The 71,835-nt window shown below is 40.8% G+C and overlaps 4 protein-coding genes across 6 annotated transcripts in view; 2 read left to right on the forward strand and 2 right to left on the reverse strand.

Annotated features, from left to right (window-relative positions):
- The first annotated feature begins 8,461 nt into the window (after window positions 1–8,461).
- On the forward strand, window positions 8,462–20,642 carry slc38a2 (solute carrier family 38 member 2). Its single transcript, XM_052118368.1, has 16 exons — window positions 8,462–8,814; window positions 10,982–11,110; window positions 11,202–11,286; window positions 11,371–11,486; window positions 13,685–13,758; window positions 13,852–13,944; window positions 14,090–14,168; window positions 14,639–14,721; window positions 14,805–14,863; window positions 14,988–15,128; window positions 15,220–15,299; window positions 16,380–16,480; window positions 16,881–17,005; window positions 17,090–17,234; window positions 17,317–17,414; window positions 19,278–20,642. The coding sequence occupies exons 2-16, from the start codon at window positions 10,983–10,985 to the stop codon at window positions 19,389–19,391; spliced, it is 1,521 nt and encodes a 506-aa protein (XP_051974328.1). The 5' UTR covers window positions 8,462–8,814; window position 10,982; the 3' UTR covers window positions 19,392–20,642.
- A 1,957-nt stretch (window positions 20,643–22,599) lies between these two features.
- Window positions 22,600–32,226, forward strand: LOC127637332 (protein SCAF11-like). Of its 2 annotated transcripts, none has more exons than XM_052118344.1 (15): window positions 22,600–22,758; window positions 23,014–23,074; window positions 23,327–23,472; window positions 24,832–24,909; window positions 24,997–25,070; window positions 25,160–25,230; window positions 26,644–26,678; window positions 26,774–26,874; window positions 26,980–27,096; window positions 27,386–27,459; window positions 27,542–30,229; window positions 30,515–30,828; window positions 30,925–31,104; window positions 31,185–31,304; window positions 31,474–32,226. In XM_052118344.1, the coding sequence occupies exons 2-15, from the start codon at window positions 23,053–23,055 to the stop codon at window positions 31,582–31,584; spliced, it is 4,131 nt and encodes a 1,376-aa protein (XP_051974304.1). In that variant the 5' UTR covers window positions 22,600–22,758; window positions 23,014–23,052; the 3' UTR covers window positions 31,585–32,226. The 2 variants fall into 2 exon arrangements, with proteins under 2 accessions (XP_051974304.1, XP_051974305.1); XM_052118345.1 differs by having other exon boundaries at window positions 30,928–31,104.
- Window positions 32,227–34,421: 2,195 nt separating this feature from the next.
- Window positions 34,422–59,501, reverse strand: arid2 (AT rich interactive domain 2 (ARID, RFX-like)). The gene is made up of 21 exons (XM_052118343.1): window positions 58,972–59,501; window positions 58,773–58,866; window positions 58,111–58,208; window positions 48,327–48,460; window positions 46,713–46,931; window positions 46,556–46,623; window positions 45,827–45,896; window positions 44,962–45,212; window positions 44,715–44,811; window positions 44,153–44,362; window positions 43,902–44,066; window positions 43,122–43,197; window positions 42,903–43,037; window positions 42,412–42,605; window positions 39,919–42,278; window positions 39,679–39,818; window positions 39,437–39,575; window positions 39,124–39,206; window positions 38,905–39,034; window positions 35,724–35,815; window positions 34,422–35,555 (listed from the first exon to the last, which is right to left on the reverse strand). Exons 1-21 carry the CDS (start codon window positions 59,061–59,063, stop codon window positions 35,444–35,446), a joined length of 4,959 nt encoding a protein of 1,652 aa, XP_051974303.1. The 5' UTR covers window positions 59,064–59,501; the 3' UTR covers window positions 34,422–35,443.
- Window positions 59,502–65,051: 5,550 nt separating this feature from the next.
- The window catches only part of gas2l3 (growth arrest-specific 2 like 3), an 18,383-nt gene continuing 11,599 nt past the window's right edge, over window positions 65,052–71,835 (reverse strand). For both annotated transcript variants that reach the window (XM_052118361.1, XM_052118362.1), the window contains exons 8-9: window positions 68,633–68,740; window positions 65,052–67,285 (exon numbers count right to left, since the gene is read on the reverse strand). In XM_052118361.1, coding sequence (XP_051974321.1) covers window positions 66,251–67,285; window positions 68,633–68,740 — 1,143 coding nt within the window. In that variant the 3' untranslated portion in view covers window positions 65,052–66,250. The remainder of the gene's footprint in view (window positions 67,286–68,632; window positions 68,741–71,835) is intronic.

Raw genomic sequence — 71,835 nt, forward strand, 5'->3', positions numbered from 1 at the left:
TTAGTGATAAAATAGCATCATGTACCAATTTCAAAAACGTCTGTTCTGTCCAAGCTGCAAAAAACGAGTTATTCTTAATTCACTGGAAACCTTAAGATAACAATAGGCCAGGGTCTGGGTATCTCAGCGAGTAAAGATGCTGACTATCACACCTTGAGTCGCGAGTCACTCCAGCCAGGTCTCCTTAGCAACCAAATTGGCCCGGTTGCTAGGGAGGGTAGAGTCACATGGGGTAACCTCCTCGTGGTTGCTATAATGTGGTTCTTGCTCTTGGTGGGGCGTGTGGCGAGTTGTGTGTGGATGCCACGGAGAATAGCGTGAAGCCTCCACGTGCGCTTGGTCTCCGTGGTAACGTGCTCAACAAGTCACTTGATAAGATGCGCGGATTGACGGTCTCAGACGCGGAGGCAGCTGAGATTTGTCCTCCGCCACCCGGATTGAGTCGAGTCACTACACCACCACGAGGACTTAGAGGACATTGGGAATTGGGCGTTACAAAAATATACAAAAATACAAATAAATAAATAAAAGATAACAAAAGGCCACTATTCAGTCACGGTGAGGCGATAATGAGCAAATAGGTAGATACTATTATTCATAAACAGTGTTGGGTAAGTTACTTAAAAATAGTAATCCATTACACATAACAATTATTTTTATATCTATAATCCATCCATCCATTTTCAGCCACTTATCCGAAGTCGGGTCACGGGGGCAGCTGCTCCAGCAGGGGGCCCCAAACTTCCCTATCCCGAGCCACATTAACCAGCTCTGACTGGGGGACCCCGAGGCGTTCCCAGGCCAGTGTGGAGATGTAATCTCTCCACCTAATCCTGGGTCTTCCCCGAGGCCTCCTCCCAGCTGGACGTACCTAAAACACCTCCCTAGGGAGGCGGCCAGGGAGCATCCTTACCAGATACCCAAACCACCTCAACTGGCACCTTTCGACGCAAAGGAGCAGCGGCTCTACTCCGAGCTCTTCACGGATGACTGAGCTCCTCACCCTATCTCTAAGGGAGAAACCCACCACCCTTCTGAGGAAGCCCATTTCAGCCGCTTGTACTCGTGATCTAGTTCTTTCGGTCATGTTGTTCTGCAAATCACTGCACCCCGTTGTGGTCCATTCTGCATAACACGGCAGCTCATTTGAGCTTATCGTGGCTCATTCGGCACGTTTCGTGGTCGACCCACCGGCCAGTCCGCCTCTGATCATCCCCAAAGTGTGTCGGCCCATTGGGAAAATGCCCGGTATGCCAGATTACCAGTCCAGCTCTGTTGACACGTCCTTAAACAAGCCCTCATAATAAATCTCGGACTGATTGACAAATTCAATTGCAAAATGGATTGCTGTGAACTGTACGCAATAAGTTCAATAATATGGTGTGGCCGGGCGAGGGCGGGGCCGGGTCGTGATTATACACACCTGGTCCCTTATCAGGCTAATCAAGCCTCCGAGAGGGATAAAGGCTGACTGGGGACCGGGCGTGCGACATTCCAGCCCGGCCCCGCCCCCCTCCGCTCCACATATGGAAATAAACAATTTATTGCATTCTAAAGCCACTTTTTATAATGTCTTTTTTAATGCTTCACTCGTGTGCATTTTAATTATCTGTGTTATTATTTTTTTATTATATATATTTGTTATAATTATTTAAATATAACTATTTATAAGTATTTAATCATTATATATAAAATTATTGTTATTTGAGGGGCTTTCTCAGCCAATATTTATGTATGCGATTAATTGTGATTAATATTATTAATTAATCAGCATACCGATTTTAATCGATTGACAGCCCAAAATTAAATCTAACCTGAAGTGCAAACATTAATACAGTGTATAAAGTAATTATGGTCATATATATACTGTAAATCCACATACATACACTCATATATATATATATATATATATATAGCAGTAATAATAATATGGGTAAAACAGGGTGAAAAAGGGCCTTTAATTGCAAAGGTCAGAGAGGGGGTGTAAAATGATCATGAAAATCTACATTTTGATGCACTTATATAGTTTCACACATTTAAGAAGAGGAAGTTAGTGTAAAAATACTGGGCTATCTCATCTCTGGCTTCCTGGCAGAGCTCTGTGTGTGTCTGAATGTGAGTTGCTAGTTAAAGGAAACACTTTTGACACACAACTGAATTGTTTCATGCAGAAAAAGTTCATTTAGACTATTTTAATGAAAGGGATTAACCAGAATCCCTCCTACTCATGCATCACTCTTATATGTGTCTCAGAGTTAGAAAGCTCTCCGAGCATCTTAGCAATGGATTAGCAAATATCTTGTCACTGTGTAATGTTGACTTACAGCTGTGAGTTCAACTTGCCCTTTCACACACAAAACCTGTTGTTACCATCTCAATACTCCTGAGTTCTGCTCAGTGCTCTGAATGAATATGATCGGAGGAGTTCTCAGCAGAACAGTTGAACAAGTTCAAAAAGGTGATTTCTATATACTTGGGCCTCCTTTAGCACAGAGTCAGGCAGATAGTTTACAAATGGAGGACATTCAGCACCTCAGGAGAGGACATCCTGCAAAGATCACAGTGTGGGTCAAATGTAAAATACTCAAACAAGTGATGGAGAACCGTAGGGCGATGGCTGAAAATCTGCAGGTATCTCTGACACCTGATAACGTCAGTGTACACGAGTTTACCATGAGAAAATATTGGCAAGAACAATGTTCATGGGAGGTTACCACAGAAAAACCACTGATTTCCAAACGAAAACATTAATGCTCATCTCAAGTTTGCAGGTTGTTCCACAGCTCTCCTGGAACATGAGATATGGGTTGAACATTCTGGTAAATTAAAAACATTCATTTAATACGATTAATAATATAAAGAATCGTGTTAGAAAAAATCTGCACAATTAATCATCCAGTATGTCAATTCTGTCATCAGGAATGTTCCATAGGAGCAACTTAAGCTTGATGTGCAACCTTGATGTTTTCACAAATTTGTTGCAGTCAGGGCTGGACTGGTTATCTGGCATGCCGGGCATTTTCCCGGTGGGCCGACGCACTTTGGGGCAGATCAGGGGCGGACTGGCCATCGGAGAACAGAGCGGGCTGGTGGGTCGGCTGCGAAACATGCCGAATGGGCCGTGATAAGCTAAAATGAGCCGCTGCGTTATGCAGAACGGACCACAAAACGGCGCCATGATATGCAGAAAAGGACAGCGAACACCCCCACACACACACCAAACACACACACACAATAAGTTTTGGGCCAGTTGCTAGGCACTTTCCCAGTCCAGCCCTGGTTGCAGTAGGGGGCAGCCAGCGCAACTCCAGTACAGGCAATGCACATGAGAGCAACAGGCTCGGACGGACCACATCAGAATGCTGACGCCCTTTTCAACGTTTCAAACTATGTTTAACATGACAGCGTCCTGAACACACAGCTCTTACATGACTAGAGATGCTGAAAACTAGTGACACGTAACACAAACAAAGACGCTCCAAAATAGGGATGTGCTCGAGTAATCGATTAAATATGAATCTAGTAAAAACACTACTCAAATATTGCAGTAATGCAAATAATGAAACCGCTTCTCTCCCCTAATTCTTGCCATTATAACACAAGGCATCGGTTGGTGTTGTGGATGCATGACGTTAAAGAAAGAGCTCACCCTAAAAGAACATTTAAATGATTTAAAGTGACTTTATAGCTTCAGAAGACTTGGACTGTGTGTTTCTATGTGAGAGTCCATCTTGATGCATGAGTTCATCGGCCAAAAATGTCAAATAGAGCAGACAGAAGGCCAATAATAGGGTTATAGACAATGAGATAATAAACAAGATTTTGACTTTAAAGCCCGTTTTTGTATTGTCTAAATGATTTACTTGACTGCTGACACATTATATGAATATCATTTAATGTATTAGAATTTTCTGAATTATAATTTTCACTATATATATATTATATTTATCATTATTTTTATTATCATATAATAAATTATCTTTTATTTATTTCTTTATAAATTGTTTATTATAATTTATTAAATAATTATTATTTGTTTAATTGACATATAATAAATTATCTTTTATTTCATTCTTTTATTTTTTTTATTCTAATTTATAAAATTATTATTATTTATTTATTTGACACATAATAAATTATCTTTATTTCCTTTTTTTTATTCTAATTTAGAAAATAATAATTATTTATTTATTTGACATATAATACATTTTCTTTATTTCATTTTTTGTATTATTAATTGGAACACCATGTAATTAATTTTTAATGAAAAAAATTAACTGATTGACAGTCCTAGTAAAAACAATAATCTCAATGGCACCATGAAGAGAGTTTATAGGAACAACTAGACTGCATATAAACAATGCTGCTGCGCTATGTCTCCTAGCAACCCAACTGATAAACAATGCTGCAGCGCTATGTCTCCTAGCAACCCAACTGATAAACAATGCTAGCGCTAGCATTAGTGCTTCAGGTGTGCGATTATTAAAATATTTTTATAGTTTTATTCACCTGTTTCTGCAGACATTTGTTAAACAAGATTTAATATCGTGTAATGTGGAAACAAACTCAATTATCGATATTTCTTAATAAAGTGAATGTTTATCATTTACTCTGTAAATCTCCCTGAGTGTGGACATGTTTGTGTGACATCTCGTGATTGCCTCACTCAAGGCCAGCTAGAAGGCCTCGGACCAGGACATATCCTAAAGACCACACCCACCAAGAACAAATAAATCAATCTGATTGGCTGATGAATCTGACAAGCTGACTTCAGTTGCTCATTCATTTGCACTGTTGAGGGATTCTGTGGAAAGTCTTGAGGGGGCGGAGCTCAAACTCACGTGCTGATTTCGGCTTCAGGCATGTGATTTGTGAAACAGCATCACACTTCATTTGTGACATCAAGGAATTAATTCTGACTGGATAAACTTTTTGTTTTTCTCTTTTTGTCTGTAGATTAATTAAGAGTGGAAAGCGATTAAAAATACATAGGCAAAAAGGTGAAAAACATTTATTTATTTGTCATATTACACCAGCAGAGAATTCACCACTGCATGAAATGCGCTTATTTAAAGGGACGGTTCACCAAAAATAAAAATTCTGCCATCATTTATGTCACATCTCCTTTTGTGCTCCACAATAGAAAAAAGTGCTACAGATTTGGAACAACATGAGGGTGAGTAAGAGAATACCTCCAAACTCCTCAACAGATCTGATTATCGGCCACAGAAGGTATTTGTTTGAGGTTATTGTTAATAAAATAGGTTCCTAGTTGCAACCTTTCTGTATTTTTAATGATGTTGCTGTGTGAAATCATTGGCTGAATAAAGATATGACACATTTAAAGGGCACATTTTACAAACCATGCATGCGGAAATCCAAATAATTCTGACTGGTTGACGTGGGACGCTTGCGGCTCCTTTTCAAGTGAAGTCTTGAATGGTATGTTTGAATTTATTGTACATACAAACTTGTGTTTTTCAGATTCCTCATTCATCTGAAGGTTTTGCACAAGTTTCCCTCCATTATTCACGTGTAAAGAGCATCATTCCTGGACTATACACTCGGTGGATGACTCCAGTTTCAAAAGCATATCGCTGGGATTTCTGTTTTCACACAGTGTGGAGACAGAAAAATGCTTTTGTTAATCCAGACTTACCTATGGAGTCGGGGGCCCCACGGCCCGTTTCAATAGGTCAGACATTCCAGTATCCGTGTTCTTTTGTCATCGGCTGTGAACTTTAGCTCAGTGACTGTAGTGGCTTGTAATCCGGGAGTAAACCTCTGTTGACCGCGGTCCTGCACTGCCCTGCTTCACTTCCAGTGGGAGGATTTGGCCGATCAGGGGGTGACGGAGAACGTCTGTGTGAAGGTGCTCAGGCGAGTGATTGGTTTAAGTTCTTCAGGGAAAGAAAGAGTAAACAAACTCAACCCGATGCCCTCGTCGGCAATGACCCAATCCAGAGCCGAGTCTCCCGGCTTTAGTCTTTTAGCTGGTTTAAGCTGGTCTAGCTTGTCTCCCAACATGGCCACGGTGGTGTTTTTCTGGTTTAGCTGTCCAAAGCCCCTCTGAAACCAGAAAACTAGACCATCTAAGACCAGCAACACATCAAGAGTTCCTTTTTTAAAGTGTATTTATTTTTGTTGCATGACCCTACGACCCCTATCTTCAGCATCATGGTCATGTGGTCACATTGTGATCTTAATCACTCCCTGTGAAAGAAAAATCACAAATGATTCATCCACATATATATATATTTTTAATCCTGTTTTTTCCCAATATGGAAAGCCCAATTCCCACTACTTAGTGGGTCCTCGTGGTGGCACGGTTACTCGCCTCAATCCGGGTGGCGGAGGACGAGTCTCAGTTGTCTCCGCTTCTGAGACCGTCAATCTGCGCATCTTATCATGTGACTATACCCTCCCTAGCAACCGGCATATTTGGTTGCTTAGCACACCTGGCTGATCCAATTCCAACTGGGCCTGTGTGAAAAAGTATTTGCCCCCATAGTTACTAAATCCCCAAATCTATGAAGCTGTATTCATAATGGGGTTCAGCTGGACTAGACACACCAGCCCTGTTCAATCAAATCAACAACTAAATCTATTTCAAAGGCTCCGGGACTCCAAATAACCCCAGTGAGAGTCATTCTCTCCAAATGGAGAACACTTGGCACAGTAGTGAACCTTCCCAGAATGGCTGACCTTCCAAAATTCCTCCAATAGCACAGCGATGACTCATGCGGGCCTCTCTCGCATCAATTAAGGTCACTGTTCTTGACTCCACTATTAGAAAGACACGGGCCAAAAATGCCATCCATGGAAGTGTGACGAGGAGAAAACCACCGCCGACCCAGAAGAACATTAAGACTGGTCTGGATTGATCCTCAGAATTTTGGGAGAATGTTCTGTGGACATGGAGTGGTGGTGGTGTAGTGGTCTAAAGCACATAACTGGTAAACTGGTAATCAGAAGGTTGCTGGTTCGATCCCCACAGTCACCACCATTGTGTCCTTGAGTAAGGCACTTAACTCCAGGTTGCTCCGGGGGGATTGTCCCTGTAATAAGTGCACTGTAAGTCTCTTTGGATAAAAGCGTCTGCCAAATGCATAAATGTAAATCCAGAGTCGAAAGTGGAACTGTTTGGAAGACAGGGGTCCCGTTACATCTGCCATAAATCATCATACCTGCGGTCAAGCGTGGTGGTGGTCATGTGATGTGTCGGGATGCTTTGCGGCAATAATTGAGGGAAACATGAATTCTGCTCTGTACCAGAAAATCCTAAAGGGGAACGTCCCGTCATCAGTCCGTGAGTTGAAGCTCAAGCGCATCTGGATTATGCAGCAAGACAATGATCCAAAGCACAGGAGGAAGTCCACCTCTGAATGACTCAAAAACAGCCATATTAAAGTTCTGGAGTGGTCTTACATTTACATTTGTGCATTTGGCAGATGCTTTTATCCAAAGTGACTTACAGTGCACTTATTACAGGGACATTCCCCCCGGAGCAACCTGGAGTTAAGTGCCTTCCTCAAGGACACAATGGTGGTGACTGTGGGGATCGAACCGGCAACCTTCTGATTACCAGTTATGTGCTTTAGCCCACTCCACCACCACTCAAACTCTCCAATGTGTTTGAAGTAAAGCAGTTCTGTAAAGAGGAATGCGCCGAAACTCCCCCACAGTGTTGTGAAAGACTGACCTCCAGTTATCGGAAGCGTTCGGTTGCAGTTGTTGCTGCTAAAGGTGACTCAACCAGCTATTGAGATTAAAGGGGCAGTTAGTTGGATGTTGGATAACTTTGTGCTTCAATAAAAAAAAAATATATATATATATATGAAAACAGTTTTTTGTGTTTACTCGGGTGCCTTTGTTTTACGTTATATCTCGTTTGAAGATAATTTAGTATGAAAGATACACAAAAATAGAAAAAATCAGGAAGGGGTAAATACTTTTTTACAGCGCTGTAGCTGCTAAAAGATCATTTTGACAGTTGTTGAATGATCTAAAAGATAACACACACCATGCACTAATGCTACATTTTTAAGTTGATGAGGACAAACAATTGCGATAATAAAGAGATCTCATTTGTGATTGTTTCCTGTGGACAGAAAGAAGAGATGTATTTATGAGGCACAGTGAGAGAGAGAGAGAGAGAGAGAGAGAGAGACACACAGAGAGAGAGAGAGACAGACAGAGAGACAGAGAGAGTGAGAGAGAGACACACACACAGAGGGAGAGAGAGAGAGACAGACAGAGAGACAGAGAGAGTGAGAGAGAGACACACACACAGAGGGAGAGAGAGAGAGACACACACACACAGAGAGAGACAGACAGAGAGAGTGAGAGAGAGACACAGAGAGACACACACAGAGAGAGAGAGAGAGAGAGACAGAGAGAGTGAGGGGGAGAGACAGAGGGAGAGAGAGAGAGATGCCTGGTGAAATTCCACTCTTGTCTGGTCAGACACATCGTTGAGCTCCTCTGTGTTTGTATACAATCCACGTCAGAGACTCCACCCTCAAATGTGTCCGGTGAATATAAACCCTCATTCATTCACAGAGGAACACGACTTTGATTCCAGGACACGCCTAGAGGACATCTTTAAGATCCATAATAATATATTCATTCTTTTGGAGCTTAGTTTGCTTTATTTATCCTTAGGATACACCAGTACAATTTTGACTGATAAAAATCACGTTATCGGTTTTATAATTGATTTCTGGAACATTCCACACGGCTGGGAGGGCTTTTGTCAAATTCTTCGTTCATAAAGGAGCCAAAGAAGTGGAATTTGGGTGTTTAATTCTTAAGGTAAGAATCACATCACGGTATTAACGTATGAATGAGCCACAGGATTATTCAGAACCGCAGTGATTCTCGGGACAGATTACACGTTGCTCTTTTTATTAATATTATTATTATTTAATTATTTATTTATTTTTGGTCTTAACTGTCTTTAATAAACTGTCGTCGAATGACTCATTCGTGTTTCTTCATCTCATTTCAAGATATCCGTGTTAAAAGAACAATCGAACACAATGACAGTTACTAATTCTCATTGTCATCTTCAGTAACTGTTACATTTAAATGTATCATTATAAATTGGCGCGTTTAGATCGCAGCCGCCTCAGTCAGTCTGTTTAAATTATTTATTTATTTATTTAATGATGCTCTCTCTCTCTCTGTCTCTCTCTCTGTCTTCTTGATGTTGATTATTGATATGTTGATGGGAAATAATGTCAAAGGCTGCAGAGATTAAATAAGATTGTGTAACGGGCTTTTTTTTTTCTGTTGCCGGTGATGGTCGGTAAATACGGGGGCGTCCATCACAGACACACCGAGCATCTCCGTTTACCTTCTCACATTCTTTTGACATATTATCATGTATTATATCGTTTTAGGCTACTTATTAATATTGCTTTTGGGAGTTTAAACTGAAACATGGCAGTTTAATTTCCTTTTCATGTCTAAAAATGTTACCAGAATCTGTTTGGTTAAACATCTGAATAGGATAAACGTCATCTGACAAGACTAGACACTGAAATTGATTTTAATAATTTGTTCCTATTATATAAATATAGATCGAAGGTGCGGATACAGACACACGTTGCTCTGTTGTCAGAGTCGGATTTGTAATTTTCCACTTGTCTCTGGTTGGTCACGTGTCCACACTGATGCGGCGCTGCTGAGGCGCGGTTCTACTATGGAGCTGTACTTGTGCCACAATTCAGCGCGCACAAAATTATATTTTGAGCGCACAAACATTTTTCTGCGTGCACAAGATGATATTTTGAGCATGCAAAAAAATTCACATTCAAAGAAACTTTATTCTAGCATAAAATAGATTTTCGTTTGTTCATAATTAATTTAAAACTGAATTCAAGCACAAGCAAAATATTTTTTTTTTGCACTCAAAATATCATCTTACGCGTCTAGAATTTTTTTGCTCTCAAAATATAATCTTGCGCGTGCAAAAATAACTTTGCTTTGCTCAGTTTCAACTTGTGTGTGCAGAAAAAAATGTTGCACCCAAAATATTATATTTTTTTGTACGGTCAATTTCATCTTGTGTGTGCAGAATTTTTTTTGCGCACTCAAAATATGATCTTGCGCGTGCAAATAAAATTTTGTGTGCTCAATTTCACCTTGCGCGTGCAGAATATTTTTTGTGCATTCATAATATGATCTTGCGCGTGCAGAATTGTGGCACATATATAACTCCATACCCCGCTGACCTATGCAGGGGCGCACATGCAGACTGAGGGGAGCGCAATAACAAGTCCTTCAGGTTTCCGATGTTTATATATTTTTTGGTGTTTTAATTGTTTGGACAAGATTGACAGAATAAACGAAATAATATTTAGACTACAGTAATTAAAAAACAAAATGTGAATTTTTATATATTTTATAAAACGTATAGTTCCGGTCCTGGATGCTGATTGGTCAACAGCTGTGCTTTATTCATGATAAAGCACAGCTCTGACCTCATCACGAAACTTCTATTTGTATCACACCACAAGCAACGTTCTGTTTACTGTTGGTGGTATTTAAAGATTTTACTTACAATATGTAACATTTTAATGAACATTTGTGTCCTTAATAATTTTACTATGTGGTGACTGTTTTATAAAAGTACTACGCCACTCGAGGCTGTACCATATTGTGAATATAGTCACGGCTGAAGGGGTTGCAGGCATCCTATTATTTGTTCCTTTTAAATTTCTCAATTAGTTTTGGGATCCATATGTTCACAAATAATTTAGTAATTTGTAAAGACCAGAATGCCATGCTTCTCACTTGAAAATGAACGGCCGTAAATAGTAACATCATTTATGTGTCCAAGATCTGGTCAGATGCACCACATCAACACATTTGGAGTTTCTTAGAAATAAGTTTATATAGGAGGATTTATATTGGTTCAAACCAAAGCTACGTCATTTAATAATAAGGAGAATATTTGTATGGTTTTGTATTGCAGAATGAATAAAGCCCCTGGTAAGACAGAGATGAGTCGTTTTAACATCGCTCCAGAGATGGACAGCAGCAGTTCCAACTGCAACGAGTATACAAGTTACCAAGACTGTCCCACCAAAGTCCCTCTCAATGGGTAAATCCTTCATACATGTGCTTCATTTTACTACTCCACTCATCTGCTAAATGAAATGAAATTTTAATTTAACGTACCGATGTGATAACAGATTGCCATACACCGATGTGGACACAGAGAGTCAGAACTTCCTGTCAGATCATCACTTGGGAAAGAAGAAATATGAAGCTGAATATGTAAGTAGCTCATCTGGTCCAATGAGTTTGTAACTTTCTCTGACTTTCATAACAGTCTAAATCTCATTGTCCTTGTTTGTTTAGAGCCCTGGCTCAGCGTCATTTGGAATGTCAGTGTTTAACCTTGGTAACGCCATCATGGGCAGTGGAATTCTTGGGCTGTCCTATGCCATGGCCAACACTGGCATCGCCATGTTTGTGTGAGTATTGAGAAAGTCTTTAGAAAGATATGTTTATCTTGTCTGAACTGCATGATGGTATCTTCTCATACTGGTCACCACCTGCTTGGGCTAGTTTTCTTAGTCAGTAAATGTGCATTGTTTTCCAGTAAAAACTCCTAAACCCCCTTGCAACAATATATGTTTTCATAAGGAAGCAAAATAACGTGAGATAAGACTTGCATATGATGATCAACATCTTATGATGGATTAAAAAAAGTATCTTGTTGTTGTAACTTTGTAAGCATGTAATTCCGGTTCTGTTCACCCCGTCTCCCTCGTAATAGTCTCATTTTATTCCACTAGATGGCAGAAAGTACTAGAAAGAATATTATTCCTTAATCACATTCCATCACAATATACAGATCTGAAATGTAGGGGGCGCTCTAACGCTTTTCAGCCCTCACAGATGTGCTCGTCCATAGACATTCAGTCTAATGTTCAGTTCAAGCACCACCCTCATTATTGCATTGAATATCTCGGCCTCTGAGTGGACTACAAACTCAAACTAGGTGTCATTAGAAAGCTGAGATCCTTCCCTTTGCGCTGTTGTATAACAGTTTATCATTAATAGTAACAATAATAACATATATAGGAATAACCAATCATTTGTTTAGCATGCTTTTCCTGCTGAACTGCATTTTTTGTTCTGGACATCTAAAATATAACATTGGATTATTCACACAAGCAAGGTCACAGACAAGTCAAAAATGGCTCATTTTTAAGATAAATACATTTTTGGCTATTTGGGGCTTACAGTAGCAGCGATCAGCTCATATAAGAGACGTTTGTATTTGATGTCTTACAAATATATATATATATATTTTGAACATCTTTTGAACTGTGGTATTAGTGCAACAAAATACATGTTACCGTCGCATTCCTGAGAATGAGCGCTTTCATTTGATATATGACTTATCTATTTAAATATTATTTTAAAGACTTTTATATTCATATTAATATTTCTTCCACATGACCACTAGGTGGCGCTGATTTCGACATAAATATTTTCAGGCATTTTTTTATTATTTTATGCAACATAAATGCAGAAGTAATGATTATCTATGAAAAGTTCAGATTATAAACTTTCCAACAATACCCCATATGCCTGATTTATGCATGCGGAGACTTGAACATTTTAATAGTAAACCATTTTTTGTGACATGGCGCCCCCTTTTGGACCCGCCGGCTGGATTTGAAGAGGATAAAGGATGTTTACTTACAGTATTTTACTGGAAAACCAGACAAGAATAAAAAAAATAGTAGTTTATACATTAAGTTGCTAATCTATGAAATAAAACATGTTTACAAAATGTCCCGGATTTACACTGCCACTAATTGCATGATTAAAATAATTAGTACTGTTAAATTTGCCCCAGATTTTTGAGGTAAATCAGCTGCACTTGATCAGAATAAGTCGATTCGGCTCTAGATGAAGAAGTTAATGAAAGGCCGTTCTGTGCAGTGTTTTCAAACAAAGCCTTTTATTTATTTGTGTGTTAATCCCACGACAATCTGCTGGTTACATAAAGGTGCGTTCCACGAATGCCATTCTTTACATTTAATCTTTAGTGACATCTTTCAGAATCACTTAAAGATTGACAGTCATTTCATCTGCACACTGTTGAACGCTCCTTTTATACAAGTGTAGTTTGGAGGTACATGCATCACTGTGGGGTTAAAGCAAGCGTGTACAATGTAAACGTCACACCGGTTATAAACGGGTTCACCTAAGCTCCAGAGAGTAAAACAAATAAGCCTGTGAGAATATAATCAGGTCTAATCCATACTCAACCCCCTCTATTGTGTCTGTGTGTGTGTGTGTGTGTGTGTATAACGTGAGGGAGTTAATATAATAATATATCATTTAAAGCCAACATGAAATCAAAATTGACTCTTTAAAATTGGCTTCTAGCAGGGCTGGGCTGTTAATCTGGCATACCGGGCATTTTACCGGTGGATCGATGCACTTTGGGGCCATCGGGAGAACCGAGCGGGCTGGTGGGTCGGCCGCGAAACGGGCCGAATGCCCAACTTTTGGGCCAGTTGCTTCCCAGTCCAGCCCTGGCTTCTAGTATGAAATGTGCCAAACTACAGAAGCAAAAGGCATTTTGAATGTGTTTCATGAGAGTTTGTGGCCAATTTGAATCATCCAAATTGTGTTTGTGTTTGTTTCGTAGGATCCTGCTGGTCAGCGTGGCCATTTTCTCCTTGTACTCCGTTCATCTGCTGCTCAAAACGGCCAATGAAGGAGGTTAGTCGCTCTTTGCATTGCGACGAGCATGTATCTATTTTTAAATGTGGTAAGAACGTGAGTTTTAATTCTCGAACTCCCTCCGTCGTCCAGGGTCTCTGGTGTACGAACAGCTGGGATACAAGGCTTTTGGAATTCCTGGGAAACTGGCGGCATCTTGTTCCATCACCATGCAGAACTTTGGAGGTACGCCATCTTGTTTTGAGAATGTTTAGATCGTTTTAATGGAATCAAAGTAATCAAAAAGATTGATTAAGATAATTTTGTTATGCAGTGCAAAAACCGTGTTATTAAGCTACTAAAATGTTTTAAAACTCTGTTTAACCTCCAGCTATGGCGAGCTACCTCTACATTGTGAAGTACGAACTGCCGATCGTCATTAAGGCCTTCTTAGACAACCCTGACAACAAGTACGTTTCTACCTTTCAACCTCACAATAATTTTTATCCGTGCATGCATCAAAGATAGTTGCGAGCTGTGCGGGGACCGGTTGGCACAGCTGATGTTGCTGTTGTACTGGAATGTTTGGATCAGTGTGAACGCTCCATTGTACAGCTGTCCCATCGGGATGGTCAGATGGCCAATGACCTCATACAACACACACTGACATAAAAATGCACAAAACCACATGATCCACGGCCCTAAGCTGTACAGACAGAGCTGAAATACCACCCATCACTCTCGACAGCAGGGTTTGGGATTTTAATAATAACAAAAATAATATGTTTTGTTTGTAAACGACATTTCTAGAACTGTTGAAATGTGTCGTATTATGGAAGTGAAACGGGTTGCAAATGTCTTGAAACTTGAAAATGTAACTTCATGCTAACTTTACTCATTAGTCATTAGACGTTGAATGTTTTGTTTTGTGTTTTGGCAGCGTGTGGTACACTAACGGCGATTACCTGGTGCTCATCGTAACCGCGTCCATCATTTTGCCGCTCTCGCTGCTTAAAAACTTGGGTAAGTGTTTACAGAAAGGGTCTGTGTTTGGTGTGTTGTTGTGGAGCGTGTTTTAGATCCTCATGGTGTGTGTTTGGTTTCAGGTTACCTGGGATACACAAGTGGGTTTTCCTTGTTATGCATGGTGTTCTTCCTTATTGTGGTGAGTATATTTGGTGTAAAATGTGCTCATTTAACGGACAAAGACGGGCAGATGCAAAAAATGCACATTTATTCAAGCTGCCATTGTTAGTCTGATGGGACATTCTCTCCTTTTGTTTTTCCAGGTGATCTACAAGAAGTTCCAGATCCCCTGTCCACTACCTGAAGACTTTATTAACATGACAATGAACAACTCGGTGCCGCTGCAACAAAACACCACGGATGAAGAATGCTGCAAACCAGAGTACTTTGTCTTCAACTCACAGGTACATGCTTATTTGCATCTCGAATTTGCATTTCAGTTGCGTGTGCGCCTGATGAGCACGCATTAATCAAACTTTTCCGGTTTTATCTTAGACTGTGTATGCTGTGCCTATTCTCACCTTCGCGTTTGTGTGCCATCCGGCTATTCTGCCCATGTACGAGGAACTTAAAGAGTGAGTAACTTCCCACATTTGGAAAAAAGTTTGTAGTGAATATGAATGTTTTTGTAGTGAGATGCAAACGGCTCACCTTTCAGCTAAAGTCACCTTTTCTGCAGTCTTGACCAACACAAAATAGGTTTTGTTTGAAAGGCATTATGACCATTATGATCTGTAAAAACAGCAAACTGATCAAATACTCCATGTGTCATATGTTGTTGGAAAGCTCTCAAAGAGTAGAATACAACCAGACGCATTATGCCGCATAACTTCATGAAAAATAAACAGAACATAAAATATCACATATGATTATTTAGAGTCTGTGATTATCTTTCAAACGAGTCCACACACAAGATAATCAGATGTATAGATCATTAGATAATCCACATGAAGCACAATGTTACATATGACCACCAGGAGATGGCGCCAAATACACAACACAGACTCAATGATGACTCAAATGACACAGAATGAAACTCATTCTGTGAAATCTCATGACTAAAATCATGTCTGCATGCTATGCAAACCTTTAGTCATTGTTGTGTTTGCATGTGTAATTAGTTCTTATGTACAATTATTATCTTTTATTTGTTTGGAGATGTTTTTGGACACTATGATATATTATATTTGTAACGCTGTAACGTTTGATTGCTTTGTCGTATCAACACAACATTGTTCTCAGATACAGGTGGCATGATGGGGCTTTTTTCTGAGCCACCTTATTTACACCCAGAGATACAGAATTTCAAATTTTGTGGTTTTTCAGCAGTTTCTTAGGCTGAGAATGTATCATAATCTATATTAATTCAAATTTTGAAAAGTTTTCTTTTCAATGACACCAAACACTCGACACTCACTGTTTATTTATGTCAAGTTATAAGCTTAAATCTGGGTATCCCGTTGAAACAGGAAATCTTTAAAAACACCTTCAGAGCTTAAAGGGTTAAAAAAAAGTGAATGAACTGAAAAGATACATCTGAAAAGGCTCATCCTTCAATGACTCTCTCATGAGTTTGCATCCCTGAGTTACGCTCGGATGTATTGAATCGATTGATAACGCTCTGCTAATGTCAAAATCTTCTCTCTATTTTTCAGTCGTTCCAGAGTGAAGATGCAGAATGTGGCAAACGTGTCGTTTCTGGGAATGTTTGTGATGTATCTGCTGGCCGCTCTGTTCGGATATCTGACCTTCAACGGTGAGCCTTTTAAAACATCATACATTCTCAGTATCAGGTTCACAGAAAACAGGTGTGTCGTCTAAATAGCTTCGGATTGGTCCACAAGAAGGTTGATGTTTCTGTTACATAAGATTTGGGAACGAGTGAGAGGTGTTCAGCTGTTTGTCACAGCAGGAAAAGGACATCGTGTGTTTGATGTTTTTTCAGTACTCGGTATTGTCCAAAAAAGTGCACAACCGCAGCACTTGTTGACAAAGTTGTGTTTTCCTACAAGTGCAAACAAACACTCCGACAGTATTTGGAGAGGTCGTGTATTTTAAAATGGGCAGAATCACACTCATTACCTGTTGAATTTCAAAGCAGCTTTATGTATAAAAAGCGAGAGAGTCTAACCCAAAAAATGTGTTTACATTTCCAGAGGCTGTCGAACCCGAGCTCCTGCACACGTACTCCAGGGTCTACAATTTTGACGTTGTGCTTCTGATTGTGCGTCTGGCCGTCCTGACCGCTGTAACGTTGACCGTGCCGGTGGTTCTCTTTCCGGTGAGTGCGTCTGTGCATTTACGTGTGCTCAAAACAAGTAAGCGTTGAAGTTATGTTGACCAAACGTTTTCTTCTATGTTTCAGATTCGTACCTCAGTCAACCAGCTGCTCGGCGCGTCTAAAGACTTCAGCTGGCCGCGTCACATCTGCATCACCGTCGCGCTGTTGGTCTGCGTCAACATTCTCGTCATCTTCGTTCCCACCATCAGAGATATCTTCGGATTCATCGGTGAGTGGACACAGGATGTGATGTCATCAGGTGTGTGCGTGTAGCACAGGTGTGTCTAACGCAGGTGTGTGTCTCTCTGCAGGTGCGTCTGCTGCAGCTATGCTGATCTTCATCCTGCCGTCGGCATTTTACATCAGACTGGTGAAGAAAGAGTCCATGAAGTCCATGCAGAAGATCGGGGTAAGAGAGAGTTTAGTTAAAACAGCAGTTTTCACTAGTTTGTTTAATTTATCGTCATTTTTGTGTCATTTCCAGCACAAACGCTGTATTGTGTTTAACCCTCCTTTGGTATTCAAACATTTTTGACCGAAAGTTTTTTTTTAGATGATAATAATAACTTTTAAATATTCTTCTCTGAAGGAAAAAACAATAAAATTATGCATTTATTTTTTTATCTTATTTACATGTACATTTCTAAATGTTACCATTCATTTACATAAATGGAAAAAAGTAAAAAATATGAGTATCTGACATAAATTGGAGGCAGATTTCTGCCATCTGGTGAACAAAATATCAATAACATGACTTGAAGGGGGTTCTGGGTATCTCAGCGAGTATTGACGCTGACTATCACACCTGGAGTCGTGAGTTTGAATTCAGAGTGTGCTGAGTGACTCCAGTCGGGTCTCCTTAGCAACCAAATTGGCCCGGTTGCTAGAGAGGGTAGAGTCACATGGGGTAACCTCCTCGTGGTCGCTATAATGTGGTTCTCACTCTCTGTGGGACGTGTGGTGAGTTGTGTGTGGATGCCGCGGAGAATAGCGTGAAGTGTGTGTGTGTGCGTGCGCGTGCGTGCGTGTGTGTACGTGTGTGTGTGTGTGTGTGCGCGCGTGCGTGTGTGTACGTGTGTTTGTGTGTGCATGCGTGCGAGTGTGTGCGTGTTTGTGTGCGTGTGTGCGAGCGAGTGTGTGTGTGCGTGTGTGTACGTGTGTTTGTGTGTGCATGCGTGTGTGTGCATGTGTGTGTGTGCGTGTGCGAGCGAGTGTGTGCGCGTGCAAGTGTGTGTGTGTGAGCGAGTGTGTGTGCGCGCGCGTGTGTGAGCGAGTGTGTGCGTGTGTGTGCGTGTTTGTGTGTACGTGTGTTTGTGTGTGCATGCGTGTGTGTGCATGTGTGCGTGTGCGAGCTTGTGTGTGTGCGCGCGCGTGTGTGAGCGAGTGTGTGTGCGTGTGTGTGCGTGTTTGTGTGTACGCGTGTGTTGTGTGTGTGCATGTGTGCGTGTGCGAGCTTGTAGTGTGTAGCGTGCAGCGTGTGTGAGCGAGTGTGTGTATGCAGTGTGTGTGCAGTGTTTATGTGTATGCGTGTGTGTGTGTGTGCATGTGTGCGTAGTGCGAAGCTTATGTGTGTGTGCTGTAGCGTGTGTGGCGAAAGTGTGTGTATGCAGTGTGTGTGCGTGTTTGTGTGTACGTGTGTTTGTGTGTGCATGCGTGTGTGTGCATGTGTGCGTGTGCGAGCTTGTGTGTGTGAGCGAGTGTGTGTGCGCGCGCGTGTGTGAGCGAGTGTGTGTGCGCGCGCGTGTGTGAGCGAGTGTGTGTGTGCGGGCGCGTGTGTGAGCGAGTGTGAGCGAGTGTGTGTGCGCGCGTGTGTGAGCGAGTGTGTGTGTGCGCGCGTGTGTGAGCGAGTGTGTGCGTGTGTGTGTGTGCATGTGTGTGCCTCACCCTGTAAGTCTCACCCTGTAATTTATTTCTGTCTGCATTATGGTGGATGGTATTTGACATATTCAAAAAAATGGCTGTTTTTTGGTCTTTCACCTTCATTTTCAGTGGTCGGTCAATTTTGACCCACTTTTAGAATCAAACCCATTTGTTTTATGTTCAGATGGCAAGTGCAGGAAAAGTCACCAAGTATTTTTCTCCTCAGATAAAGGAAACTGTTTTCATTACATTTAAAAAATGCATTTCAGTCAAAGAACCGAACACCTCAGAAGTGGTTTAGCAAAGTTACAGCTGGATTGGAAATTGACGGCCAGTAAAAATATTCTATTAATATATATTGAATGTTGTCAAAACTCTTATCCATAATTTCCTTTTCCCTTTCTTGAAATAGGCGTTGTTGTTCCTGATCTTCGGTTTCATCGTCATGATCAGCAGTGTGACTTTAATCATCCTCGACTGGATTCACAACACCACCGCTTCAGAGAGCCCCACCAACGGGCACTAGTGGGCGTGTCCCACCTCTGATTGACAGGCAGATGAGGCGGAGCAATGCCTGCGATTTTAAAACTTAAAGAAGCTGCTCTTTTATCAGTGCGGAGCAAAAACAAACATCCATTCTGAGAGAATGTCCTGAACTTTGTACACTATGCTGTTAGGCCACAAAGATGGTAATCGACTATTGTTGTGCTTCTTTCCATTTGATTTGTTTTTGTTGTTCATTTTAGGTTCTTTTTGTGTTGTAGTCCTGGTACATTGAATTACACTGAAATATTCACCCTTTTCAGGTTTGGCATCATGTACCCGCAACCTAAATGTACTAACTTCACCGATCTATCGCCAGCGGAGCGTCGGCATTTGTGTTTGACATCCGTTTGTACCTTTGCCAAAAATATTGATGTTTGTGTGTCGAAAAGCACTTAACCTTCAGCAAATGTGAAAATTGTCATTTTGCACATTTTCGCTACGCATTTGTTACAATGCTATTTGTACTGTACTATTAAGTCACCTTGACCTGTCGTTTAAATCTATTAATGTACAAATATTGATTTGTAGTGGTTTATTTCTGACAGGAAGAGCAACTAATTGAGTTTACTGTAACCTAAGACGATTACAGGACTAACGTCACCTTACGGAAGTGAAATGACAGAATCAGAGACCATCAGTGTTTCATTTACCATTTCAGTGTTTGCATCAGCAGCTTGATGTCGCTCCCTGAGCGAGCGAGGGAGAGAGAGGGAGTGTGTGTCATTAGGTTATTCAAGAGGTCACTCGAGAGGTCACCGAACCCCACGATCACGGCTCACACACACCTCAATGTGCTTCCAACGGCTAAACCTCACGTGTCATCCAACCTGTTGCTCTCCAACAGTTATTTATGGAAAACATCAATGTAATTTAATCTATTTTACTATATTTATATATTGTATATATGTGTATATACCACCAACTCAAGTGTATATATTTGCTGTCGTTTATTGTTTTTTTTTTTCAATTTTGCTCAATATGCTTGAAATAATGGCTTTAGCAGTGTTCTCATTCATGTGCGTCGGGCCCCTGGGGTCTCATCTGGCCCCTGAACATCCTTTCAACACACACACACACACACTTTTTACACTTCTACTACAATGCCGTATTTAAACCCGCGAGGGGTGGAGCGTTCCTCATGTGCAAGAGGCCATTCCTGCGAATGATACGCTCTTGTTTCAATGAAACACTATGTATATCATGTAATTAATGTCTAATAAAGGTTCAAAATAACTCATCCATGTGTCATGGGTTTTTTATAAAGACGGCCCTTTGTCTCAATGTGAAAATGCCATTCAAGAAAAATCTCCATTTCATACAAAGTAAAAAATATATATATATATGTATTTTAAAATATATAATATAAGTACACTACAGTGTTTTTGATCTGTGGCAGCTGCGCCACTAACATTAAAAATAGCATATTTTTTTATATATGAAACTTATTTCACTAACTATTTTTATGTGTACTCTTTATATATTTATATTTTACAACATAAAAAAAAAAATACGTCACACTAATTGGGTCGGCGTGGCTCTTCAGCGTACATGGACAATGTCGCCCTCTGCTGGACACTGTTTGTACTACACACGTATTTCTGTTATACAGATAATACAGCACAAATTATTCAGTTTCCAGAGAAGCTTTGATCAGAAATATATTATTTCAGCATGCGTCATTAATCGCAAATAAAAACGTTAATGTTTTGAACGACGGAAACTAAAAGTTGCCATATAACCGCGATGTCAATAAACATTCATACACAGAAAAGGAAACAAATAGATTGATGACACAAGGGGAGGAGCTTAGCGTCACAGCAGGTGTCTCCCATTGGTCAGACGCCACAGTGACGCAGTATAGAAAACATGGCCGAGGAAGTATGGAGTTATATATGTGCCACAATTCTGCTGTTAAATAAAATTACATTTTGAGCGCACAACAAATTTTCTGCGTGCGCAAGATGACATTTTGAGCAAACAAAAGGTCTTTTACATGCAGAGTGGGTAGGAGGAGATAGCAAAATTTAGGAATCCTTAGCAAATTCACATTCAAAAACAAAACCTTATCTAAGCACAAAATTTATTTTCGTTTGCTCAAAGTTAATTTATCTTTGCAAGAAGATACATTGTTTTACAAAACTGAGTGCAAGCATGTGCAAAATAACTTTTTGCGTGCTCAAAATATAATTTTGCGCATGCAGATGATTTTTTTGCACTCAGAATATCATCTGTCACGTGCGAAATAACTTTGTGTGTGCTCAAAATTTCATCTTGCGGGCACAGAACATTTTTGTGTGCTCAAAATATTATTTTAAGTGCAGAATTGTGGTACATATATAACTCCATAATGGACCAAGTAGGAAAAAGTTACATTTTGAGCGCATATATATATATATATATATATATATATATATATATATATATATATATATATATATATATATATATATATATTATTATTATTAATTTGCAAAACATACAGGAAATGAACAAACAAAAAGGACATGTTTTAAATAAAACGATTTTCCTCATTTAAACACTTGTGTTGGTCATACTTATACATACTGATATCTCTCTCTCTCTCTCTCTCTCTCTCTCTCTCTCTCTCTCTCTCTCTCTCATATATATATATATATATATATATATATATATATTTATTTATAAATAATAATTATAACAGTAATTATTCTAAAGATCTCTGGACCCAGGAATTCTTATTAATATTTCATAAAATAATTCTAATTAATTATACTATATTAATTATATATATATATATATATATATATATATATATATATATATATATATATATATATATATATATATATATATATATATATATATACACACACAGGTCTGGATAAAGGCTACTTTTATATGCATTCCCGTTTTGACGTCTGTTGTGTTTCTCTTTGTAGTTCAAAAATAACACAAAAACAACAACAACAACGTATAACGTGTATTTTTCTTATTTGAATATATTTGATTGTATTGCATTTAATACAACCTGACGAGTTCATCTGGAAGAGTGGAGCGCCCTCTGGTGGACAATTATAATAACAGCAAGAAGACACTGTATTGGCCCTTCTACTGAATTTTATGTCTGTGAACCCTAAACTCGACGTGATGACGCAGGAAGTCTACCAGCACGCCCCGCTGCAGCGCCGCCTGGTGGTAAAGAGGCGGAACTGCAGCCGCTGACCCACATGTGGCAGGACGGCGTTAAATGTACCCCTAAAACGAGCGCAAGTGCTCATGAAAGTGCACAAAAAGTGCGTGTTTTTGCGCTGAGGAACGTCCTGCGTTTTGTTATATGATCTGAGGCGTGTGGAGGGAACTGTGTAGAGGTGAGTGTGAGCTGATGTCAGCACATGCTAACACAGCTAGCCGCGTCACACTGATAAACAACAGTCTAAACTTGTAAACACCACCTATAAACATCTTTACTAAACATATATATGTGTCTCTGGTTGCTATCCGTACCAAGTGTACATATGAGACTGACTTAAGTGAGGATAAAGTGTGATTAATATGATCTATGAGCTTCTAATCTGTTATTCATGATATGTTATAACGTGTCTTGTGTGAATGTACTTGTACAGTGAATTAGGGCTCAGAGCAGCTGTGACCCGGAGCCAAAGATGCAAGAGGGGCCTGAACAGGGTGAGACTCTTATTAAATGTGTTGCTTTTCACTGTACACACACACACACACACACACACACACACACACACACACACATACATATATATGTATATTACAGATCAAGGTTTAAAGGGATAGTTCACCTTTCAGAAGGGAAATTCGTAGTTAAATGTGGGTGGAATGCTTTTAGTGCATCATTTTGCAATATATATGGTTGATTCTGATTCACAAGAAACTTTTTATCTAAACACAAACTGTCTGTGTTCACAGGTGAGCAGAGTGCGGAGGAGAGTTTGGAGGATGAGGAGGCCCAGCGATGCCCGATCTGTCTGAACCGACCCAGACGGGCAGAAAGAGCTGTACCCGACTGCTGCAGACACGTTTACTGCTCGGCCTGCATCCTCCGTTGGGCGCAGGTCACATGATCATCCTTCCCTTTATATAGACCTACATATATAAACCTAAAATGTTTATTTGGACACTAGCTTGGCCTCTGTCTTGCACTACCAGGTTTACAGTAAAGAGCAGCGGTCGATCTGGGGTTTTTCAATGGCTGATATCTAGAGATGGCCGATATATGAAATGTAACAATTTAACAGCAGCGAATCAGATGTGCACTAAAGTTCTTAAGTGAAACGAAACTGTATTTTACACAATATTTAAACTTAAAAGCAAACAAACTTGAAAACCGATATTGTTTACCATCCATTGAGAAATCTGTTGGTAGATTTTGGAGCTAACGCAAGGGAAAGTTAAGACTTGTGATTATCGGGCAAGCGAACACGGTTAAATGGGCAAATATCGATAGCGAGTATTGACGCTGACTATCACACCTGGAGTCGCGAGTTTGAATTCAGGGCGTGCTGAATGACTTCAGACAGGTCTCCTAAGCAACCAAATTGGGCCGGTTGCTAGGGAGGGTAGAGTCACATGGGGTAACCTCCTCGTGGTCGCTATAATGTGGTTCTTGCTCTTGTTGGGTGCGTGGTGAGTTGTGCATGGATGCCGCGAAGCCTCCACATGTGCTATGTCTCCGTGGTAACGTGCTCAACAAGTCACGTGATAAGATGCGTGGATTGACAGGCTCAGACGCGGAGGCAACTGAGATTCGTCCTCCGCCACCCGGATTGAGCCTCCGCATCTGAGAGAGTCAATCAGAGCATCTTATCACATCTTGCCGATAACCGATAGTTCCAAAATGCAATTATCATCACAGATTAATCGGTAAAACCAATATATTGGTCTGCCTCTAATTGATGGAGCAATAGATATAATTAAGACAACACGTGCACACATGGGATGAGCGGGTAAGAACCGCGGTTAAGGCGTTTACATGCCAATGTGAAATCAGGGTAATAGTCAAAAATCTACCCATGTCGATCGGTTTATTCTTATCCGTTTATGACCTTACACCGATTAAAGAAAGCCGTTTAATGCTTTTACACGTGTAAGAGCGTGCATGTTAACGCATGACAGTTACGCACATTTTACCCCCCGACAATATAAAAAATATAAGGTCTTAAATGTAGGCTTTTTTTCTATATGCAAATATAATCTCATATTTGTTTTGTTATGGTTTGGCATTAAATATGACATTTTCTAGAGAGGTCACGTGAGACTCGCGGCATCAATAGTATCGCAGAATGTGTCACAGTATCTTTCTGATACATTGCATATGTTTATATGTATGTAAGTGGCAATGTGTAGTTTTTCTGAATGCTGCTGGTTTAGTCTGGCCCGTTGTAATTGATAATGTTGTGTGTGATGGTCTTTAGATGGTTCAGTCCTGCCCGGTGGACCGAAGACCCTTCAGTGTGATCTACCTGCAGGGCTCATCACAGCAGTCGATCAAGGTCAGACTTCCTCCTGATGTCCTCTTTATCTCTGTCAGGGGCCTTTATTCTTGATGAAACTGAGTCTCTCAAACGTCTCTGTTTTAGCTTCCTGTGAAAGTAGCCAGACTGTCAGACGAGTCCTGCATTCAGGATGCTCCGAGAATGTGTCACGTGTCTGTGTAAGTGCTGTCAGACTGTGTTTACATGTTTATATGTGACCGGTTACTGCTCCACTGGAATATTCTGACATTTTAATTGTCATTTACAGGGGAGAAACAGAGAAAATGGAGAGAATGCAAGAGAAAAACGCTAATGCCAAACAGAAATGCCACAGAAAATGTACGTATTAGTGATTTTTTTTCCTTAAACCCTAAAATACATTCTTTCAAAAGAATAGGCACAAATGTAAACATTGTATGTGTTAGCATGATTTTAATGTGGTAAATTGATAACCTCCTGTGTAAAGTTATATCCGATATTACATCTTTGTTGTCTTGAAAGCAAAATCCTGTAATCCTGGTATTGGAAATCACTTTACACAGTTTAACCCTTTAAGCTCTGAAGGTGTTTTTAAAGATTTCTTGTGTCAGTGGTGTACCCAAAATGCATGGCTTCTAACTTGGCAAAACAAACAAGGAGGGTATCAAGTATTTTGTATCATTGTGAAGAAAAAGTTTACATGTATTTAATGATATAGATTATGATACAATCTCTCAGCCTAAGAATCTGCTGAAAAATAACAAAACAAATGTACTTTTATCCTTATTTTTCTGATTTGACATTATTTATCTCTGGTTCTTATTAAGATGGCTCTGAAAAACAGCTTTTATTTTGTTCCCAATCATGTCAACTGTATCTGCGAAAATGTTTGTGTTGATACGACAAAGCAATCAAAAGTTACAACATTACAAAATAATTGATCATAGTGTCCAAAAACATCTCCAAACAAATAAAAGATAATAATTGTACATAAGAACTAATTACACATGCAAACACAACAATGACTAAAGGTTTGCATAGCATGCAGACATGATTTTAGTCATGAGATTTCACAGAATGAGTTTCATTCTGTGTCATTTGAGTCATCATTGAGTCTGTGTCGTATATTTGGCGCCATCTCCTGGTGGTCATATGTAACATTGTGCTTCATGTGGATTATCTAATGATCTATACATCTGATTATCTTGTGTGTGGACTCGATTGAAAGATAATCACTGACTCTAAATAACGATATGTGATATTTTATGTTTTGTTCATTTTTCGTGAAGTTATAAGCTTAAATGCTGCATATAAGCAACACCAATATAATTGTCAAATACATATATTTAGCTGTTACTCGCTATGTTTTTATTTGAGAGTAAAACAAATAATCTGGTTGTATTTTACACTTTAAGATCTTTCCAACAACATATGACACATGACTATTTGATGAGTTTGATGTTTTTACAGATTACAGATTACAATATGTGTAGTGCCATTTGTATTTGATAAATAATCAGAATGTAACACTTCTGATTTATCTGCAAATTTCAAAGCACTTGTTCAGTTTTCATCATAATATCTACATGCATTGTAAAGTAGAGCTTCTAAGATTTCAATCGATATCTATTTTGTGTTGGTCAAGACTGTAGTTATTAATATTTTGACAATTATATTTTTTCTCACAGGCCCATCCAAGCTCAAAGGGTTAATCAAATATGTAAAAGCTTCCAAAACTTGTTTGTAAAAATAAATGTTTTGTATTCTCAACAGGTGACACAGATGCGTCTGTGCATAAAAACAAAAAGGTTTATCTTTTATTTCTCATTTCAGTCACATTTATTGTATATTAATACATGTGAAGTATTAAGTATCATAAGAATCTTGTTTTTTATGTGTGCAGTTGAGAGGAGACTCATGCCACTCTCTTCTACTTACTCAGCGTTTTCACTCATCACTGCCCGGCCAGCAGGGTACGGCAGTGGGCACTCGCACTCAGATCATGTAAGCGCACACATTGGCCTGATTCTAATGCATAAATTACTTGTTAAGTTATTAATTACTTAATAACATGCGTGCATGCTAAAGTGTTGCGTGTGGTTGGTATAGAACAGAATCTGTTGAGGTTTGTGAAGAGGGGCCAGATGATGTCCAGTGGAGGAGAATGGAGAGAAAGCGGCGGTGGCTGCCTGCCTCTGTGCCTGTCCTTTCTACAGGTGTGCCCAGGTGAGGAGCATGTCTCATGGTTACTTCTTCACTGGCTGGACCATACATATTCATACCATGGCTGACTTGACTGCGATGACGGCACATGGGTCACTAATTGAGTCTCTGTACTACTGAAACCATAGACTGGTCTCAGTACTTTTAATCGTAGTTTGTACTTTTTGACATCAATTACACTTTACTGGTCATTAGCAATGAATATAAACATGTGGATTGCAGTGTAAATGTATCTCACTAAATCTCTTACTTTGTAACATGAAAATTGTATTTGTGTACTGGTGATGTTTAGGTTGTCCCTGCATTCACACTTGCTCCTGTCTGCTGTCTCTGCCTCTCTGAATCTGCTGCTCCCTGAACACTCTGGTGAGATCTTATGTCACTCCAATTATAGTTGTTTATTAAGGACGTACGTGATCTTCGCTTAACTTGTATCTGTGTTCCTTAGTTCCTCATGGCATAGTTTGTGCCATCACAAAGGGAACCAGGGGCTCTGGATCAAAGGGCTCCACAAAACCGGCAGAAGCGGTTGCAACCCGACGCTCCTCTCGGCACAGTCGTGCCGAGATGGAGGATTCCACAGCTGCACAGTCCCAACCAACAGATGCGGACATGTCTTCCACTGACTCCCCAACTACACCACAAACTGTACATGATAATCATGCTTCTACAAGCAGAGGCCAACAGGGGAACAATCGGAGGTCTGGAGCGAAGACAAAAGGTCGTGCAAAGAAGGTGAAGGTGGAGAAACATGATGACGAGGAATGGGAAGCAGAGGCTGAGAATCTCAAAGAAGATGGAGTCACAAAAGAAGCAGAATCCGAGGAAGCAAGAACTGACCTGGAAACAAAAGCTGCTCAGAGCTCCGATCAGGTCGATAGTGAAAGAGAACCATTGGATACGGAGCAGGAAATGGAAGTAGAGAATCAGACAAGTCCTGCTGAGGATGAACGTGTTTCCTCTGATGCTAATGACCAGGAAGAAGAAGAATCTGTTTCCGCTGATGCTAATGACCTGGAAGAAGAAGAATGTGTTTCCCCTGATGCTAATGACCAGGAAGAAGAAGAATCTTTTTCCGCTGATGCTAATGACCAGGAAGAAGAAGAATCATCTGTTTCCGCTGATGCTAATGACCAGGAAGAAGAATGTGTTTCCCCTGATGCTAATGACCAGGAAGTAGAAGAATCATCTGTTTCCGCTGATGCTAATAACCAGGAAGAAGAATGTGTTTCCCCTGATGCTAATGACCAGGAAGAAGAAGAATCTGTTTCCGCTGATGCTAATGACCAGGAAGAAGAAGAATGTGTTTCCCCTGATGCTAATGACCAGGAAGAAGAGTCTGTTTGCCCTGATGCTAATAACCAGGAAGAGGAAACAACGGTAGTGGAGGAAACGGTCACCAAGAGTACTGTTGACGAAGATGAAGACTATCAGATACTTTCACCAGGAGAAAACAAGCAAAGAGTGGAGGAATGTGATGAAGACCAAGTGGAATCAACAGATGTTTCTCCAGTAATGGAGGACGATTGTCTGCCTCAGTCCTGTGAGGTGCAAGAGCCCCAGTCCGTTTCTCCAAATGTTGAATCAACTCTCTATGTGAAACCAACAGCTCTTCTTATAGAAGCTGCAAACAAGATCAGCGATCTGGAACCAGAGCCTGACACCACAGCAGAGAATTCTGATGAAGGTCCCAAGCAAGAGCCCAGCAACCTTCCATCTCTCCATGTGGACCAGAACACCTGCCCATCAGATCAAAAATTTGGATTGGTTTCAACAGAGAATGCCTCACCGAAGTCTCTGTACACATTGAGTCCTCAGGACAACACTGACCTCATCCCCATGGAATGTGATTCACCTGCATCTGAGAGTGAAGCCGATGCTGTCAAAGTTGAGAAGGGTACTACTGCTCACGTGCCTCAGATCTCCAATGAGACGCCCATTCAAGACCCTATGCACAAGCCTGACTCCGGTACGGAGCAGAAAGGCACAGACAAAAAGGATGGACGATCACGCAGGTCTCGTTTTCACTCGCCTACGACCACCTGGTCTAAAAGCGAAGGGTCACGCAAGTCAAGGTCTCGTTCACGGGACCGCAATCGCAAGACCCGTTCCACGTCAAGAAGTCGAGATCAGCAAGTGGACGAACGAGACGGTAAACAGAACTGCAGTAGAGAGCGCAGTCGTAGTCGAGAACGTAGCCGTAGTAGAGAACGAAATCGCAGGCGACGCAGTCGTTCCAGGTCCAGGAATAGAAACAGGCCCAGCCGCGTTAGCCCATCCCAGGAACATTCCGATCCTGGTGGCCGCTTTGATTTTGGCGGCCGCACCGATCACGGGGGCCGCACCGATCACGGGGGCCGCACCGATCAAGGCGGCCGCACTGATCCCGGTGGTCGCACCGATCACGGGGGCCGCACCGATCAAGGCAGCCGCACTGATCCCGGTGGTCGCATTGACCACTGTGGCCACTCTCCACGCAAGAGGGACTCATTGGGTGGGGACGGATGGCAGAGCAGAGGGGGTGGACGAGGATTCCGCGATTCCAACTGGCGAAACAACTTTGAGAAGCCCGGTCATTTTTCAACAAGAGAGCCCATACTTTCAAACAATGGCAACTTTCACGAGGCATCACCAGACAGGGGCAGAAATGAGAACCCGGACTGGGTAAGGGAGAGGGAGAGGTCTTGGGCGGACACTGAAACCAGAGGGCGGGAGCCACGAAGGGAAGAAAATATGAGCAATCCATCTGCCGAGTCTTGGTCTCGAGGTGGCTGGAATGTTGAGCAGGAGCAGCGTTCTGCCGGACGTGGCAGGGGTGCCCACTGGGCTCCCAACCAGCAGAACGAACCAACTGATAATTGGAGGCAACGTACTTCTTTCTCAGGGACAACGAATAACATGGATTCTTACAATAGGTTCAATGAAAACAGAAGCGGAGGGAAGAGAAAAGAGCTAGAGGGTGCTGATAGTCCACTGGATCGCTCGGGTTGGTCGTCGGCCTCGAGTTGGGCCATGCGCCGAAAGCTCCCTGCTGATGTGCAGAATTACTACTCGCGCAGGGACAGAGGGGGCGGGAACAACGCCTGGAACAAACAAGACGAGGATCAAGGTGCAGCAGGTCTCTCTAAACAACCAGGTATTTGCAGATATCTGAAATCTAGGGTTAATCTCATAATATGTCCAGGACACATTTCATGAATTCTCAGTTTCTTAGAAGATAATCATTATGGTCTTAAGAAAACGTCTTTATTTGCTTCATGCAATATATTGTTTCTTATGTCTTTTAATTTTGGGTTGAAATGTTTTTAGCCGGTTTTGGTGTGATTCACGATCGAATAGTTTTCAATTCAAATTTTGCTCTCACTTTTTTCTTGTGATGGTAGTAACAGGTTTCACGTGCATCTCTACTGCTACATTTCAGATCCTCCCCAGAATGAGCCAAATGCTCCCCTGTCAACCGAGGCTGTGCCAGCCCTTCCCGCCCTGATGCCCCACCAACTTGGTGTGATGGCGCTTCATCATTACCCCATAACGCCTCTCATGCCAAGACCACCAGTGGGTCTGCCGCCTCCCCAGTTCAGCATGCCTCCGCCAGTACCAGTTCAGTTGCACCACACTGGACCTCTTCTCCAGGTCCCAATGGCTGTGCAGGGACTGCCACCACCCCCACCACCACCTCCACCCATCCAACAGGGCGGCTTTACTGTGGTACCCACTGAAACCCACCCAAATCAGGTGGTTATTTTAATTAAATATGGAACATAAATCAATGTGTATATTTACCGAAGTGCTATTTTAGTTGCTCTGTCAGTAACGGTGCATGTTTTACAGCAGACGATGCCCAGTTTTCCTGTCCCAGGAAAAGGCTCATTTAAACCCATGCCAACCAAAGTAGGTGCAGGACCGCCTCCCCCTACTGCTACACCCAGTGTGGCCCAACCATCCTCTACCACCACCACCCAAACTGCCTCTCACAGTAAGGCTCACGCAGACAGCTCAAAGAAAGAGAAGGCAAGTGGCACGTTCAAGCAAAGAGCTCCTTTCCTACAGTTCAGCTGCACTTCCTAAAATGTTTTTCCCGTTTCAAACAGAAATTGCAGATTCAAGAAAGAGCCGTCAATGAAGTGAAAGCAGCTATAAAGCCATATTATCAAAAGAATGAAATCAACAAGGAGGAATATAAGGAGATTGTACGCAAAGCTGTGGAAAAAGTAAGTTCTGACTTTCGTCTTGGACTTTAAAAGGAATATATCACCCTAACATTGAAACTCTGTCATCGTTTACGCACACTGGTGTTGTCGTTCCAAACCTGGATGACTTAGTTTCAAAAGATGGCGTTTTACTGAACGTTGGTCTCTAAAATTATGCTTTTTCTCTCAGGTGTGCCACAGCAAGAGTGGCGAGGTGAACGCTGATAAGGTGGCCAACCTAGTGAAAGCATACGTCGACAAATACAAATGTATTCGCAAAAACAAACCGGAGATGAGTTGAGGGTTGGTGCTCTTCATCAAGTGCAATTCATCCACCATTGGTTGCTGCAGGTGTCACTGACTGGAGCCGTTCTTAACGTATTTACATACGAGAATTCAGATTTTTCTAGAGATGACATATTTTGTTTAATTTGGATTTGATATAGTGCAAATGCCCTTTATTGGATTGTCTCATGAGTGTGTGTGTGTGTGTGTGTGTGTGTGTGTCTTAAATGCTGTCAAATGTGGGGGGTAAAAGGTCTAAAATAGTGTTACTTTAATTGCATTTTGCTTCTAAGTTTAAAGTAGCAAAGAAAAATGATTAAGCAAAGCAAATTATTCAAGTGGTATGACTGGACCTGCCCTGTCTCTCTCTTTAAGTAGTCATAAAGAGGTCATATTCCCTTTATAAATGTCAAAACGATATGGAGTATATGTGCATTAGCTTTATTATTTCCTGTTAATTATTCCCTGCAGATTGTGGCGTGTATGTGTTTGAATGTGTGATTAAATCATGATCTTACGTGGAAGAGAAAAAAAAAAACACTGGTAGTTTGTCGCTGAGCTGATGATTTGTCATATACAGATTAAAGTCCTGTACTTCTGTTCAGTCACTGTGTATGTTTACCCACACAAAATCATGGAAATAAACCAGCTCTCTGTACCCTGTCTTGTGTCAAGTTATCTGTGCTAAAACCAAGCAAGGCAAATCAAAGCAATTTAAACTAACCTGAAAAGAGTTCATATCGTCACATGATTACTTCAAACGCTCTAATAAACCCCTTAATAAAGGACCTCAGCATTTGAGCTTTTTTGCCTGAAGGCAATTCAGTCTCAAGGAATGTTTCCCACATCTTAAGTTCATCCACTGATTCATGTTAATTCAAGCTTTGCTTGACCCGGATGGGGTGGCCAAAGAACAAATATCTAAATCAATGTTTTCTTGCTATGCCCACATTTTTCTGTCTTTATGTTGGCAAACTGAATTGATTCAACAAAACCACCTGAAGTCTCAAGAAGTACTTTGCATCCAGACCATTCCGCATCACGTATGAAAGTAGATGCACATGCTCTAAAACATATGATATGTCCCCCCGAAAACATAGTTAAAACAAGAGTTCCTCAGTGGTGCAAGAGGATGAGATGATGGTGTATGATGCCATATAAAGATGGATTTGATGGTTCTAATCCAGGAGTTGGAGCTTGCACAACCCAATTGAGGGAATGCATGGATATGGGAGGAAAAGAAAACCTTTTACTTAATTCCCCCCTATGGGGGACTTTAAGTATATAGTTAACACAATTAGCATTAACATCCAGTTCACATTTATCATCCACTGTCTATCAGGGATATTAGACAGCATCTGATTGCACCACCAGCCCAGGATTAGAACCCAGGTCTCCACACTTCAGGCAGTGCTAGTCATCCACTCACCCACCGAGGATGACACCTGAATATACATTTTAGTTATAGTTGTTTTTTTGTTTTGATCAAGGCTTAAAAAAAAAGCATTAGCAGACTGAGGTTACCTTGATGACATTTTAAACCAAACGTCCAAGCTTTTAGAACAAACGTGAATAATACTTTTTAGCAACACTTTCATGTTTGAATCACACACAATTAAGCCCAATAAAATCTACTCGAGTATTCCTGGATTTATGAGGAATGGCTCTGTTGGTCTGATCGGCACTAGTACTTCTGGAAGGAATCCGGATCCTATTTACACAAATCAGAAAACGTCCAAATGCCCCCCAAAAAAAAAGTACCACCATATTTGTTTTGAACATCTCCCATATTAATTACGTGGTGTTTTGCAATATATACCACTCTATGCAAATATATATTTTTCACACTGCATATATTGTGTTGCTAGCCACCATTTGCACCTGCATTCTCAAGGATCAAAAGCACGTATAATCGCTTATTTAAAATGTTGTCATTTCCTCCACCCACTCTTGTGACCCCTGAACTTGCTCATTCCTGATCCTGCAAACGAACATTCCTGCAGAGTTTAGATCCAACTGTAATTAAAGGTGCTGTAAGCGATTTTACCTGTTCAACTTCAACAAACTGAGCTGCTGGATTAGCCACGCCCACGCTTTCAAAAAACGCCGCACTCCAAAGATACCAAATGAGCTTTATTGACACCAATATAAACAGAAACGGTAAAAAAAATAACAGCAGCAAAACAGCGCCCTCTACTGACAACGGTTAACAACAACATGGCGTAGAAATGGCATTAAGCCTCAATAATGGCTGAAACTACAATACCATGAGAACCTGCAACATGATTGACAGATTGCATAGCTTTCCAAGAAAAGAAGAAACAAATGATCACTTACAGCACCTTCAAACACACTTGAACCAGATAATGAAGCTCTTTTCACCTGAAAATCAACAACAGGTGCGTTAGAGCAGGTTTGAAATTAACTCTGCAGGAATTAGGTTTTTATAAGTAGGTTTATTTGGAAACCTTTTTTAAAAAGAAAAGAAATAGGCATGTCAAACACATGGCAAAAATGTTCAGTCTTTTATTTAAAAACTATAAACAGTCACCAAAGTAAATGAAGCCAATCTATATCAGACTGTTAGATATATGTATCATCGCACACCCTACAGACACTGCAGAAATGGTGGGGGGTCACGACCCCGCTGGGATGCTAACACAACAGTAATAAATGTTACACAACACACAGCAGAGAGGACAGCCTGGGGGTCCGGAGCCGGAATGTGGCATGGTCGTAAGGGGGTGGGGTGGGGGGGTAGTACAATAAAAATCCACACTAAATTAAGATAGAAAAAAGGTCTGGAGGAAAATATCATACCTGCACGGAAAGCAAATAACACAGGAGAAAACCTGTATAAAACTCCATGTATTTAAACCAATTTACAAATACAAAAAGAATTGCGTACGGGCATTCGGGAGGCCCGTACACTGACAGTTACAGTGAATACAGATTGAGGGGAATACCTTCAATATTTGTTTTTTTTTTGTCTCTTCTACAAAATGACATTTGATATATTATTTCATACTCTTTCAGCCAGCAAAATGAGTTCTACAAGTTAAAATAGTACAAAAAAGGGGGGGGACCAAAAAATGTAAATCACAGTTCCACAAAGAAAAACCTGTAGCCCTCCGCCAGCCCTCCCAAAACTTTATAGCATCAGTACCTTTGCAGAATATTTACAGGGTTTAAGTACATTCATCCACTGCTGAGTATAGAATCCCGTCTCACACGAGTAACCAGGGGTTCAAATAAACCAAAAAAAGGGAGTTTGAACCTACTAAATTAATGCTTCTGATACCAGCGGCAGCAGTGGCATGAAGGGTGATTTACTTTATATCTATTCACAAATATTTACACAATTTTTTTTTTTCTCATTTACTCATATCTGTATTTATTTCAATAATAAATAAGTGAAAATATAATCGGCTCAAGTAAGAAAACCAAGCTATCAAGTTATAAAGAAAAACAAAAAAACAAACAAACAATCTAGCCACACCTCTGCCGCCCCGCACAGTTTGTCCACATGCCCCGCCCACAGAATCCCCCTCTTGCCAAATCAGCGGCACTCCTCCGGGACTATAAAAATGTGCTCGTTGGGCCGGGCGTGAAGAGGCGGTTAGAAGAGTGAAATGGGCGCTGGTTTCTGAGTGGCTGGTGGAAGACCCGTGGCAGTTTGTGAGGGAGGCGGTTGGAGGGGGTATGGGGGTCAGTGGAATGGAGGGAGAGAGAGAGAGAGTGAGAGGGGTGGGGTTTTAGGGGGACGAGAGGTATCGCCCCATGACCCAACAATGCTGGCAACCTGTGTGGCAGCAGAATGAGGGAAATCAGGTTCGTATTTCCTTCTGAAGAAGTTCTTTTGGGTTGAGCTGAGCTCAGGCCTGCAGCGAGCGTGTGAGTTCGTAAAGGCATTTAGCGAGCGTGGTGGAGACCTCCATACTGCTTAGCGCCAGCACGGAGAGATGATTTTCATGCCGCCTCACCAACCTACAAACACAAACACACATCAACTGATTGTATTCGTAAAGTCCACTTCAATAGTCTCATGTCAATATGAAAACAGAGTCCCGTTTTACTTCTTAACGTATAAATACCAATTTTAGGCTCAGACTGGAAATATGCAAAACAAATGACTCAATCAAAAGGTTTACTTACTTCCGTGCACAATCCGAGTGCTTAGCGATGTTCTTTAACGTTAAGGCAGCAGTTAGTCTGATGTGTTTGGTCATTGGTCCCTCTTTATCATCCTGAGCAGAGAAAAACAGACATTATTCAGATCACAAATCCAAGTGCAATTTTTGTGACAGCGCAATGCACAAGTGGGCGCGGGTGAGAGTGTTGGCGCTAACAGTGGGTGCACAAGCACCAACGATCCAAATTCAGTTCCTGCATTTGCAGGTTGGAGATTCTACCGCAGGTGAAATACATTTCATGTACAAACTAGTGGAACATTTAATTCCATGACGATCAATGTTGCAAAACTAAAGTCAGCTTGTCAGATTCATCAGCCAATCAGATTGATTTATTTGTTCTTGGTGGGTGTGGTCTTTAGGATGTGTCCCGGTTGAGGCCTTCTAGCTGGCCTTGAGTGATGCAATCACACTTTAAGTCATTTGAAAGCGAAGAGCGCGAGATAATCATCACTGCTGGTACTGCTGAGAAAAGAGATCCTTATGGATTTAAAACCTGAGATGTTCTGCATGACCATGTGATTGATTCATTTATTAAACAGGAAAGGATGACTGAAGTGCTTTTTACATTGTTATAGCAACATCAGGAGTTTTCTAAGTGTAAATTAGGTTGCTAGCCACCATTTGCACCTGCATTTCTCAAGGATCAAGTTTTGAATAGTGCTGCTCTCCATTCATCTCGGAAAGTCAGATTTTACAACTTCCTACCAGGAAAAGTGCAATGGATGCATCTTGAAGTCAGAATTACAACTTGTTGGCTCGTGCAGAAATTCTCAACTCTATTTCGCCGAGATGCAGGTGCATGATGTCACACAAACATGTCCACACTCAGGGAGATATACAGAGTAAACGATAAACATTCACTTTATTATGAAATATCGATAATTGAGTTTGTTTCCACATTATATGATGTTAAATCTTGTTTAATATAGTTTATACATTTATATTGTTTTATACAGGTGTATAAAACATTATTATCTCTTTTGATAATCGTACACTTGAAGCACAAATGCTAGCTCTAGCATTGTTTATCAGTTGCGTTGCTAGGAGACATAGCGCTGCAGCATTGTTTATCAGTTGGGTTGCTAGGAGACATAGCGCTGCAGCATTGATTATCAGTTGGGTTGCTAGGAGACATAGCGCTGCAGTATTGTTTATCAGTTGGGTTGCTAGGAGACATAGTGCTGCAGTATTGTTTATCAGTTGGGTTGCTAGGAGACATAGCGCTGCAGTATTGTTTATCAGTAGTGTTGCTAGGAGACATAGCGCTGCAGCATTGATTATCAGTTGTGTTGCTAGGAGACATAGTGCTGCAGTATTGTTTATCAGTAGTGTTGCTAGGAGACATAGTGCTGCAGTATTGTTTATCAGTTTGGTTGCTAGGAGACATAGCGCTGCAGTATTGTTTATCAGTAGTGTTGCTAGGAGACATAGTGCTGCAGTATTGTTTATCAGTAGTGTTGCTAGGAGACATAGTGCTGCAGTATTGTTTATCAGTTGGGTTGCTAGGAGACATAGCGCTGCAGCATTGATTATCAGTTGTGTTGCTAGGAGACATAGTGCTGCAGTATTGTTTATCAGTAGTGTTGCTAGGAGACATAGCGCTGCAGCATTGATTATCAGTTGTGTTGCTAGGAGACATAGCGCTGCAGCATTGATTATCAGTTGTGTTGCTAGGAGACAGCGCTGCAGCATTGATTATCAGTTGTGTTGCTAGGAGACATAGCGCTGCAGCATTGATTATCAGTTGTGTTGCTAGGAGACATAGTGCTGCAGTATTGTTTATCAGTTGGGTTGCTAGGAGACATAGCGCTGCAGTATTGTTTATCAGTAGTGTTGCTAGGAGACATAGCGCTGCAGCATTGATTATCAGTTGTGTTGCTAGGAGACATAGTGCTGCAGTATTGTTTATCAGTAGTGTTGCTAGGAGACATAGTGCTGCAGTATTGTTTATCAGTTTGGTTGCTAGGAGACATAGCGCTGCAGTATTGTTTATCAGTAGTGTTGCTAGGAGACATAGTGCTGCAGTATTGTTTATCAGTAGTGTTGCTAGGAGACATAGTGCTGCAGTATTGTTTATCAGTTGGGTTGCTAGGAGACATAGGCTGCAGCATTGATTATCAGTTGTGTTGCTAGGAGACATAGTGCTGCAGTATTGTTTATCAGTAGTGTTGCTAGGGAGACATAGCTAGCAGCTGCAGCATTGATTATCAGTTGTGTTGCTGGGAGCTAGCAGTTGTGTTGCTAGGAGACATAGCTGCAGTATTGTTTATCAGTTGTGTTGCTAGGAGACATAGCTGCAGCATTGATTATCAGTTGTGTTGCTAGGAGACATAGCGCTGCAGCATTGATTATCAGTTGTGTTGCTAGGAGACATAGCGCTGCAGCATTGATTATCAGTTGTGTTGCTAGGAGACATAGCGCTGCAGCATTTATTATCAGTTGGGTTGCTAGGAGACATAGCGTCACAGTATTGTTTATCAGTTGGATTGCTAGGAGACATCTCTAATGAGAATCAAACCCCTGCTAAGCTAAAATGCACGGCCCGCCACTGAATACTAGCCATGATTTATGTGTCAGTAAATACAAATATTTACATTCTCTATAATTTAACAGAGCCTAAATCCATATCCCGAAACACATATTCCACGCAAATAAGGAGCTTGTCCCATTTAACAAGGGCGCAGTTAATGCACAAAATAATTAAGTCCGTATTTCTATTCTTCAAATTCATTGCATACAGTCCATTTACACGACCAACTTCTAATGAATGTGCTGTATTTGTTTATATCTTTGATGTTTCAGGGAATGGACTATATAATAGGATGCAAACACTGCAATAATTGGAGAAGAACCTCAGAATTAAATTGCACTTGACCCTGGCCATTACTGTGCATCTTAGCATGAAAATAGGGCCCGGGGTCATACTTTAATGTTTCCAGTTTTAGACAAATGATTTTCCACTTCTCACATTGACATCACTTTCGCCCGTTTAATTTACTAATCACAAGCTTTCCATAAATACCTATATGATGAAATATTCAGAGCAGGGATATATTTCTTATAATATAGCTCTTTCAATAACTTCATGGCTTTTCCAGATCTGGAATTTTTTTTTCCATGACCTTGTGAACTCCAATACTCACTGTGAAGTCCCTGAACACGAGGTTTCTCGAGCCCCTGCGTAAAGCCATCAGAGCTGCACTAGGGTGATTGACAAGTGCTTTCTGCGGCCTGGAAGGGGGAGGAGGACTGCTGACCGCCGCTGGAGGAGACCTGCACATCAACACCCGCCTAGTCAGAACCAAACATTACCCTCATCTATGACCTTCAACCACTATAAATCAAACAAAAATCATACACACTTGGAAGTGTTGGGGTTGCTGCCTTGTGTTTGCTCTTCCAGTTTGAGTGCAGCTATGAGCGCTTCTCTCGAGCAATGCTTATCCTGCAAAACACACACACACAAGCATTAATAAAACACTTCCAATTAATCACTTAGTGGATGCTTTTATCCAAAGCAACTTTCAAGGTATACATTTTATCAGCATTTGTGCTCCCTGGGAATTGAACCCATGACTATTTCTGCTCAGTTACAGAACCTAAAGTTCACATATAAACGGCCACCAGGAATGACATCATTTTGGCAATAGAGAGAGAGAGAAAACAGGACCCTACCTGCAGGTGTGTGATGAAGGATAGTCTCTGGCGAGGGAGAGGATCACAGCCCTCCCAGAGGCACTGCCCTGGGTACACATCTTTACTGCCATGATGGGTAGCTGCATGGTAAAACACCCTTGATGGCGTGTCAAACCATCTGAAACAGGGCATGTTTAAGAAAAACGCAATACAGTATTACAGTTAACATGCACCAGCTTAACAGATCATGTCCAAACACCAGTAGTGACCTGCTTTCTTACCGTTTGCATCCCTGCCACAGACATTTAAAGTTCTGTCCAGGTTTACGTGCTTGATCTGGAGAGAGGGCGGGCGCTTGAGAATTCTGATGGTTTTCCTGTGGGCTCTGATCCACTGGGGGCGGAGTCTGCATTGACACAGGCTACCGCAAAGACAAACAAGAATGTTTAGAGTAGTCAATAACAGACTTGAGTTTAACTTGGACTTAATTATATATGCTGACTTTTTTTTTCAAAAATTACCAGAGCGTTGGTTTCAGGAAGTGGAGAGGGCACACTTGGTCTCTGCTGCGCTGCGTTCTCTATTGCTACTTTTGCTACTGTGCTTGGGTCTGCGCCCGCTGGCACGGCCACCATGGTGGAGCTGTTGCCAGCATTGTTGGGGTCGCTGATAGTCACTATCCGTACACCCATTTTTGTGGGGATTCCGGAGGTACCTCTATCCCCATCCTCCAGCGGTCTCTTCAGCGACCGACTCTCGGATGTGCCGTTAGTGGGAGGTGAGGGCAGCTCAGCTCCAGTTGTGTGCTGGAGGTTGGAATCGGGTGCAGGTAGAGGTGGGGAGTGGTTATGATGTGGGTGCTGTTGCCTCAGACCCAGTGTCTCGGAGTTCTGGACTGAGGGGCCGTTGGAGATCTCAGCGCCGTGGCTGGAGATCTTGGGCCCATTGACAAGGCGTTCAGCCTGCTCTGCTTTGGCAGCATCCTGCTGAGCAGCAGCAAGAGTGTCCGTGAGGGCAAAAGCCTCGTGCACTTTCTGAGGTGAAAGCACCTCCCCGTTCCCCATGTGTTTGGAAGCCTTATGATTTGGAATGTTTTTGCTTGGATGGGTACCGGTATTGCCGTCCAATCGTTCAAAGTCACAGACCCCGTTGACCATTAGCTTTTTAGGGTCGGAGGATGTAGCCCCCAATGCCTGCTTCCCAGGTCCATCGGTGCCTTGCGTGGTGGGGCCGTTTAGTGCCTGCGTAGCCTCTGCTTGGCTGTTCCCTGAGTGGTATGGAGGTAGACTCGAGTCAAATTTCCTCCCATTGACCAGCTTGACTGCAGGTCCGTCCACCTCTGTGGAGTCCCCATTGCTAGCTTTGGCAGAACCATCAGCGACAGAGGAGTTCTCCATGACCTCGATCTTACGCTCATGGATGTGGAGTCCAGTGGCATCCTTGGCCTCCTCCTCCTTTTCGCAGATGATTTTGTCACCTCTGAAAGGTGGCATGGGCGTGGGGCAAGTGGCTCCTGCAACTGGCAGAGATGGAGTCAATTGTAAGCCGGCGGGCGGGGCTGTGCTGACCGACAGGCCGGTCTGAGATGCGATAGGAGCCGGCGCTCCCTGGCTGACAGCTGCAGCAGCGGGGAAGCCAGAGTTTGGCACTACTGTGAAGGTAACTTGGTTGCCTGGAGCAGCTTGTAGGAGGGTGCCAGGGGTTGAGGTGGAAATTATCTGCCCAGGTAGGATGGAGATTGGGACAGCACCAGTCGCCTGCAAGGGACTCTGCACAAGTTGCATGTTTAACTGTGGCTGAGGTGCCCCCTGACAACTATTGGTTACCTGGTACACAACTTGTGGGCTGGGAGCTCTGGTGCAAACAGGGGTTGGGACTTGGGGAGCAGGGAGTATGAGTTTTCCACCAGGGGTGGAAGGACCACGTTTTGGAAGCAGTAACTGTTTGATCAAACTGGATTCTGTGGAGGTAGGCTGGGCAGGGGGAGGAGGAGGAGGGGGAGGAGGTGGTGGTTGAAGCTGAAATTTCTGCTGATGCCGCTTGACGGACAGCATCTGGCTGACCGTATGGGGCTGACCCTGCTGCTGTGCATTTGGAGAAACAGGAGGTTGGCCAGCAGGCGGTGTAGGCTGAATGGTCTGAGTACTGGGCATGGCTGAGGGGTTGGTCAGTACAAATTGATGGATGGCTGGGGCATAAGCAGTGTTAGGCTGTGGATTGGGACTAACGATGACTAAACTTTGTTGTGGCTGAGGCAACTGCACTTGTGGTGCAGGTTTGGGTGCAATATTCTGAAACGAGGCAACACGAGGCCCTTGAGCACTCTGCACACCTGCGACAGTCACCACATGCCCTCCTGCCATCAATGAAGTACAGGGTGCACTCACAAACTGAGTTGGCGCAATTACCATAGTCTCTTGGGAAGGGGCACCTTGCTGTCCCTGAGGGGCCACTGAAGAACAAACACCTTGCACCCTACCAGCAAATATATGTCCCTGGGGGGGCCCCTGCTGGATCAGTGTGACAGGAGAGTGGTGTAGCAGGGACTGCTGGGTAGGAGAGCCCGCAGGGACAGCGCTGTGGTTGGGAACAGCTGATGTTCCAGAGGTCGTGGGGATGGCGCTCTGGATCATGGCCGTCTTTAGAATGTCATTGGGTCGTAGGGTAACTGGGGTAGTAGCCGAAGGGCAGGGGGGAAGTGCGGCTTTTCCTGGTGGGTTCACTGGGAGTCGTGGAACAGTCTGGGCTGGCGCAGGAGCACTGTGGCCGTTGGCGTGCGAAGTCCCGTGCATAGTCAAGGCCACTTGTGGTGCTGCCTGGCCGGCAGTAAGGCTTGGTGCTGGTGCTCGGACGAACTGCCCACCCACGCCAGGGGGCAGCGCTGCACAGAAGAGCAAGATTCAAAGCACAAAGAAACCATTAGTGCATTTGGTGTTAAAACACATTTAATATGGTAGTTTCTCAGAACAGCTAGAACATGAGTTCCTAGCCCATTCAACTTAGTGTATTCCTACCTGACTGGGGCTGTGGAGATTCTGAGGGGGCTTCATGTTTGAGAACTAACGCAGGATTAGCCGCCTGCTGCGGAAAATATAGCTGGACAGGAAGAGGAATAGACCTTTTTCGCACACCAACCACATGGATTTGAGCCTGCCCATTCAGCCGAGAGTCCTCCACACGCTTCACTGTGTGACTGGGAAAAAGCGCCCTGAGAAAACATACAAGCAGGAGTTGATTTTCAACATTGAAGATTCTGAGCTTAGGCACTAAAAGTTGGAAAGTCTGGAGTGCATCTGGACTGTGAGCGGTGTAATTGCAGATGCAGTGCTGCTCTCGTGCATCATCATTACAGTTTAATGTGATCTCATGTTACGTTAAATTAGATAAAACGACTATTCGAAAATTATCATTTTTATCGATAATCGATAACGTTAACTAACCGATTCAGCCCTTCATAATAATAATGACAGTCACTGCATATGCTCAACAGCTACATAAATCTCACCGTAGGCTTTTGTAGAAGTTGCTGGATGCCACCACAGCACCCCGCGCCATTTTACTGCAGGTCGCCAGATATTCAGAGTACATCTCTGAGCGAGAGACAGAACCCTCTGGATGAACCTCAAAATGAGCATTTAGCCTACAAAGAGCAGAAAACATGCATAAAACAGCAGAAAATGTAACTGATTGGAGAACTGTAAGAATATGAGGCATTGACTCTTACCACTGAGCTGTAAATTTCTCTCCGTCTACCTCCACAACCCCAGGTGGAGGTGTGGACTGCGCAAGTGCTCGGTTCACTATATAAAAAGAAAGAAAGAAAAAAACTTTAAATCTAAACTATATAAACTGGTTAATCGTTTAATCCCAACCAGTCATAAAAACAGACTTCGCTATAAAACGAGGAATGTCACAGAATTTGGGATAAAATGAATGTATGAATACACAATCAAATTACGACATAAACATATTACTACTGTATGGTAAAATTTAATAAATAATGATAAAAAAAAGTAATAATAATATAATCCATAATGATTAATCAATAATAAATTATATTTTATTTAAGCAATATCACACAAGCAAGTGTGCTATTGTACTGAATGAGAGTTTATCAAGAGCATTAATACTATAATAAAATAATAATTAAAATAATATTAATAAATCCAATGTTGTGTTTTGGATTGCGCTGTGAGGATCTGTATAGAAGCACTTCATTGGACAAATAACGTAATGTTAAAAAGTAGTAACGGTTTTCATTTAAATAAATTTGTATGTTATTGATAACATTTAATGAAACTTTAAAATAAAACAAACAATTACACTGATTTCATAGGGCCCTAGCAATGTTATCTTTATTCTGAGTTGAGACAGACACTCACGCCATAAAACACAAATGAGGGAATCCATGTACTGCTTATACGACAGACTGTAGTACTCATTTCCTTTTTCAGACTCGATAAACGGATAACATAAAAAAAAGAAAAAAGAAAGACGCTCTTACCAGGGCCAGGAGTGCCTTGTGTGGGTGGGGGAACATTCTCTACGAGCTGCGGTCGAACCTCTGAGACCTGACTGCTGGAGGCCTGATGCTCGATGAGTTTTACTGCCGTTAGGGCATCTGGTCCATACGTGTGCAGGTCCACTGACACCAATCGCACAAGAAGATCTGACAGACGCACATAAACTGTGTTAGTTCACCATTCCTGACAGAAGGCTAAATGCGTTCCCTGTATTTAGCAGGTGAATGTGTACCTATGCTTCTCTCCACTGAGGCGATTTTGGAGCATGTGATCTCCCCGAGCTCGGCCAGCTGGTAGAGAACCTCCAGAGCGGAGATGACCAGTATGACGTCCGGTAGTGTCAGGAGGGTGATGACCTCTCGGTACGACTCCTGATCCACATACTCGCAGATCAGAACGCCGTTATCCTCTACTTTGCTAAGGTTGCCCAATATTTCCATGGCTGTAGGATGCAGATGATGATTATTGAGGACCCCGTGAAATGGCATGACAAATGCAGTTACCTCTATTGTTAAAACAGGACATATTTTCAATTGGGCAGGACAAACGGTCAGGCTCATCCCATTAGGCTAAAGTTTATATCACAGCCGTGAACCACTGCTAGTCAAAGGCAGGTGGTTTCATTTCTATACACACAAGTGCAAAACGAGTCATCAATATTTTGGTCCATTTTCCCAGAAAACAACAAACAATAAATGCATTCTTTTAGAAGTACACTAGTAAAAGTCGCAAAGTCAAATTTATTACATTCGGTCTATTTTCAGGTACCTAAACGCACTGCTATGTCTGCTTACCCCTCATTTTGAGAAAGCGATCCCGTGACATCAAACATTTGGTGATGGTGTGAAATATCAGATGAGTTGTTCGAAAATCAACTGGATCCAATTGAAGCTGAAAAGAGGAAACAGACAGAATACAAATTTTGCGTCTTTATTTGTTCAACCAAGCAGCAAACCCTACCTTCACCCCTGGGAACATCTGATACAATAGGGAACTGAATTGAAAATAGAAAACCGAAGAGCTACAGCTTCGAATTCTGACCTCTCCTGTGACGTTGCCGAGCGTGTCGAGACCCAGCTGTCGCAGCTGGATGAAGTTGCAGTGCACACACAGCAAGAGGAAGCGCAGACATGTGCGATTAGCTGCCAGGAGTTTGATGTTGGCCTCCTCAAAAGACAAGTTCCTCAGAATCATGGCCACCTGCAGTACCCGTTGGCCCTCTACGTCTCCGATGCCCACATTACGCGGCGGGTGGAAGAGAGAAGCGCAGACATCTCTCATCCTAAATCCATCTGAGAGAAAAAACACAGACAAGTTGAATCATTTTTATTTGTTGAGTGCTTCAACACACATTCTCCAAATCAGCTTTACAGAAAATGAGATGCTGTACTGTCTTAAAGTCCTCAATGAACTGATACAATTATTAGTCTTAAGGCCCCTAGTGAACAAGCCAAAGGCCATTGTGGCAAGGACTCCAAAACTCAAGTTATACAGCATGAATATAATGCCAACATCAGTTATCGGAGTAATACAAGTCAAGTATTAATTGAGTAAAGGAGTAGATGTTGGTGGACAATGATTAAAACTATATTATATTGATTAAACTGTAAGGTTAATGTTTAAGTGTCTTTGAAATACATCCCGAATTGACTGTGGAACTGCATGTTTAGCAGTGTCCTTTTTTATTTGCCTTATGAAGGCTAGAGTTGGCATTATTTATAGTACAAATAATCAATTTTAAGAGAGTGTAGTCCATCCAATAACAGATGATGCAAGCAGGCGTCACTCTTGTTAAGTAATGCTTAGCTCAACATTGACTAATTAAAGTGAAACTACTCTTTGACTGAGTGTCGCCCCCCACATCAAAGGAAACGAGAGTGTGGCCGGCATGTAAACATCCACATACTTTGAGTTGTGCAGCTCCTGTCTGAGATGAGATCTTTCACTTCGTTATCTTCAACGACATCCTTCCAAAACTAAGAGTGCAGGACAATAACAGTTATGAGAGAAGCAATAAAACATTCTACAATTACAAAAAAGCATATTTACATCGTATTCTGCCATTGAGGCTCTGTTACAAACACTAGTATGCTGTCTACATATATATTAAGGCATTTGACAGATGCTTTTATCCAAACAATCCCCCTGGAGCAACCTGGAGTTAAGTGCCTTACTCAAGGACACAATGGTGGTGACTGTGGGGATCAAACCAGCAACCTTCGGATTACCAGTTATGTGCTTTAGCCCACTACACCACCACCACACCATTATGGTGCATCTATGCATCCTTTACAGAGAAGGCAATCACAGAAGGCAGGTTTTAGTGACAAACAATGCCAAATTTAACCAATCCCATCAATAATTAATTAAATAGTTTGTCCTTTGAATTTTGGGGCTTATTAGAATATCCAATTGTTAGCTTAGCAACATGTACTAATGCCAAACTCAACTGAAATTAACTGAGTAGTAGCTCAGTGCTTCACGCAAGGAGAGCATATATGATTTGAAAAATTGTTAACAAGCTACTTATATTAAGCTACTTAATTTCAAGGAAGGGTGGTGCCTAATAAGGCAGACAGACAAGGCAGCTTACTAGGTTTAGTATCAGAGCTTTAGGTTAGAAAGTTTCTCTCACCTTTACAAAGTCTCGTGACGTTTTCTCCTGCCAGTCTGTCCCAAATACTGCAGAAAAGCTGCCTAATGCTGCAAGACAAACACACAAGTAACATTAGAAGGCACAGAAACACATCTGTAGTCTTGAAGTGTTAATGCGCTAGTAAAGACAAGCTTACAGTCGTCAAAGACTCCGGCGTGCGCCAGCAGCAGCGTGATGAGTTTGGGCTCTTTGTCCAGCTGCATGGCGTGTTTGCTCTCATTGGACAGCAGCGTGCAGACATTAATGGCGAAGTCCACCTCGTTTGGGAGTCCAGACAGGAGAGAGAGCACCAGTTTGTTGTAATCGGATGAAGGGGTGAAATCCGTAGACAGCCCATAGCTTTGGCGGAGATAGTCTGTCAATCGGAGAACAAGCAAATTATAAAACTGTGTGGTCTAGAACTCGAAAACAAAAAGAATTTTACTTATTTAACATGACTAGGCCTGTGACTGAGATGTTGTTCGCGAGTAACGCTCAAATATGAAAATAGCCACGAGATCTGAGGGCTGAAAGGGAAGCCGTGACAGCCACACTAGCCTGTGTGTGTTATGCATGTGTCAACAGAGCAACGCCATTCACTAAAACACACTGTGCAAGCATACTGTATATTTACTTATTAAACGCAGCCTTTTGTGATTCACAAAGCAAAGCACATCTTTGAGTGGCTTTGAATTAAATGCAAGAGTCATATGGACTACTTTAATGGTTCTTAAATGTCATTTTGGAGATTGAGAGTAACGAACATGACATTTGGATCAGGCTTTTTGGACCGATGCCTGATATAAATGGTAAATGGTCTGCACTTATATAGCGCCTTTTTTAACCTTATAGGTTACCAAAGCGCTTTAAACTGTGTCCCATTCACACACCAATGGCGGCAGAGCTGCATGTAAGGTGCTAGTCTGCCATTGGGAGCAACTTGGGGTTCAGTGTCTTGGCCAAGGACACTTCGGCATGTGGAGTCGTGCGGGCCAGAAATCGAACCGCCAACCCTGTGATTAGCGGCCGACCCGCTCTACCACCTGAGCCACAGTGCTTAAGTATAAGAGTGATACTGATACATATATGAATATGCAACCTATGAGGAGACTATATCTTTTAATTAGTCAAACTTCAACTTAGACTTTGGGAAATGTTTAATGTTACTTGAATTGGTGATATTTTAGGGATATCTATCTTTATACTGTGGAAGGCTTTGTTTGGAAAATGTTAATAAAGCATTATATTGTTACATATTGTTTTGTTTTCATTCCTGAGATGGAAATAAATACATAAATGCATTTTAACAGGAACATAAGTATATTTCAAGTAAAATTTCAGCACTTTCCAAATCTGTGATTATCTATATCGCAATTAACTATAAATAATCATGCGATTAATCATGAACAAATCTTTAATCAACTAACAACACTAATAAAGACACAAAGATATTGTCCAACATATTAAAACAAAGTCTTATTTAAATAAATAAAAAAAGTAGAAAAAAAAAGAGAGATCTTTAATAATCCATGCTAGTATAAAAAAGTAATGCACAATGAAAAAGCTTTATCCTCTTCAGACTACGGCCTACTCTGCTCTTTATGAAAAGGGAAACATCATCTTGAAAGCACACACAGAAGTAGGAGCACTATTTCTTTTGTGGCATTGAGTTTTCACAGGTGCAGCTCAGTAACACATATTCATCCTTTGAGTCAGGTGTGTGTGTGTGTGTGTGTGTGTGTGTGTGAGAACAGCAAGGGCCCATCTGTACCTGATACAGTGTGTTGCTGGTAGTTGTATGACGTGGGTATTGCACCAATTGGAAGCAAAGCTTTAGGATTCCCTGGCTGTTGCTCTTCATCTTCCTCGCCAAAGTGATGCACCTTTTCATACTTCTCTAAATAGCTGCAGAGAGTCCAGAAAAATGCATAAATACACAAAGAATGACGCCCAGATAGTGCTATAGGAGAACTGGTGAATGACTTAAAAACACAATTCTTCATTAAACAGTTGGGTCAAGAACCTCAGTGATGGTGGTTAAAATAGTTTGGCAAACATTTAATATAAACAGATGTCTGCTTCTATGTTCCAAGTACTCAAAGAGTGTTTAAAGGGACTGTGTGAAAAATTAATTGCAATTAATTCCCATTTGAGAGCATTAATTCTTTTTAACCACAAACACACAGCATTTTGTTCATGGTAGGGTTGGGCGATGTCCCCTAAATTGGCTGTTGACGATGTTGACACTAAAACATCGCGATGGACGATGATTGCGTCGGTGGGGGTGGGTGGGAGGTTATAAATTTCATACAATTTTCAAAAATTACATGAAAAATTATAATTTGTTATTTTACTAACCCAACTAATGACTCGTCGGCGCTTTATCAGTAGGTTGCACGACACGTGAAGCATTTTTTTTTTTAGCTTTCACTTAAGAAGAGTTGTGCACTTTTTATTTTAATATATCTCTTTACATAAATATATTTTCCAATTAAAAACTATAATTTCGTTATTTTACTCACTGATGAGCAAAAGGTTGAGGCAGAAATGACCATGTACCTGCAGGAAATGGCCATTGATGGGGAAGAGGACCCGCTGTCTTGGTGGAAAACGAACGACAAAAGGTTTCCGTTCATGGCAAGATTAGCACGGAAATATCTGTGCATATGTGCTACCAGTACTCCATCAGAGCGGGTCTTCAGCACAGCGGGTAGTGTAGTTACTCCAATCCGCAGCTTATTAAAACCAGATAAAGTGAATATGTTGGTATTTCTGGCCAGAAACATCGAAATTTAAACATGGTCTATGGTGAAAGATATTAGACTTCTTTACGCATTTTTCGCCATCCGTTGCGGAGCTATTCGATTTTGCATATTACTTTTTAAACGTTCATTTGTGTAGTTCATATGACCACTTTACAATATTTCAATAACCTAATTTATTTTGTAGCCTGTGTTGAAGTTAATTGTGCTGCTAATTATAAGTGAAATGTTAATGCCGAGTTTCGGTCTGAGTGTTGTTCCCTTTTCTTGTTTTATTTGTTGTTCTATGTTTTAATCAATGTGTGTTATTCATATTCACCTTGTTTCTTTCATTTGATTTGACATTATGGATTTATGGCCAAGGAAATGTTTCTTTAAAAGTATTAACCAGACAAAAGTTATTTGACGTTCGCTGGTCTGGGTTTATCTTAAACTGCCGCTTCAGTGTATACAAGAGCTATGTGACAATGAGCAAGATTTTCTGAGACACTACAACTACTAATAATTAATTAATAAAGGCTATTTTCTTGTAGCCTACAACATAAAATATTTTAATCTAAATGTACAGTGTAAGACATGTAAAAAAAAGACAAGAAGCTAACAATGTCAAGATCAATATTTGTGTAGCCTGCCTGACACGGTATTTTCACAGACTAACACGTCATAACTCTGGCATATACTACAGTATTTAAAATAGCATATATGCATTAGTTATATTCTCAATTTAATTTACAGAGCAATCCCTGCAAAGTTTTTAGGTTAACTATAGAAGAGACTAGGATTAGTGAGTCACACTAGCAAGACTCGCAAAAGGGGGCGTGGCATCACGATGGTGGCTCTACATCGTGATGTTGGTGATATCGTCCATCGGCACAACCCTAGTGCATGGCAAATGCTTCAACTGAATTGCAATAAATTCTCAATTGGAGACAAAAACCTCTCAGAAAACAGCCCATTTCTATCCCAAACCAGTACACCTCGGTAGTAATGGAGAAAATCGGTTGTGTTTTGCCAGTACTGAATACAGATGTGCAAAAAACACCTGCTTCTGATAAGCCATTTTAAGATTGATTTACACTTGATTAAAAGCTACTTACAAAAATACTTTCAAACAGGGGACAAATGCACACTTATACCTCAACACTAGGTCAAACACAGAGCGGTTTATTCCAGAGAACCAGGTGTCAAACATTTAGTCTAATAGTAATACTCGCAGTCCATAATGTGTGAATGACTCACCAGTGATTCTCTCAACTGAATGAGCCCTCGCTACATACACACACACACACACACACACCTCCCACACTACAACACAACCACTATAAACATACTACTACTTACCCTAAACACTGAATATTGGGTACAGTAAGTTTGAACTTCATGACAGAAATTGTGTGTACATTTCATTAAATTGAATTGTGATGTCTGTTTTAACCAACCACTAACTTTTATGAATCAACAGAGACTTGTCAGGCTGATTTGGGTGATTCACACAAAACCCGTTATGATGATGTTCTGGTACTATTTTACTCCAAATTTAAAAGAAATAAATATTAAGTTATATGTTGCTTACAGAAACTTAAATGCATGTTTTTACATTGTGACATTAATTTCATGACAGTTACGCACACTTTAGCCCCTAATTCTCATTACCGCAATGCAGAAAATCTGATATTTCAACTACAGAGTATTTATCCATTGTGTTTATACATGCAAACTACATGTAGACTGATATATTGGTTTTACCGATTAATCGTACCGATAGTTGCTTTTTAGAAATATCAGTTATTGGGGAAAAAACCTTTGCCGGTAGTCACCAATATGTTTTTTCTCATTGATCTGTGGCGGCCATGGTTCTACAGTATAACAGCGGCCTCTATAGGTCAAATAAAACAACTTTATTTAATAGTTTTGATTAGATAAACAAGTGTTATAAATTAAAGCAAGGACATGCAAAGAAAAATGTGACAATATGAAATATGAAAATGTGCCAGTCAGCAAATAAACCTAAATCTGGTGCAATATGTATATAAAAACCCTTCAACTGGTGAATATACAGACAATAAAAGGCTTAATTTAGTAAATAATTTAATATAAAGCATTGTAACGAAGCCAAGTCTCCATCACTGCAAGATCAGAGTCCCTGGAGTGTTAAAAGTCCCACATTATGCACCAAATCTTCATATTTTCTGGTTATTATTGGGATTTTTGGATGACTAATTAACTGCACACACTGGATTATTGTAGCCTCCATGTCTGTACCCATCACAGTATGGAAAGACCAAGAATTATTTTAAAAACTATCAGCTGATTAATCAGTTATCCGCCTTTTCCCATCATTATCGGTATAGGCCCAGTGTACATTTCTGCTGGGTTTTTAGTCTTTCAGATGGACCCACAGCTGAGAATCATCTGATGTTTTAAAAAACAAACAAACCAAGCATTGGCCCAATGATGAATACAGAAATGAAGTTGACAGATCAGGAACTATGATATCCTTTCATTGCTCATGTCAAGACAGAGAATTACACATTGATGCTGCCCTCTACTGGAGACACCAAAAGACATGGTCAAAAAGGGCACGATTTACCTACAGACACAGTTGATTATGTGGATCATGTCTACCAGAACATATCAGTGGACTACAGCCAACAGTTGTGTTGTCAAGTGTTGTTATATATTCCTCCAAAAGAACTGACAAAACAAACAAAATCCCAGTATATTTAATGACTGGCGACCATGTAATACATTAAGTTATTGTAATATGCTTCGATAAGGGATATTCGTATAGACTTATCAGCATGCATTTTTAATCATAAGATGTTTATGGCGAACACAGACACAATTTAGCCTAAATATGGCCAAACTGAGCCCAAACAGACCACAGCAGATCTCAAAGACCAAAGTCTGTCAGGATAGACTGCTTCAGCTGAGGACAGAATTGGTCATTCTGTGGTTTTAGAGACTACTCGATCCATTTGCATGGGTCCAATCAGATGTAATGCAAAGAGTTAGTGATGCCCAATTGATAAATTAATTAGTCTTAGGTCCTTTCCTCGATTTGGTATAATCAATTAGCAAAAGGTTTATTATCAGGAACAATAAACATCCCAACATTTGACTTCTATAACTTGCATGATATTAGTTTTAATGATATTTGCCTTTTTATCATTAGACAAGACAGATAAGTTACAGGCAACTGTTTAGGAGAGAGAGAATGAAATGTACGAGCACTTTAACATTATGAGCTCAAATGCGTCTGATATGCGGACCAATTAAATGACACTGTTGCACACCAGTCTATTACTGTAGTAACATGATGGCATGTAACAACAAAACAAACCGTGACTGGTTGTTTACACATCTTAGTTGCTTCGCATGTGATTTTCAGCACCTTCATGAAGCAAATTGCCCAAAGGGGAAATTTAATCGGTTGATGCCAATAATTTAAAAATACAGAATATCGGCCAGTTTATTGGCCTCTGCAATATATCGGTCGACCATTGAAACTGCTAAAAATAGCTAAAATGAATCAGACAAGTTATTTAATTGAAGACCGTTAAGAACATGGAACAGGATAAAGTGCTATTGCCATCGTAATCAGGTCTAAAAAAGCTTTGCACAAGATGCTAATCAGATGACAAATGGCCCAGACTAGGGCTGCAACTAATGATTATTAAGTTAAATTTATACAGCATTTATAACATTTATACACCACCTACACTGACCAAAGTGCTGTACAGAATAAATACAAACCCATTATAAAATGTACAATGCAAGAAATCAACAATCAAGGAACAAATGTAACAACAGACGGGTAGCAAAAGCACAAACAACTTTATAATTCAATAAAATACTATTTAAAAATAAAACCGTGAATAAAAATGCGTTTTAAGCCTAGACTTGAGCTTTATCATCTAAGTTTTAGACGTGACCGAGGGACATGTAAAAGAGCTTTATCCAGAGATCTGAGGGACCCGTTAATTGAATATGGAAGAATAGGATCTTTAATGTATGATGGGGCCTGATCATTGAGGGCTTTAAAGACAAACAACCGAATCTTAAACTGAAAAGGAAGCCAGTGAAGAGCGGCCAAGACTCGAGTAATGTGATCATACTTTTTGGTAGATGTCAACAGACCTGCAGCTGCATTCTGGACCATCTGTGGTCGCAATAACGAAGATTGGGGAAGACCGAAATAGAATTACAATAATGCAAACGTGATGTAATAAAAGCATGAATAACTTCTTCCAAATCTTGATAAGACAAAAAAGATTTGAGTTTGGAAAAGATTCTCAATTGATTGGAACTATTTTTAACAACAGAACTAATTTGTTTGTATAAGCAGAGCTCAGCATAACACCCAGATTTCTTGCCTGAGGCCTTACATATGGAAAGTGGTTACCAAGCATATTGGCAAAACAACTTCAAGATTTAGGAGAACCAAAGATAATTATTTCAGTTGTCTCTGTTAAGCTGAAGAACATTATTTGCCAATCAGCCTTTAATGTCCTCGAGACAGTCCAGCAGAGGCTGTAAGATAGCGCTGCGAGTCGTCAGCATAGAAATGAAAAGAAATATTGTGTTTCCTAATAATATCACTAGGTGGAAGCATGTACAAATGAAAAAGAACTGGCCCCAGGATGGAACCCTGAGGAACCCCACTGTCGACAGAAGAGGAGGAAGAGGAGAACTGACCCATAGCTACCGAGAAAGTCCTATGTTTAAAATATGAACTAAAACAGAGTTTATCCTTTATGCCAACACGAGATGCTTTTTCAAGATGCCAAAAGAGGATACTATGATACGCTGTATCAAAGGCAGGAAGATATTTTAATATATTCGTTTTTTAAATATTATATTCAACATTCTCATATAACAATTTTTCTTCTGCATTCTAGTTCCTAAAAGAAAATATACGTTGTTTTAAAGGAGTTTTAGATATTTATATTGGAAAACAAAAACAAATCCAAAACGTATTTGGTTGCAGTGTATAATGGGGTGAACACTCTCTCACTTTTTTTGTTCTCACCTAAGCTGACTCTTATTTGCCAATTTTCTTCACAATAAGAAATGCACAGTGATGCATATTATGATTCACTAAGTCGTGAGCAATCACGTTATAATCTAGCTGCAGCAAGTGTGTGAGAGAGCGCATCAGTCGGATGCAGTTTTAATCTCCCCCCCTTAGATTGGGTCACTTCACACTCATAGAAGAGGCGCTGACCGCAGAGAGAAATGCCAGTTTCGTTGTTTGTAGTTATTTACATGACCTGCTTCCTTATTAATTGTACTTTAAAAAAGCTATAATGCATTAAATATAACTGCATTTAGGAAGTAACGCCGGGGTGTTTCCTTTAAAAACGCTCGACACGCAAGTTTTTCTTAAGTGGAGCGGCAACTCCGGCTCTGCTTATTCCACAATGAGAGTGCTTCTGTATTTAATTATTTTGTATTTTTGTATAATTCCCTTGTACTTTGCGATCAACATCAGCTGAAGCTTTTTGGAAAGTTTAGACTGTGAACCGTGTAATTCTTCCTCTCATCAGTCACGCGTGAGCTGGATGCTGCTCTCGTGCGCCATCATAAGAGTTTCATATGATCTCATGTTATGTTAAATGAGATCAAACGAATATTCAACAACGACGTTGTCGATAACACTGACATAAGATTCTGTCTGGGCTGAAATTAGTCAAAGAACTTCAACATCTGTCAGTCATAAAAGTCATACACATCCTTCACCACATGTATGTTTGATAAAATAGTCTGGATAATTTCATGATCAGGGATGCAAACTCATTAGGAGCGAAAAAGGGAAGACATTCACTGGTCCATAAACATGATTTCAGGCGATATTTTTTTAAAGAACAAACTAAATGCACCAATTCCAGCAATTTAAAATGAATCGAGCATAGTAATTTAACTCCACAATTGTGCAGAATTAGCTGCAAAAATAAAAGGTTATTTTGGTGTTTCATTAACTGATTTGAACTAATCGTGACCACTTCTTGAGACGCCACTAGGTGGAGACAAATAAGCGTCTTATGTGCTATGAATCGATTTGTTTTGAGTCGTACGACCGAAATCAACAAAGACACTTTATAGTGTTTAACAATTTAAAGTATGAAGCAATTGTAAAGTGCCTTTCAAGTGAATTGCGTCAGGGTGCAACACTGTTCAACGTTTCCCTCCAATAGCAAGTGCTGCAGAAAGCATCATGGAGGGGTGATTTTACATGATTTGACTCCTGCCATACAGGAAAGCAGAAGGTGTGCACAATAAACATTGGAAATGTGTATTTGGAAGATAAAAAAACAGCAACTTGAAATTGGAAATGGGCAGAAATTAAAAGGTGACTTCTTTACGCTAAGGTCTTATCATATTCTTGAAGTTAATTACTGTAGCTCGATAACTGGGGTCAAGCTGACACGAGCGCCCATGTAAACGTAGTCAACGTGTATTAACATCAGCCATTTTTACGCATTAATAGTTCTTCTGCCCCTTTCTCTCCTCGATGACCAAGGCAGACTTGCATGCCAATGCCAAAGAGATCAAATCACATGTACAAAGTCGTTCAGTTTGTTTACAAATGAAAAGTCATCCCATGCTCTATTCGTGTCAGATGCAGAATCACTGTGCATGCGCTTCTGCTGCCAAGCACGCGATTGGCCACTGCTGTAATGCTATTTTCAAAACAAAAACTCTTCAGACTTGCACAAAGCAAAACATTTAATAGAAAGGTGATACTTTTAGCTTCTAATAATAGTACTTGTAGCTCCATTTAACAGATTGTACTGTTTAAATCCCTTTCCGAAGCATTACGCAAACTTTCCCTCAAATTCTGCACAGAAATTGTGAACAATTCATAAATGAATATGCCGATTACGACTGGCCTGCAAATAACTAAAGTGACTATTGGACAATTCCTGACACTGACATGGTGTAATTCAGTTTGTGTTTCCCTTTTTAGGATGGTAGACTAAGCTTCTGATTACAGATCACACATTTAAATGACTCATTTCACATTATCTGAAGACTGAGACAACATAGGATTTGAAACCAAACTTTCACTGCGAAAGACATGCTGCAGATCTATCAGAGGAATCGGACTAACCGGGTGCAAATCAAGAGTTTGGTTCTGCAAAAGGCTGTACTAAACCTTGCTAACTCCCAAGCTAAAGTAAAGTGTATCTTCAGAGTCCCTTCAGCCACTGTAAGTCCTGCAGGACTGATCTTAAAGTGTGATGTTTTGGGGATTTCCAAAGCTTTGAGATAAACCTTACAACACTTCTGGGATAAAACGAAGTCTTCATAAATGACCGGTGTATTTAAAACATTCTGCTATCCTGCCTCCCAAACACCTGCAGCTTAAAACACAGGGTTCAACTCCTGACGAACAAAGCGTGACTTGTTGAGAGTTTACTGATATATAGCAGCAGAAACATGCCACATCTGTTCTGCAACATCTGCAGACACAATCTAGATATTTTAGTTCTTTTGATATTACAAAAACAACTCTCCATCACAGATAGTGAATTTCCTGAGCAATTATGTCGGTCTAAACTCTCAAAAGCTTTGGCTCCGTTTCTACCTCCAAACTCCCAGAGAAATGCTTGTGCCTCAACATGACATAAACCTTCAAAAACAACCGGTGTTGCATCTATGGAACTAGGGAAGCATTAAGACCTGTTGGTTTTGGAAATGAAACCAAAGGAGAATGCTTTTAAAAAATATATGTATGACTAGATGCTATATCTGGTTTTTATTTGAAGTTATGAGCCACGCAATCTCTGTGGATCTTTAGTTTGTCCTTCACAGGCCCCTCCCCCTCTCTCTCTCTCTCTCTCGAGGAACATGCATGCTGGAGAACTTCATATCACTTGTAGTTTTGAAACCCTCTCTGTTCTGAGATCTGCTCACACTAGTTCACAAACAGCCTCTTTGATTCATCTGAAATGAAGGTTAAGATGTTATAAGATACATAGAGATGCAGTGCAGAAGGATAATTATGTTTTTAGTCCATTGTATGGCAGGTGTACGGCCCACACAGACGAAAACATCCCTACTGCAAGTCTGCCAGTCTCACCCCCCCCCCCATAACCTACTAAACTAGAAAGAAATGCACGTGGAAAACCAGCAGCCACTCACTGTAGAGTAGACAACACAGCCACGGGCATAGCGTGTACGCCTCTCACTTACAACTGCCTGTCATCACTACAAGTGAACAAATGTACACGCATATCCTGAAACCCGTTAAAGACATTCATGATACTGGACATCATCAAAACACATACGTAACAGCATTAAAAAAAAAAGCACAAAAACACATATGTTCAGAGAAACGTGAACCATCCATCCACCCGGTGAAACCTCCTGATTTAGCTTGTATTTGACCATGTTCAAACATACAGAAAAGAGCTCATGAGTGTTCTTTAAAAATCCTAAACAGTACCCAAGCACATTCGTAAACAAGCAAATAACAACCTAGAATGCCTCCAAAACCCAACAGATGCTCACCCATCTAGAGGAACATGATTCAAAACAAGCATCTGCTACAATAAAACTCCTGAATTAGAGGTTATTTGCTGCTCATAGACTTCTTAAAGAACCAAGACAACTATCTAAAACTAAAGACTGTGATGTAATGTATACACTATTTAACACAGCTGCAGAACACATTTTATGCTCCAGAAACCCACTTCTGGATGGGAAACGTCTCCTGAATGAAGAGTATCACAGCAGAGAAGCATCTGTAAACATTGAGCACATGTGAATAGAGAAAGAGAGACTCACCGAAGGTAGTACTGTTTCAAAACAAAAGCAGCATTCGAGCAACTCCTGGGGAAATTAAAATCCTCGCCCAGTTCGGCCCATTGGTTCTTGTCGGACACCTGTAGGGTGATGAGAGAGGTGAGGTTCAAGTGTACAAGTGTGTATATGAGAGTGTGTGTGAATGCTAACTCCCATTAGCACTCCAGCTAACGTACAGTTTCCCGTGTGAAATTAATAAATCAAACCTGCTGCACAGAAACCACCTGCTCGGAGACGAAGTCCGTCCAAGCCCACCGGACCCCCGCGTCCGGACCGCGGATCTGGCGCGGTTTGCGGGTGTATTTCCAAGGCGGAATGCACAGGCCTCTATGCGGCCTACAGTGGCTCAAACCTCCGCCACAGTGGAGGAATGAACTCGCTGATCCGGGCGCCGGTCCGGACGGGGTTCGGGTGCCTCAGCCTCGCTCCTGATAATCGATGCAAAAGCCGCCCGGTGGTTTTGAGCGAGTGTGTGTGAAAGTGTGTGTACGTCTGGGGCCAACACACACACATACACACTCATGCACACAAACACACATACACACTCACACAGGCCATAATATCAGCCAGATCCGCCAAAACGGGCCAGAGAGTTGAGCTGAAAGACTTTGTATGGTGAAAGAGGTGGAGTGAGAGTAACTTACCTTCGCGAACCCCCCTAAAGACACCACTCTCATATACAGCGCGCTCAGGTCCAACTCCTTTCCACCCACCACGGGAATCTTTCTAAACGGAGATCTGTGGAGAAAAAAACAGACGAATTAGCAGCCATGACCGAACCGGACCACTCACCTACCCCGCGCGGGTCCCCTAAGTTCCAATAAGAGCGAAATTCCCGCTCACCCTCTGCTGTGGTGAAATTGCCGCAGCTCGTCCAGGAAAGCCAGTCCTTTCCTCCGCTGCTTGGGGAGGTTTTTCCCCGTCGAGTTCGCCATCGTTTCGCTGAAATTCGGTCAAAGTCCCGGCTCAGATTCGGTTCCTAAGAGTCCGGGGATCCCATGCTCCGGTCCGCTCCGCTCCGGCGCGGCTGCGTGTTTGAAAAGTTAAAGAAATGACGGCGGAGTAGGATGAGGAGAGTGGAGAAACGCGCTTCAACGGCACCCAGAGCAGCCCGTGAACCCGAGCGAGCTCAGCCCAGCAGCACCGCACGCGTCATGCTTACGGCTGCACGGGAAATCAACGGTACCTGCTGCGCTTGCGTTGGCTTTTGGAGTGGGTTTTTTGACAGTGCGGGACGGACGCGTCTCCGGTTTAATCGCGCACACTGTGAAGCGGCAGCGGGATCCAGTTCAGACAAAAAGACCCGAGGCCGCGCGGCTCCGCGGCGCCCTCAGCAGGCAAGCAGCGGTACTACAACCGCCACAGCGCTGCTAACGAACAATGGACGGAGCTCGCTGGGGGAAAGGGAGCGTCTCAAAACTCCGCGAGACCGTTAAAAACGTGAACCAGCTATGACCGTTGTTGGGGGGAAGGGAATGTCCACTTAGACTTCATAAAATAATGCTTTCTTTCTCAACAGATTTCACAAGTATATAAACGGAAAATATGTTTGACTGGACTCTGGCATTCATCACCTGAACCAATGTAGCTGTTTCATGATCATTTTCATTGATAAAAAAAAAGTTCACCATTGTGCTGTAAACATCAGAGGTGTACAATTAAACGCATTGAGGTCGGTTACGACACATCCCATATCTAGCATTGCATGTAGCTTAGGCAGAAACATTAATAGAATACGTTAAACCGTGTTGTCTGCAGTTCAAGTACAGCCTGCGCTTTGTTGCGGTGGGCGAGCAACTATTTACTCCCGGTCCCTTGTGATAACCGCCGGGCGGATATAAACGACACGGGGTGACTACATTCAACCATTACACGCACCACTCTCAGAAGTTATTCTGCCACAAAATGGCGGAGCCCGACACGAAAGACCCCATTTTGTCAAGCAGGCGATAAGAACAGCTGGAACACCAGACCTCTGGATGGATATTTGTCTTTTTTAACGTCATTTTCAGCGAGTTTGGGATGTGTTATGCTGCGCGTCCTCAAATGTTGTGCCGTCGCGCGGCAGAATGGAGAATAATGTCCTCGCGCTCTGGCTTTGACTCGAGTTCTGTGCGAGTAAAGACGCATGCAAATATATGTATCCAACTGGATTTATATGTTAAATAACTATACTATTTGTTCTATTTTAAATTATTTGTATTAAACGTTAATAAACCTGATAGGGAATCATTGTATCCTGCGTTTTAAGCCAATCGTCTGTTTAATACTACGAAAACCTGGTTATTTTAAATTGATTTGTATTAATTAATTACTTTTTTGTATAAATAATCATTTATTTAAGTATTTAAAGAAATGCAGCCGTCTACGTAAAGATCGAATGCTGTGCGAATCATGTATTATGTATTAATAAGAAGTTATCTATGGAGTTATACTTGTGCCACAATTCTGCGCGCACATTATTATATTTTGAGCGCACAAAAACATTTCTGCATGCAAAAGATATTTTGAGCATGCACAAAAGTATTTTGCACGCATAGTTTTGCAAGAAGTTACATTGCTTTACAAAACTGAGTTCAAAAGCATGTGCAAAACAACTTTATGTGTGCTCAAAATATCATGTGCATACAGAAAATGTTTTTTGCGCTCAATTTCATCTTGCATGTGCAGAACTTTTCTTGTGCGCTCAAAATATAATCTTGTGCATGCAAAATAACTTTGTGAGCTCAAAATATCTTGCACATACAGAAATTTGTTATCACTCAAAATATCATCTTGTGCATGCAGAAAAAATAATTTGCACTCAAAATATCATCTTGTGTGTGCAAAATAACTTTGTGCACTCCATTTCATCTTGCATGTGCAGAACATTTTTTAGTGCACTCAAAATATCAATTTGCACGTGCAAAATAACTTTGTGCTCAAAATATCATCTTGCATGTGCAGAACTTTTTTTGTGAGCTCAAAATAGCATCTTGCGTGCACAGAAAATGTTTGTGTGCTGAAAATATTTTTTTGCACGTGCAGAGTTGTGGCACAGATGTAACTCCATAGTCATCACGGTCATGAACATATCAGGGAATTTTAAATATTTGATTTATAATTCCACAGGAAATGCTGTGGAAATTAATAAAATATTTTAAAAACTTTTATTGTCAGTATAAATGTTTCTAGTTATTATAAAGTATATAACAGGCAAGGGCTCCTCTGAATGAAAACTCTATAAAATGTTTTTATTTGATATTTTTATAGAAATAGGCCATTGCACCAGATTGTTCCTCTGATATGTTTAGTATCAAACAGCATAAAAGGCTTTAAGAAGAAAATAAATAAACAGCTGTTGGCGGGAAACGGGGGTCAGTGAAACTGGATAAAGTTTGTCCTCTTGTGGACAAAAACAGTCACAGATTTGACTTCCATATTTAACTCTATATGTAGTTGTTTGGCCTCTGTAGCAAGTGCGTTGCGTATTTTGGAGTATTTACTTGGTTGCACAAATTTTAATAATAACTATTGTGCAAAACCGATATTTTGCCACTTGCACACATTATTTTGTCTTGAGATCACTTTTGCTCAGGAAGTATGCTTTAATATTTACGAGGTACAAAAGCTATTTTATTTTTTTTTAAAAATTGTTATAACAATAATTTATTTTCATTGAACATAAATTTAAAAAACACAATTTTAAGAGAGCCACAATGAAAGATAAATAAAAATTAAAAAGATTAATTATAATAATTAAAAAATAACGAATTATGTGGTGAAATAAAAGGTTATTTTAGCTAAAATATTTTTGAACTTCTGTTTTTTTACAGTTCAATAAAACTCACATTTTACATATTATTATTATAAATTGATATTAATTATTATATTCGACACGCTTTTTCAGATTGTTTTTATTTTCGCTGGTATTTCTTTATCCAATAGACATAAAAATTATTATACATTTAATACAACTACATACATTTGCGTAGTTATTTATAAATAAACCGTGAATTTTTCAAAACGGTGTTTTCATGGTTATTATCTGTAGGAAAGTCAATTATTGACCAATTGATAGAAACCGCTTGTGTAAACTATTATACAGGGATTGTCCCTGTAAGTGCACTGTAAGTCACTTTGGATAGAAGCATCTGCCGTAAATCTAAATTATCTTCATAATATCACACAAAAATGTTCTTAATTTTTCACTTCATACACAAACAAATATAGTGACCTGTATATATTTTAGGATGGGGTCCCTCACGCAGTGATTGTCATGGTCCTTGGCATCTAAAGGTTTGAAAACCCCTGCATTAAATGGCAATGAAATACATCCACGAGTGGTTTTAGTCACGAAAACCCTAAAAGTAATATTTCACCTAAAATGAATAATTCTGTCATCATGATAATTGAGAACAGACCAAAATGTGTCTCAATTTTCACTATAAATCTTGACATTAGTAGTCTTCTTTGTGATCAGGGTTTCAAGCTCGATTACACTTCCTAGCGCCATCTGCAGTCTGTGTGTGTCCTAATAACCCAGTATAGTGACTGGGACACTATTCTGTAAAAAGGCAAAAATCCATCCTTCGGATGAGTCGTTAAACCGAGGTCCTGACTCTCTGTGGTCATTAAAAATCCCAGGGCACTTCTCGTTAAATAGTAGGGGTGTAATCCTGGTGTCCTGGCCAAATTCCCCCCATTGGCCCTTCTCAATCATGGCCTCCTAATAATTCCCATCCATTAATTGGCTCCATCGCTCCACTCTCTCCTCTCCACCAATAGCTGGTGTGTGGTGAGCATAGGGATGGATTACCTACCGGCCCAATGGGGCCAGTGCCCAGGGGGGCCCTGGACCAAGTGTGCCGCACAAGCCCTCAAAAATGAAGCCAAAACGTCTCGATCGCCCCCCCGGTGGCTGGTCCTAGTATAGGTCATAAACCCCGCCTCCCCATGTTATTCAACGGGACGTGAGACCAACTAAACAATTAAATTACACTTCACATATCTTTTTTCCAAAGATAGTTTCTGTCATTTACTGTCGTTTCTATCACGTTGATGTCATTTCAAGTGTTTGTTTTCAAAATAAGTTTGTTTTTAGTTATTTGATGCTATAAAAACGCTGCTGTGACATCATGATTGACAGCTGTGATTGACAGGTTCTCTGAGCAAAGTAGTCACTGAAGCACCAACGGCCTTTTTTTCGGCATCTTCGGAGGACTGAGGAGATTGGAGCTTTAAATTTAATATCTAAATTTCTATAATTAATTATTTCAATTATTTTTTGCGATTGATTCGGCGAGAGTGAGGGCGGGGCCTTGATTTAGCGGCTTTACTTCCTGCTCACTACTGCGCAGGTCTGGTCCCGAAATCGCAACTGCGCAGACTCAAGTCCCAAGATGTCAGCGCCATATCGGGACACTGGCGGCTTCAGTTCTCACCAATGGAAAAGAGCGAAGGGGCGTCGTCCATCTTTTTTTACAGTCTATGCCCTGGACTCTATGCTTGTTCGATCCCCCCCGCTCGAAAACCCATCAATAATGAAAATGAACGCCCGGTGTGGGGGGATCAAGAGGATCTGCACACAGCGGTCTCTGCTGGTATGCAAGAAAACCTTTGGTCTTACTGTATTTTTGCAATTATTGTTTTTATGTTTTGCATGTAATCGGAACAGTGCACGGCGACTGATGTTAAGGACTGTAGCCTTTAGCCTCCTTGTTAGCATGTCCGCCTCCAATGCCAATCTCCCCCCGGTTCGAATCCTGCTTCGGTGCAGGTGGGGCAGGCGGTTACATATGCAGAAACTTAAATTGTGTAAACTTTATGCACCCAAATACCATTATAGACCATAATAACTATACACTATGCCCCCCAATGTTCAAGAGAAATCTACACCATTGCCTCCATCTAAAATTCACTGTAAATACAAAGTCATTTTGCTCGGTTTTGGCGCCCCCTGCTGGATATTTCCCTTGAAAAATGCAGTCAAACGTGTTATGAAGCACATAATTTCAGTTTTGTTGCAATCAGACAAAATGTTGCAATGCTCACATAAATTTCATGAGTAAAGCTTAATATATTAAGATTACTTAATTTGTGTTCTGCAGAAGAAAGTAAGTCAGACACATGTGGGAAGGCATGAGGTTGAGGAAATGATGATACATTTTTAATTTGTGGGTGAACCATTTCTATAAAAAGAAAACATAATTGAGGGTGTAAAGAACTTAATTTCTAAGCTACTTAAAATAACTATTGCTAAAGCATCATTAAAGTATGAATCACATATGGAGTTTATTTTGTATATGCGGTTACGGTCAAACAGGTACAAATATACGGATAAAATCAACCCACAGCTATAGTTACTCTTTTTAGCCATTAAGTAGCAGCACTACCACAAAAACAGACTTTAATAAGATTACATCAGATCATAACAGAGGAAAACAACATGTTATAAACCTATATTTAACTCATCTGTTATGCTGAATGAATTGTCGACTACAAATTGAGAAAAGTACCCAATAGATCTTTATTTGACAGGAAACAAAGACAAACAGACAAAAAGAAAAACTACATTCAAAACATTTTCTTTAAAGTGCTGGATGAATTTCTCTCAACTGGAGCAGGACAAACAAAAACAGAATTAAAACACCAAAACTACAAACCCTCACACATAAAATTAATATTTAATAATAACCGGTCTATATAAATCACAACTCTCGAATAAAGTGAAAAATATTCATACATCAGTCAATTGTTTGCCATGGACAGTGTAATAAAGCATTTATATGGACTTGAGTAAATCAGTAGTATTTGTGTGGCGGTAAGGAGGAGGTGCTTAATTAAATTACAGCCGGCTGATTGGCCAACGTACAATTAAACCTTCCGAACAAACCGCCCGTCCTTTGCCATATAAAGTTTTCGCAAGTGTTTGATAATTCAGCCACACACACACACACACACACACACACACACACACACACACACACACACACACACACACACACACACACACACACACACACACACACACACACACACACACACACACACACCTCTAAAAATGAGTTAAAACGTGCTCAAAGATCAAATCACGAAAGGATCTCGCTTTGGTTGCCATAGAGATGTGCCTCTGAATATTATGGGGTATGACTTCACAAAGAATGAGAGAGAATTCTGTTGGATGTGCATATGTCTCTTATGTAATACAGTTCTCCGAGTGTAAATATGGACATTAAACAGAACAGCAGACCATTGCACGTGATGTGAATGCACCCGGCGCATCTGCTGCAACATCATATACGAGGACATACATTGGTCTAAACCAACGCACACATTTACTGCATGACATTCTGAAGGAAGACATGTAACTATACGGCAGTAAAATGATCCATGATATTAATCATTATTGTTGATGCATGTATAACCCAATCAGGAGACAATGACAATGACTGACCTATGAGATTGTAACAAATATTAAACACACATCCTGATGGTACCAGTTTGTGCATAACCGTGCATAATTAAATGTAAACAAACCAACTAAACCTATATAAAAGCGTCCTAACTTTAGCTAAAATAATGATAATTACAGTAGCTTGAGAAGAAATAAAAAACTGTATGTTTTCATATGTCAAGTACTGGTAGAATGGATCCGAGGCATATTCTGATGATCTTAGTATGGCACAAATAAAAGCCTGAGAATAATTTGATTATTGCAAATGCAAAGACACAAAAACAGGTGATGGATCTCAGTCAGGGTAGACGATGTTTCAATTGACGTGCATGAAAACGAGGCCGTGCCTCTTTCGCCTATCTTTGGAGAGACGTATTTGTTTATGTTTTGTCGACTTGACGATCAACACCACAATGTACACGGTCCAAATGAAATTGAACAGGCTATACTTCTATTACAGCCTCGTTTTCATTCGTATCATTAATATGCCGCCCTCTCTGACTAAATGTTATACTTCGTTTTTCGGCATCCGAACGCATGTACTGTGCCGATTAATAAATGTGCATCACGTGCACTGCGCGAGACGTATAGGTTTGCAAAAAACCGAAGTATACTCCGTAAACCCTCAGTGCTGCGGTTGCATGTTTTTTAAAAATAGCCGCCACCAGACTACATTTCCCAGCATTCTCAGTTCTTTAGCCTCCTCTTGTTGTTCATCTCAAAGTAGGGATCTTCACGTTTGCTGGGTTTAATCCGTGTGGCATTGGTAGGTGCTGGTCTGGCTGTTGTGGGACGGTCTTTGGGTGGGTTACTGCTGGTCAGAGGTTTCCTGAGAGGAGCCGATTTAGCATTAACGGGCGCAACAGTTCGCACAATGCCTCCTCTGCTCTGCTCTACAGATTTGCTCTTGCAGGTTACAGTGGATTTAATGAGAGGGCTGGGCGCTCTAGGGGGCACCATCATTTTTTTGGGGTCGTTCGGAGCTCTCGCAGGTCCTGCCAGACGAGGGGAAACAGGACGAGCTTTTCTGGAGTCTAAGTGCAAGCTGGAGGCAGGGGACGGGGGGCGTCGCTGCACGATCCGTGAGCGTACGGGTCCAGGAGGCGGGCGGGCGTCACGCTGGGAAGGTTTTTGGGGAAGCGGGGTACAGGGTGAGGCTGAAGGTTTGGGTACTTTGCAGGTGGGTTCGGGGCAGACTGGACTGCGGGGCTGAGAGGGCGATCCACGCGGACGTAATTTGGATTTGGAGGGGGCGGGGACCTTCCGAGTTACCCTGCTCAAGCCTGACTGGGGCAGGGGGCTTCTTTTCGGGACAGGTGAGGAAAGAGGGGTGGTTTTGGGGGAGGCAGTGGGCATATGAAGGGTCTTTTTGGGTGCTGTAGCCTTCCGGGGCAGGGAGGGCGTGGAAGCAGGTGACTGGGCATAGCCGCGGGGTGTGGCGTGGCCCGAAGCGGGTGTGTTGGGTTTGGACAAAGAGGTTGCGGAGGAGGAAGAGGACTCTGGAAGGAGGTTAACAGCAGCGATGGGGTCCATCGGCGGCGGCTGGGCGCTCTGTGTGCTGAGGGTGGGGCCTGGGCCAGACGGGCCTTTCTGATAGGCTAGAATCTTTTGCTCTAAAGTGGTGAACTGCAACACACGGTCAGGGTCGTATTTCAGCAGAAACCCTTTCAGAGTGTCCCAACCTCCACCAACACGCACCATCACGTGCTTTCCATGGAGCATCTGAGAGAAATAGTGAGAAAGAAAACTGATTGAAGATAAATCAGCTTAAACACACATTATAAATGGATAGCTCTGGAAAAAGAAGTTTACACAAAACATTAAAGTCTCCATATACACTAGTCAGGCATATAAGGGATAATTTGAAAGCTTAGAACCGTAATGTTTCATAGATCATTTATTTTACATCAAATAACAAAATAAGGCTTCAAATAATTTGTCGCAAATGAGCATCCCCTAGAGGTAACATGAAAATAATTCTCACATAGCACTTAAATGGACAAGTCATATCAAATGAAAGCTCTCATTCTTGGGAATGTGACTATACAGTATTTTCTGTTGTAATAATAAAACAGTTCGAAAGATTTTCAAAATAAAATGAGCCATTTTTGACTTGTAGCACGCAGTTCAAGAGTCATTTGTTCACGACTCTCTCGCACTGGGTTTGTTGTTGTTGTTGCGTGCGTTGGTGGTGCGTTTGTTGGTGTTGCATGCTATAAAGGTGTATTCGATAACTCACAAGATGATATCAAAACCGCATATGAACGCACACAACCCGGCTGTCACCAATGGAGGCAAATTTTAAATGATTGTCGCAATCAATTAATTTTGGTCGCATTTGTGACCATTTTAGTCATAGTCTGGAGCCCTGTTAATGATGAAATACATCATATACATGTACACATATATACACATCATTGCAAAGGGGAGGAGCTCAGCTTTCTAATAACACCTAGATTGAGCTTGTAGTCCACTCAGAGGCCGAGATATTCAATGCAATAATGAGGGTGGTGCATGAACTAAAGAATTAGACTGAATGTCTATGGACGAGCACATCTGTGACGGCTGACGTGAGTTTGAGCGCCACCTACAGTTCACACCTGTATATTGTGATGGAAGGTGATAAAAGGACTTTTTTTTTTCTAGTGTTTCTTGCCATGTAGTGGAATTAGTGTAGTGAGGTGGAGTGAACAGAACCAGAATTACATGCTTACAAATTTAGGACAATTAAAAATAAATAAATTAAAAAAAATATATATTATTATATTGTACAAGTTTATAAGATTATAAATGCACACAGAGTTACTTATTAATTATTTGAGACTTTTTTTTTTTTTATTTGAGGGTGTGGCAGGGTGGAGGGCTTCCTGCCACAGAGGGGTTTTCTGAAAAATATGAACAATTATTTTGCAATTACTCTACAGTACGTGTGAATGACGAGCTTTTAAATTGGAGTGTGAAACATTGCGGGCGGCAGTCCAAAAATGCACCAGTTTAAGGTGTTAAACATCATGCATGGAAACCATTTCTTTATTTCCACACTGACAGGGATTGTCAAATGCTACTCACCCTGATGAACAGGATCTTGTCTCCCAGTCTGTAGCGTCCCTCAGACAAATACTCGATGGAAAAGCTCTGTGAGCAGTTACAGGGCGACTCGTCCGGATCCCCACGATCCTACAAATAAACGAATGAGTCTGTGAGTGAAGAATGGGACAGAAAAAAAATACTTTTGCAAACTGTTTTTAATGAAGGAGAAATAACGCCTAGGTTACAAATGGTGTCAACTGCCTTCTCTGAACCCATCAGGCCTCCAGACCCAGGACCTGAGAGAGAGCAGCGTCCCGCTGTTTATTTGGCTGAGATTGAGCCAGTTTCTTGTGACTTCTAGCGTTTAGGGCAAAAGTGTTCACTGTGTGAAGCATCTCACTAAACAACAGCTGCTGTTTACTTACTCAACCAACAATAACTGGGTCAGAATGGAAAGAGACACTGAACTTTATCAGTCCCGGAGATAATCGGACTCAAATAAACACATTTCAATCATCAAATTATTAACAATTATAGACTTGACCAACACAAAATAGGTGTCGTTTTAAAGTTTAGAAGCTCCATTTTCTTTTTTTTTTTATATATATATGTTTTTTTCTTCATGTTGCAAGACATAAATATACATTTGGTCATATTATACAACATTTTTATCTTGTCCTACTACATCTTTTTTCCATGAAACAAAAAGATAAATAAATAAATAAAAGAAAAAAATAATAAAACAAACAAACTGGTAGCAAAAACAAAAACAGGGGAGAGCCTCAGGTATTATATTTCACACAAAGTCTGATCTTATTGGCCGAATAAATTTCAAGAATCCATTCCACAACCTCTCGAATTTATCCATTTCAAATCTACAAGTGGAAGTCAGTTTCTCCATAACGTATATATCATGCATCACATCAACCCAATTTTCCTTTCTTGGCGCTTCCACCTTAAGCCATTTCCTAGTAATTCCCTTTTTTCCTGCTAGTAACATGATATTAAACATTTTACAATTCAGATTCTTTTTACCTTGCATATTAAGTCTTCCCAAATAAAGTGTGTCAAAAGCGAAAGGTAATTCAATCTGTAAAATCTTGTCCATACATTGTTTGAGTTCCATCCAATATTTCACCATCGAAGGACAACTCCAAAAAACATGAACATGATTAGCACTCTTTTTCCCCACATCCCCGCCAACAGATTGTATCCCGATATTTTGTCTGAGCTGGAGTAGAAGCTCTATTTTCTAATGCATGTAGACAATATGACCAAAACGGAACAAGTGCTTTGAAATTTGAAGATAAATCAGAAATGCTTTGTTTTTATTTTTTATTTAAAAATGTGCGCTGCACATATTATTGAAATCAGTAAAAAAATCTAAAAATCAAATATTCATGTGTCATATGTTGTTGGAAAGCTCTCAAAGAGTAAAATACAACCATCCTATTTGTTTTACTCACAGACAAAAATATAGTGAGTATCAGCTAAATATATGTATTTGACAATTATATTGGTGTTGCTTACATGCCGCATTTGCACATATAACTTCAAGAAAAATAAACTGAATATAAAATATCACATATGATTATTTAGAGTCTGTGATTATCTTTCAAACAAGTCCACACACAAGATAATCAGATGTATAGATCATTAGATAATCCACATGAAGCACAATGTTACATATGACCACCAGGAGATGGCGCCAAATACACGACACAGACTCAATGATGACTCAAATGACACAGAATGAAACTCATTCTGTGAAATCTCATGACTAAAATCATGTCTGCATGCTATGCAAACCTTTAGTCATTGTTGTGTTTGCATGTGTAATTAGTTCTTATGTACAATTATTATCTTTTATTTGTTTGGAGATGTTTTTGGACACTATAATAAATAATTTTTGTTTGCTTTGTTGTAATCAACAAAACATTATTCTCAGATACAGTTGACATGATTGGGAAGCAGTTTTTCAAAGCCGCCTTATTTACACCCAGAGATATATCATGTCAGATAAGAATAAGTACATTTTTGGCAAATTGTTTTTGTGATTTTTCAGCAGTTTCCTAGGCTACGAATCCCAAAATGTATCAATCTATATCATTAATTTTTTGTGAAGTTTTCTTTACAATGGTATCAAACATTTGACCCTCCTTGTTTTTTTGTTTTGATGTCGAGTTAGAAGACTTTAATTTTGGGTACGCCACTGAAACAGGAAATCTTTGAAACACCTTCAGAGCTTAAAGGGTTAAACAGCCAAATGGACTGACCGCATGTAATCAATCTTTGCGTAAAAATAAACAATTGCTAAAGTTGAAATAACCCTGTTTGTGGAGAAAATATTTTCCAGAAATAATTTGACCATTTGGCCTTTTGCTGCGCTCACACTTTTGGCATGACTATCAATCAAATGAATGATACCTGCTTCTTGTAACCAATCAAATGAGGTTTCCATCCAGCAGTTAACTGTGATCTAATTGGTTAAATTCTTCATATGTCTCAAGTGTCGTTCCTCTGGCAGAGCGGTTTAATACACATTCTTTTATTGCGTGAGTCAACCCGACACCATCCATTGATATAAATAGGAGTCTCAATCTAGTGTTCAAATATTTTTTCTTGTTGCTTACAAGTAAAATTACTTTTACTTATCATTGCATGGAATTTGGATGGATGTTTACCTACCATTTTCTTCACGTAAACAAGGTATGTAAAAGAGTATGCAACGAACATTTCTAACAGTAGTACACTGCCTTGATGTCAGAACCTCAATATATTGCATGTTTAAAGGGGTCATGACATGAGAAACCAAATTTGCCTTGATCTTTTGGTATATAAGAGGTCTTTGTATCATTAAAACGTCCTGCAAGTTTAATATTTTAAGACGTCCTCCCCATTCTAAACGAATCATTTATTTAATCAAACTCAAAATACAGCTCGTTCTGGATTCATGGTTAGAAGTGACGTGTCGGTTAGAAGTGACGTAACAGCGTTTGCATATGACCGCCTCCAGCACAAGATAACTACGCTTTAAGCGCAAGACAACTACGCTCATTTCAGTATCGCCGTGCGCCTCACAAGTGTTCAGTCGATGGACAGCGAGCTCTGACAGAGACTACTTGTGCACAGGAAAATTACGATGCCACACAGATGTGCTGTTCCTGGCTGTGGTCAAACAAAACCTCTGAATAAGCTGCCGAAAGATCCAGACGTCAGGGAAAAATGGATGCAGTTTATTT

Source organism: Xyrauchen texanus, chromosome 45 (assembly GCF_025860055.1).
Source record: "Xyrauchen texanus isolate HMW12.3.18 chromosome 45, RBS_HiC_50CHRs, whole genome shotgun sequence".
Taxonomy (NCBI): domain Eukaryota; kingdom Metazoa; phylum Chordata; class Actinopteri; order Cypriniformes; family Catostomidae; genus Xyrauchen; species Xyrauchen texanus.

What these genes read in the sequence shown, in the direction of transcription:
- LOC127637332 (XM_052118344.1), top strand. Translation starts at nt 23,053, where the DNA reads ATGCAAGAGGGGCCTGAACAGG. An exon ending in ACAGAAATGCCACAGAAAAT is followed by an intron (nt 25,231 to 26,643) that starts GTACGTATTAGT and finishes TATTCTCAACAG; the next exon opens with GTGACACAGATGCGTCTGTG. An exon ending in GGCACTCGCACTCAGATCAT is followed by an intron (nt 26,875 to 26,979) that starts GTAAGCGCACAC and finishes TGGTTGGTATAG; the next exon opens with AACAGAATCTGTTGAGGTTT.
- arid2 (XM_052118343.1), bottom strand. Translation starts at nt 59,063, where the DNA reads ATGGCGAACTCGACGGGGAAAAACCTCCCCAAGCAGCGGAGGAAAGGA. An exon ending in TCGGCAACGTCACAGGAGAG is followed by an intron (nt 44,812 to 44,961) that starts GTCAGAATTCGA and finishes TCCTCTTTTCAG; the next exon opens with CTTCAATTGGATCCAGTTGA. An exon ending in TCGTGTTCAGGGACTTCACA is followed by an intron (nt 35,816 to 38,904) that starts GTGAGTATTGGA and finishes TTCTCTGCTCAG; the next exon opens with GATGATAAAGAGGGACCAAT.
- slc38a2 (XM_052118368.1), top strand. Translation starts at nt 10,983, where the DNA reads ATGAATAAAGCCCCTGGTAAGACAGAGATGAGTCGTTTTAACATCGCT. An exon ending in CAAAACGGCCAATGAAGGAG is followed by an intron (nt 13,759 to 13,851) that starts GTTAGTCGCTCT and finishes TCCGTCGTCCAG; the next exon opens with GGTCTCTGGTGTACGAACAG. An exon ending in TGCCGGTGGTTCTCTTTCCG is followed by an intron (nt 17,006 to 17,089) that starts GTGAGTGCGTCT and finishes TCTATGTTTCAG; the next exon opens with ATTCGTACCTCAGTCAACCA.